Source organism: Panthera leo, chromosome B3, assembly GCF_018350215.1.
Source record: "Panthera leo isolate Ple1 chromosome B3, P.leo_Ple1_pat1.1, whole genome shotgun sequence".
In the NCBI taxonomy this organism is placed as follows: domain Eukaryota; kingdom Metazoa; phylum Chordata; class Mammalia; order Carnivora; family Felidae; genus Panthera; species Panthera leo.
The window spans coordinates 28,336,373-28,408,461 of record NC_056684.1 but is presented as its reverse complement, the minus strand read 5'-3'; the positions used below and the strand labels follow the sequence as shown (position 1 = coordinate 28,408,461).

At 41.8% G+C, this 72,089-nt stretch overlaps 1 protein-coding gene and 1 pseudogene across 1 annotated transcript; one reads left to right on the top strand and one right to left on the bottom strand.

Annotated features, from left to right (window-relative positions):
• The first annotated feature begins 51,138 nt into the window (after positions 1-51,138).
• Positions 51,139-53,271, top strand: LOC122222517 (annotated as a pseudogene).
• A 1,748-nt stretch (positions 53,272-55,019) lies between these two features.
• Positions 55,020-65,049, bottom strand: LOC122222516 (ral-GDS-related protein-like). The gene is made up of 6 exons (XM_042943091.1): positions 64,937-65,049; positions 60,967-61,036; positions 59,189-59,257; positions 58,279-58,311; positions 57,792-57,913; positions 55,020-55,074 (listed from the first exon to the last, which is right to left on the bottom strand). Exons 1-6 carry the CDS (start codon positions 65,047-65,049, stop codon positions 55,020-55,022), a joined length of 462 nt encoding a protein of 153 aa, XP_042799025.1.
• Between the last annotated feature and the right edge of the window lie 7,040 nt (positions 65,050-72,089).

Here is a 72,089-nt window from a genome sequence, read left to right as displayed (position 1 = left end):
ATTTAAACAAATATACTATATGTCCAAGATAAGTGACAGAAAAGCATTAAACACCGTGTAAATTTAGATACTTCAGAGAAGAGGCATATCCAGTGCTTTGACGCCAGAAATGGAATAGTTATGGCTGCGTTTATCCATAAATCTCTTGAACTGGGCTTGTAAAGCATAATGAGGCAGAGATGCACATGGTGATTCCCTTTGTTAACAGAGTGTTTCAATAAAAGCTCCTGTGAGACATGTAAAAGACTACATGAAGTACACCAGAAGCACCAGGTAGTTTTAGGCAGTTAAGAACATGGTCATTTTCTACAGTTAATAGTGTTTCATCAAAAGATCCTATGATATTTAAATAATGGTTACATGAGTGATGCTATAAGCACAGCGGAATTTCAGACACTTAGACCCAAGGCCCCTCTCCAGAGTTTACACAGAGGATAAGAACACTTCTTACTACATTTGAAACACTGACAGTCGCTTTAAGCACAGTGCAATTTAAGGTTCTTGATCACAGCCATTGCAACGATGTCGAAACCGTCCAAGACCTTTTAAACACAGTGTAGTTTTAGCCTATGAATCAACACTTCCCATTCTGTGTATACAAAGAGGTTTAGGAAGAATTGCTACTGCATGAACTTAAAAGTTAATGGAACCCCCCCAGGGAATACACAGCTTTTTTTTTTTTTTTCAGGCAGTTAAGCACATAAGCATTCCCTATTTCTTATGTAGAATTATGTAAGCACACTCTTTACTGGAAAAATCAAATAAATTCACCCAAAGATGCTTCAGGTACAGTGCAAGCTGGCCCATTGCCCTCTTGCAAATATGGAGTATTTAAACAAATGGTCCTATTCCATGTACATGAAATCCTACATGAAAACCCTTTGAAGAACACTGTACATTTAAGAAGCTAAGCCTCTGACCATTTCCTGTTCCTCATATAGAATGTTTCAATGAGTTTATTTGCATATATTGAAAGTCATTAGCCACTTTTGAAACAGGGTAGTTTAAAGTGATTAATTATAATGTTTCTACAAAGAGATTTAAGAAATCTTGTCACTTCGTGTATTTTAAAAATAGTTGAAGATTTACTGAGAGCATGGCTGTTTCAGACAGTTAAGCAAGCCCCTGTGTACCCACTAGTATCATTTAGGATTTAATTAAGCGAATTTATTGGATGAATCGAAGACACTAACACAAAGATGCTTTAGCCACAATGGTTTTTGTGGCAATTAAGTGCATGGCCATTCGCTTTTGATAATAAAGAGACTTTAAAGAAAATATCTAGATAAGATGAACATTAAAAGCCAAAAGAAAGATGTATTAAGCACAGTGTAGTTAGGCAAAGAGGTCTTTTCCATAGAGTTTATCCAAACAAGTGGAAGAACACTTACATGTATTTAAAAGGAATTTGAAATTCTCATTTGGAACACAGATGTCAGGCAGTTCATCACATGGGCATTCCCTAGGGCTTAACAGATGGTGTAAGTACACTTCTTCCTGAATATTTATGAGAAGGCAATTCACAAATTCTTTAAGAAAAACATTTTTCTCGGGCACCTGGGTGGTTCAGTCAGTTGTGCTTCTGACTTCAGCTCAGGTCATAATCTCACAATCCATGTGTTCAAACCCTGTGTTGGGCTCTGTGCTGACATCTCAGAGCCTGGAGCCTGCTTCGGATTCTGTGTCTTCCTCTCTCTGCCCCTCACCTAATCATGTTCTGTCTCTCCCTTTCAGAAAATGAATAATCTTTTAAAAAAATAAAAAGAAAAAATCTTTTTCTGTGAGATGAGTATGGACGTTCCCTCATGCAAATAGGGCTTAAACTAAAGGTCCTACTAGACCTACACTGAAAACTACATGAATAATGCCATTGTATTTTTAGGCACCTAACACTAGGCCACCAGGAGGTGCTTCTACACAGGTGTTTAAGAATACCTCTGAGTAACATATACCCAAGTACCTTTTTAAACCCTCTTGCAGCAAAGTGTATTTTTCAGCAGTAAAGCACAAGTGTCTACACAGGAAGTCGTGAGGAACGGGTTACTCTATATGTCTATGAGGAACAAGAATGTCACTCAAAGCACAGTAATGCTTTGGGCACTTAAACACAGGCTTTTCCTAATGCCTATTATAGAATATTTTATAAAGTGTTTATTTAAATTGCAGTCAGTTCACATAGAGTGCAAAATTAGTTTCAGGTGTATAATTCAGTAATTCCACCCTTCCATGCAGTATTTGTGCACATCACAAAGTGTACTCTTTAATCCCCATCTCCTATATAACCAAATCCACCCACCCATCTCCCCTCTGGTAACTCTTTTCTCTGTAGTTGAGAGTGCGTTTCTTGTTTTGACCCTCTTTTTTCACACTAATCATTTATGTGTTTTGTTTCTTACATTCCACATAGGTGTGAAACCATATGGTAGAAACCTTTCTCTGACTAAATTATTTTGCTTAGCATAATACTCTTGAACTCCATCCACATAATTGCAAAGGAAAATTCCATTCTCTACCATGGCTAATATTGCATTACATATATATAGCACATGTCTATCCATTCCTCAGCCAATGGAGATTGAGCCCTTTCCATAATTGGCTATTTTTCGTTATGCTGCTAAAAACCTCAGCGTGTCTGTATCCCTATGAATTGGTATTTTTGCATCATTTGGTAACTACTTCTTAGTGCAATATTTGGATCATAGGGGAGTTCTAAGTTTGAAAGGGTAAGTTTTTAATTAATTATTTTATTTGAGAGAGAGAAAGTGAGCGATGAGAAAGGGCAGAGAGAGGGAGAAGGAGAGAAAATCCCAAGCAAACTACGTACTGCCAGGCAGACCCCAACGAGGGCTCACCCCCATGACTGTGATATCCTGACTTGAGTAGATATCAAGAGCCACTCACATAATTGAACCACGAAGGTGCCCCAGGTGAGTCCTATTTTTAACATTTGATGAAACTTTGTACTGTTTTCTAGAGTAGCGGCACCAGTTTGTATTCCCAGCAACAGTGTCAGAACAGAAAGTTTCCCTTTCTCCCCATCCTTGCCAACTCCTGTTTTTCCTCTGTTGTGAATTTAGCCCTTCTGACAGATATGTGGTGGTATTTCTTTGTAGTTTTGATTTGTATTTCCGATGATGGATGAGTGATGTGTTTCTTTTCATGTGTCTTTGGGGGAAAGGTTCACCTGGTGTGTTCCTCTATGTGCTCCTCTCCTTATCCTTTTCCTCAATGAGAGCTCTCTGTCTTCAGCAGCATCCTTGATATATTTCTCCCCTACATCCCCTCTCTGCACTTCCTACTTTCTTTGATGTGGTTTCTTGTCTCCCTGTTGTTGCAGACTTGGTTCTCTCAGTGTACAGGTTGTTTTCCAGGGTATGTAGAATGATTTGCTAGTTATCTAGTTAGATTCAAGGGACAAGACTACACTTCTCTCCCAATACTCACTAATAAAGAAATTTCAACAAACTTCCTATGAGATGTCTGTGAAACAAGATTTTACTTGAAAGATGGTTTCCCCAATGTTCTCCCCAAAGAGAGTCGCGTGTACGCTTTTTGCATAGGACCTCATAGTTTTCAAACACTTTTAGTGAAACCAAATGTTAAAAGATGCTATCACCCATACGGTGGTTTTACAAAGTTCAGCATATGGCACTTTCAGTTTAGGCCCTGCATAGGTTTTCAAATTTTTTGAACTTAGTGAAACCAGATACCACTTAAACGATGGTTTCACCACAGTGTTGTTTCACAAAATTGAGTACATGGCACTCTGTGTAGGCCCTGCGTAGGTTTTCAAACACTTCTAAATTAGTGAAACCAGATGTTATGTGAAAGATGGTTTCCCCACAATGTTGTTTCAGAGTTCAATATAGGTATCGTATGTTTTTGTGTGGTCTTTTCATGGCATTTGTGTTTTGTATGTGATGCATGTGTGGTTTTGTGTTGTAGCATATGAGTGTAGTTTGTAATACAAGTGTTGTGTGTGTGGTGTGTGTGGTGTGTCTATGTCATATAGTATGGATTATCATGCAGTGTTTATTGTTTATGTGGTTTGTGTACTATACGTGTGTTTTGTGTGTTATATGATGTGTATGTGGTGTATATGTGGAGTGTGTGTAATATGTGTCGGGTGTGTGTGTGTGGTATGTGTATTGTGTACAGTAAAGGGTTTGTGGAAGATATATGTGTGACATGTATATACTGTATATGTGGTGAAGGGGTTTGTGTGGTATTTGTGGTTCAGATGATGTATGTGTTTGTACTACCTTTTGCCATGAGTTCAGTATAAGTGTGGTGTAGCTGTGTGGTATATGTGTCATATTGGTCTCTGTATGTGCAGTGTGTGTGGTACATGTATAGTTTATGTGTAGAAGAGGTGGCATCTGTCTTCTCTATATGTGGTGTATGTCTGGTGTCTGTGGTGTGTATGTGGAGTGGTGATTTGTTTGGTAATTGCTGTATATGTGTTGAGTGAGGTAATACTGTTGAATGGGGTATAACTGTGGGAGTTTGGGGCACGTGTGATCTGTGGTGGATATATTTGTGGCATATTCATGGTGAATGTGTGCTGTATGTGTGGTGTGTGTAATGTAAATGTATGTATGGTGTACATCGTATATGTGTGATATGTGTGTATGTAATATTGTGGTTCATGTGGTGTGTGAGGTGTGAAACCACTGTCTGTGGAGAACTTTTTCAACTAAAGTCAAGTTTCAGAAAGAGTGAACACATGCTGAAGAGTAGACGGAAAGGACCACATACTGAACTCAGAAAAACACTGTGGGGAACCTTTCTTTCAAGGAAGTCTTGTTTCACTATGATAGATGTGTTTGAAAACTTATGCGGGGAATTATAAGGAAAATGTCATTTAATCAATTCTTTGAAACAAAAATGAGGTGAAACTATCTTTCAACTAACATCTGTTTCACCAAGTATGACGTCTTTGAGAAACTGGAAAATATAGGGAAATGGCATAGACTCTCTTCTGTGAAATAACACTGGGGAAGAACCATCTTTCTACAAATTCTTATTTCACTCAATATGAAGTATTTGAAAACCTATGCATGAAACTATGAGGAAAATAACAGACTCAACTCCATGAAAAATCACTGTGGTGAAACCATATTTCAACATCTTGTTTCACTAAGTTAGAAGGGTTTGAAAATATAGGGTTAAATTCACAGTGAAAATGCTATTGAAATCGAATTTGAAGTATCATCTTGTTACATATTTATAAGTGAAAACATTTACAGAGAACTCTATGGAAAGGGCCATATTGTAAACTCAGAATAAACACTGTGCAGAAACCTTTCAACCAACCTTTTGTTTCACTAAGTTAGACATATTTGAAAACCGATGTCAAAACCTATAAACTCAACTGTGTGAAATAACACTGTGAGGAAACCGTCTTCTTGTTTCTTCTTGTTTCAGTAAGTTAGACGTATTTGAATAAGTACACACGGAACTATGAAAAAAAGGCAACGTCCTCATTTCCATGAATGCACACCATGGATAAAACAACTTTCAATTCCTTGTTTCATGTACAGTGTTAGAAGTGATTGAAAAACCTATGCGGGGAACTATAATTGTCTCATAATACTGTGAAATAATACCGTGGAGAAACTCTTTCAACTAACTTCTTGTTTCGCTGTTACAGAAGCCGAGCTGTCTTCTATGTGGAACACCTATGTGGAAAACATAGGGAAATGGCACTAAGTCACCTCTGTGAAATCACATTGTGATGGAACCATCTTTCAACCAAATTTTTGCACTTAACATGAAATTTTTGAAAAAAAACGCAGGGAACTATGAGAAACTGACATTTACAAAATTCCATGAAACAACACTGTGGAGAAAGCACCTTTCAAGTAACACCATGTTTCACTAAGGAGTGTTGGGAAACCGAAGTGGCAAAAACTAAAGGCAAGTGCCATAGACTCAACATTCTGAACCATGTTTAAACTAACATTGTGTTGGATTTAGCTAGAAGAGCTTGAAAATGTATGCGTGGAACATTAGGAAAAGTTCCCTATTTCTACTCTGTGGAAAAGAAAACCACTGTGGAAAAACATTTGTCAAGTAAGTTCGTGTTCACTAGGTTAGAAATGTTTGATAACCTATTTGGGAAAATAAAAGGGTCATATACTCAATTCTGTGAAATAGCATTGTGGGGAAATCCTCTTTCAACTAATATCTTATTTCATTAAAATTAGAAGGGTTTGAAAATCTAGACCTCAGTGTACGAGTGCTATACCTTCAATTCTTTAAAATAAAGCCAGGGAGAAAACGTCTTTTAACCAAAGTCTTTTTTCAAAACTAGTTTATGAAAAACTTTATGGGAAATATAAGGTAAGGACCATATACTTTGTGAAAAAACAAAATGGGGAAACCGGTTTTCAACCCACCTCTTGTTTCACCAGGTTAGATGTGTTTGAAAACCTAGGCCGAAACGTATAGGGAAAGTGCATATACTAAGCTGTGTGAAATAACACTGTCGGGAAACCGTCTTTCAACCAAGTTCTTGTTTCTGTAAGTTAGACATGTTTGAATAGCTATGCGGGGAGTTATAAGGAAAGGGACATGTATTCATCTCTGTGAATGCACACCGTGGATAAAGCATCTTTCAACTACTTATTTTATTCACAATGTTAGATGTGTTTGAAAATCAATGTGAGGAACTATAGAGAAAGTGCCAAAAATTTAACTCTGTGAAACAACACAGGACAGAAACCATATTTCAAATTCTTGTTTCAGAAAGTTTTTGGTTTGGAAGTCTTTCCAAGGAAACATAATTTAAAAAGTGCAGAATTCTCTGTGAAACATCATTGTGGGGAACCATTTTTCAACTAACATCAGGTTTCAGAAAGTTAAATTGAGCACTTATGTTGGTAACTATATGAAAAGGTCCATATACTAAACTCGGGGAAAAAAAATGTGGGAAACCATCTTTTGAGGAAATTCTTAACTAAGATATGTTTGAAAAGCTGAGTGTAACTAGGAGAGTTTCATATACTCAATTCGGTGAAAAATACTGTGGAGAAACTTTTAAGTCACTTCCTGTTTCACTAAGGATTCTTTGAAAACCTATGTGCAACATATAGGGAAATGGCATAGACTCACCTCTGTGAAATAACACCGTGGAAGAGCCAACTTTCACTAAATGTTGAATTCAGTAATAAGTGTTTGAAAACCTGGGCAGGGAACTATGAGGACAGCTACATATACTCATCTCTATGAAAAATCACTGTGGTAAAAACACTTTTCAACTAAAAACCTGTATCACTAAATCAGAAGTGTTTGAACACATAAGGGGTGTATCTAAGTGCCGTATACTCAATTCTGTGCAACGACACTGCAGAAACCATTTTTAAACTAACATCACGTTTCATTCTGTTAGAAGTGTTTACAATCTTATGCAGGGAACAATAAGGAAGGTTCCCTATATTCAATTTCGTGAAAAAAAAAAAACTGTGGAAGATCCTTTAGTCAAATAATTCTTGTTCAGTAAGTTACAAGTTTGAAGTACTATATATACAGGAAAAGAAAGTTTCACTCAGCTGGGTGAAAAACTGTGGGGAAAGCCTCTTTCAACTAATATCTTTCACTAATTTATCAGTGTTTGAAATAACCTAAATATATAATGAGAATGCTATACCCTCAATGCTTTGAAAGAAAACTATGGAGAAACCAAAAATTTAGAAGAGTTTGAAAACCTTTATAGGGAACTATAAGGAAAGGGGCGCATTTTGAATGCTGGGAAAAAACACTGGGGAAACATCTTTCAACCAGCTTGTTTCACTAGTTTAAACGTGTGAGAAACCCTATGCAGAAATTATAAGGAAACTGCTATACTCAACTCTGTGAAATAAAATTGGGAAATTATTCTTTCAACTTACATCTTGTTTCACTAGTTTTGGTGCTTGATAACTTATGCTGGGAGTTTTAAAGAAAGGGCTATATAGTCGTCTGTGGGGGGGGGGGGAGGAAACAGTGGGGAAACTGTTTTTCAACCAAATTCTGTTTCAATAAGACGTGCTTGAATACCGATGTGGGACATATAAGGAAAGTGTCATATTCTTAACTCTGTGAAACAACACTGTGCACAAACCATCTTTCAAATAACTTCTTGTTTCTGTAATTTTTCAATGTTTGAAAATGTGTGAAGAACTATAGGGACTGTAGCTTATATGCAACTCTGTGAAACAGCTCTGTGGAGAAACCATCTTTCATCTAACACCATGTTTCTGTTAGAATTGTTTGAAAACTTATGGGGGAACCTTAAGAAAAAGTGCCATGTATTCAATTCTGTGAAATACTGTGGAGAAACTTTCAACTAACTTCTTGTTTAGCTAAATTAGAAGGCCTTGAAGACATAGGCGGAATATATAGGGCATTGGCATAGACTCAACTCAAATTACATTGTGGAAGAAACATTTCAATGACTTTCTCGTATCACTGAACAAAAAAGTGTTTGAGAAACTATGCGGGGAACTATGAGGACAGTGACATATACTCATCTCTGTGGAAAAAAGAACTGGAGAAACCACCTTTCAACTAACACCTTGTTTCACTGAGAAAGTGTGCCAGGAACTCTAAAGTGGGTGCTATATATTCAACTTTGTTACATAACACTGTGGAGAAACTATTTGTAAACTAACGTGATTCATTGAGTTAGAAGTGTTTGAAACCTGTGAGGATAACAATGAAAGTTCCAAATACTGAACTCTGTGAAAAAGTACTCTGCAGAAACCATTTGTCATCTAACATCTTATTTACTATGTTTGATATAACATATGCGGGAAAGGATAACAAATGTGCCATACATTTTGTGAAATAACACTGTGGGGAAACCATCTTTCAACTAACATCTCCTTTTTAAGAGTTTGAAAACAGAGGCCTGAATATATAATGAAAGTGTCTTATACTTATCTCTTTGAAATAAAACTATGTAGAAACCATTTTTTAACCAAGGTCTTGTTTCAAAGTTAGAAGTTATGAAAAAAATCCTTACAAGGAACTATAAGGAAAGTGCCATGAATTCAAGTCTATAAAACAAGACTGTGGAGAATTGATCTTTCAATTAACTTCTTGTTTCACTAAGCAGTATTTGAACATCCATGCGGTGACCCATAAAGGAAGTGCTGTATACTCAAATGGGTGAAAAATCACTGTGGAGAAACCATCTTTAGGCTATCTTATTGTTTTACAAAGTTAAAACTGTTTGAAAACCTCTGTAGGGAATCTAAGGAGAGTGCCATAGATTCAACTCTGTAAAATAACATGGTGGGGAAACCATCTTTCAACTAACATCTTGTTTCACTTAGGTTTTGAAAACCTAGGCCTAGACATATAATGAAATTTCCATATACTCTAATGGAACTTTGACACCATGGAGCAATGACACCAATGAAAAAACAATGTTTCTTCTACTTATTTCTGCAAGGTACAAGTACTTGGAAAACATATGCAGGAACTATAGGAAAGCGCCATATACTCAATTCTGTGAAATAACACTGAGGAGAAAGGGTTTTTCAACTAACTTCTTGTTTCACTATAGTTCGAAATGTTTAAAACCTAGGCCTGGAGGTATAAAGACCGTGCCCTGTGGTGACCTCTCTGTGTAGAAACTTTCACCTAACCTTTTGTTTCACTAATTTAGAAGTGTTTGAAATCCTTTGAGAGGAACTATATGAACAGTGCCATCTACTCAATCCTGTGAAAAAACATTGAGGAGAAATCATCCTTCAACTAACACAACAAACATCTTGTTTCTCATATATTGCACTATAACCAACATATAGCGAAACTAAGATCTACACACCAAACACACTCCACACATACCATTTATACACCACCAACACCACACATCAACCTCACACAGGGCTTATAATAAACACTCATGCCATAACACACATATGAAACGTACCACAACTTACCACAACATGTACATTCACACCTCATATGTACACCTTTGTTCTGCATACAAAACACATAAAAACACACGCCCCATGGAAATGACACCAATAATTTACCTCTAACATATTTAACCGGCCTATATCACATACACAAAATATACATCACACAGATCAAACACCACACACACACCACAATACCGATACAAGACACACATTCCATACACAGTCTTCACATAAACACACATACCACACATACACCAGGGACACTGCTTATAAACCACATAGACTCACCTCTCCCATACAACACACACCTAATAAACACAACTCCCCACTCTCCACAATACCAAATTTCTGAACTACACACATGCAGCATGGATACCATAAATACAAAATCCACAGACACCCCATACATCACATGCTTGTCATGTCACACCCAGAACACCTACACAATTATATAGCATGCCAGCAAACACACCACACCTTGACCACACACGAACTACGCAGAAACCACACAATATCACACCTATGGTATACCACACATATATACCATCTATACACCACATATATTACATATAGACATACAACACATGCCACAAAACTGGTACTGCAAACACTCACTGGGTACACACCACACAGAACACATATACCATACTCACACACACAACACACAGATCACACAACCAAACATACATAAACCAACAACCATACACATAACATTCATACACACACACACCCCGAACATCTCACAGAGCACATTAACTACACAGACTCAAGGACATCCTAGCCACCACCCAAATCATACACACACACACACACATCAAACACACAACTACCCATATATCAAAAACACAACACACACATGCACACACACACTCATTGCACACACCACACCTACAGCACACATGTATGTCATACACAAAAAAACATATAAACCAGTCTGACACCACAGTACACTATAGATATAGGACATATACCATTGAATATACACCTCATATGCACAATATATAAATCAAAATTTTATTGCACACACACCACACACACTTTATGGATTGCACTTAGATAACATAATTCACAAAGACACATTGTGCAGACACATAACATCCACACTCCACACATGCCCCCCAGATAACAGTGTCACCAAAAATTACATGTATGCCACACACACACATCACATGTGCCACACATATAACACACACATCACATACACCACACATACCATTCATATCTACCCCACCAGCAAACACACCACTTTCACTGCATATGTTCACCACACACTGCATATTTATTACAGACACATACCACATCCACTACATATTCACCAAGCATGTAACATGCAATGCCAAAATCTTCATACCACAAACACTCACCAGAAGCATGCACACACATACACATGCAATACAGAGACCTTATATACTGCACATCACACACATCGAACACATAATACATACACAGCAAACATAAATCACATATATGCAAAACACATACATGCTATAAACCTCACAGAGTCCATATTTCTACACATACTCACTGACATCTCTCAAACCTCACTCACACACTGCACAAATATCACACACACCACACATATTACAATCAACCACATTTCTTCCAAACACACACATTGCAGACACACCACACTAATTCATTGCCCTCACTGTAACTATACCACCGCACCACATATTTACCACACACAAACTGCACAAAGGACACACATAAGTCAAACTGACTTACACCACCAGACAGCATAGACACAGCCCACATACCCCACACATACTCTCCAATGGATGCCAAACACCACAAACACACAACATAGACATCACAATTTCACTGCACACACACCACACACATGACACATTCACTACACATACAGCAAAATTCACACACTGCACACACAACAGTCACAAAACTTACACATCACACACTCTGCACCACACAAATAACACACTCATTGCCTCCATTCACAGCTCATAAACTATGCACACATCGCAGAAACACAACACACACCCCACACAAAACACCCATACCATGCAACGCATACACTATGCACACACCACCCATATGACACACAAACCAAGCATGCACAAAAAAGCTACACGTAAAGCACACACATAACACACATAGAGTGTAAAAATACCTCATGCAAAAACTCCACATCTACACCATACACATGCCACACATACCAATACACACAACATGCAATACCCCTCATACATTACACATATGCCCCTACACCCCACATATATGACACACACTACACACAGGCCACAAATACACCACATATACACCACAAAAACAAGGAGTATATTAGACAATCACACATGACATACAAAGAATAAACACACAGTACATACGCCACAGACAACACTCATCACACACACCACCCAGTCATTATCATGCATACATTACACACATGTACACAGACTACCCAAAACACATATACTGCAAACATGACACATACCGCACACGATACAGATACCACAAAAATAACCATACATATCCCTCCACAAAGATAACACATACAGCATGTACACCAAAACACAACACAGACACATAACATATATCCCTACACCCACAAGAGTCACAGAAGCACTACTCACAGATCTAACACACCACACAAACAAAACACGTAAGTCAAACATCAAATGCACACGACACACGCCAAAAACACACCACACAAATTACACATATATACCAAACACACAATATATATGAAACATAAGCATCACACACAAGACAACATACATACAACACAGACATATGCCACACATACACCATAGATACCTCCCACACACCCCACATATACCATACCCATGACAAATATACACCACACACAACATATACCACATTTTCACACCACACACCACACATCTCATAGGCACCACATATAGAAGACATATATTTCACTAACACACCATGCACACACTGTTCCACAGAGCGTACATCACAACGCATCCACAGCACACACACTATAATGTCACCACACCTTAACATGTACTACACACACACAAGGCACATATGCCAATCACTGCCACCTGTAAAACACACAATGTACACACTGCACAGACCACCTTTATACAACATACACTCCACATATATACCACACCTCCCACTCATATCTACCAAACACATAATTCACATACACCACCCAATGGCCAACATCTAGCCAACACTCACTAAAATGTACATGTAAACCACACTCACACACACAATACACACAAAGCACAAACCCTGCACATACACTGCGGACACACTGCACATATTCAACACACATCACACAAACACACTCAAATATACCATACAGATACCACTCATAGGAACATGTACATCACACTAATACACACACACGACACCTTCATCAGAACCACACAACACATATACTTCACACATGGACAGCACACACTCCACACACAACATATATTCCATACACATCTACTGGACTCCACTTATTTCCATATACACCACAGAAAGAAAATACATGCACCATGCCCACAAAATACACACCACTCAAACCCCAAACATACACCATACTTACACATCAACACACACACACCACCATATATTCTCCACATGACCAAACATTTACAATGAGTGTTATTATTGAAAGATATAGGTTTAAAATCATTGTGTTTTCTGTAGGTTTCATGCTAGTAGTGATGTCTCTGGTACTTTGTGATCCTTGCAACATTTCACTCACAGAGTCCCCCTTAGAATCTCTTATAAGGCTGGTTTAGTAGTGATGAATTCCTTCAGCTTTTTAAAATAATTTTTTAATGTCTATTTTTGAGAAAGAGAGAGAGAGTGAACAATGAAGGGGAAGAGAGAGACACAGAATCTGAAACAAGCTTCAGGCTCCAAGCTGTCAGCACAGAGCCTGACGCGGGGCTCGAACCCATGAACCATGAGATCGTGACCTGAGCCGAAGTCGGATGTCCAACCAATGGAGCCACCCAGGCACCCCAAATTCCTTTAGTTTTTCTTTGTTTCAGAAAACCTTTATCTCTCCTAGTCTGAATAAGAGGATTGCTGGATAAAGGATTCTGGGATGCATATTTTTCCTATTCATCACATTGAATATTTCCTGCCATTCTTTTCTGGCCTGCCAACCAGACTTTACCCTCTACTACAAAGCTGTACTCATCAAGACAGTATGGTATTGGCACAAAAACAGACACATAGAACAATGGATTAGAATACAGACCACAGAACTGAACCCACAAAATGAAACTTTGACAAAGCCGGAAAGATTATCCAATGGAAAAAAAGCCATTCTCTTTAACAAATGGTGCTGGGAGAACTGGGCAGCGACATGCAGAAGAATGAAATTAGACCACTTTCTTACACAATTCACAAAAATATACTCAAAATGGATAAAAGACCTGAATGTGAGACAGGAAACAAAACGCTAGAGGAGAAAGCAGAAAAAACCTATTTGACTTCAACCACAGCAATTTCTTACTCAACACATCTCCAAAGGCAGGGGAATTAAAAGAAAAAATGAACTATTGGGACCTCATGAAGATAAAAAACTTCACTGCAAAGGAAACCATCAACAAAATTAAAAGGCAACCGATGGAATGGGAACAAATTTTTTTTTTGCAAATGAGATCAAATAAAGGGCTACTATTCAAAATCTATAAAAAACTCACCAAACTTTACTCCCAAAAAACAAATAATCCAGTGAAGAAATGGGCAGAAGACATGATTAGACACTTCTCTAAAGAACACATCAAGATGGTCAACAGACACATGAAAAGATCTCAACGTCATCAGGGAAGATCTCTTCCTCATCAGGGAAATACAAATCAAAACCACACTCACATACCACTTCACACTGGTCAGAGTCGCTAAAATGAACAAATCAGGAGACTATAGATGTTGGCAAGGATGTGGAGAAATGGGAACCCTTATGCACTGTTTGTGGGAATGAAAACTGGTGCAGCTGCTCTGGAAAACAGTGGAGATTCCTCAAAAAAATTTAAAAAAATAGATCTATGTTAGGACTCAGCAATGCACTGCTAGGAATTTATCCAAGGGCTACAGGAGTGCTGATGCATAGCGGCACTTGTACCTCAATGTCTTTAGAAGCACTTTCAACAATAGCCAAATTATGGAAAGAACCTAAATATACATCAACTGATGAATGGATAAAGATGTGGTTTATACATACAGTGGAATACTACTTGGCAATGAGAAAGAATGAAATCTGGCCATTTGCAACAATGTGGATGGAACTGGAGGGTATTATGAAATAGGTTAGGCAAAGACAGATACCATAAGTTTTCAGTCATAGGTGGATCCTGAGGAACTTGACCATGGGGGAGGGGAGGGGGGAAAACGTTACAGAGAGGGAAGGAGGCAAACCATAACAGACTCTTAAATACTGAGAAAAAACTGAGAGTTGATGGGGAGTGGGGGAGAGGGGAAAGTGGGTTATTGGCATTGAGGAGGGCACCTGTTGGGATGAGCTCTGGGTGTTGTATGGAAAAAATTTGACAATAAATTATATTTAATATTAAAAAACAACTTACACACAACAGACATACACCACACATGACACATGCACCACAAACACACCAAACAATACCAAACACACACCACGCTAACAGTTCATGTGTAACAGAGTTACACCACCCATACACAATGAATAAACCACACACAGCACACATATACACCACAGACGTGACAAACATACACCACACACACCTAACATGTTCACCACCATTTTACTGCACTCACATATGCACACTTAACACCCTGCAATCACACCTACACAAGACCCTCAACTCACAGGAAAACACCAGACACACCACACAGCTGTGTATGTGCTGTATATATGCTATACACACCAAAGCCCACACATCAAAAAATCTACAGACACAGTACAAATTCCTCACTAAATTATACACTAAAAACATACCTTACACAGAAACCACACACACATCAAACACACTATACATACACAACACATACACTATGTTAACCTCACATGACACACCACACACACACACCATACACATCAGACCACATATAAGCCACAAGATGGGCACACTACCACAAACACCAACAATACAAATATCACACACAACACACAAACCAAAACACTACAAAAAGCATAGACCAGACACCACACTTACCACAGACAAAATCCATATAACCCAATTGTCATATTTGTGCCAAACACAAACCGCCAACTATACACATATAATACATAGAGCTATATGTCACACATGCACTATAGTTACAACACAAATATACCATATTCTTACCAAACACATGCTAAATATACACCACACACAACATATTCGACATAATTTCACACACACACATGCTACACATACACATTGCACATGTACACCATTCATAGCCCACACAAATACAATGCATGTACCCCCACACAAGCACATCAAACATATGCTACATACACAAATCACATACAGAGAAAACAGATACAGCACACACATTCCTCCCATACATCATACATAATCCACACATAAAAACACACCACATGTACCACACACATTACATATATACAACTCATACACCACACTTGATGTACATATGCCACACTCACACCCATCAAATATATATCACACACAGTCACCACATATACCACACGCACACACCCCACATTAAAAACACCATATGCCTACAAACTGTAAGCACAATCACATACACGACACACACAAACACCACACAGATAAGACAGATACCATACACACAAACTCCACACATACTTCATACACACCCCACATTACAACTTATACCACACATACGCCCACACATCACTTACACAACACACATATACTACATACACTGAGACAACCCTAATTCACTGCACACATACCACACATACACACAAGAAATACACACCATGCACACAAGACACTTCACAACCCACACATACACCACTTGCACCCCATCCCACACCTCTATGCTACAGACCACCACAAACATATTACACTCATCACAAACACAAAAACACCACACACTGCACATAACCCAAAAAGCACAAATGCACAACACTCATATCACACATATCTTGCACATAAAAGACACAAACACAGCCTATCATTTCACTTATACTAAACACAAAAGAACATGCACAGGAAACACAAAAAACACATAAGTTATATGCTTATGGTTCATACACCTCACTGCACACCCACCAAAAATATACCACATGCACTCTACACATACCACAGATGCTTCATATATACCACACACAGACGCCATGTATTCACTGCCCAAACCATATATATGTCACACAGATACACACATACACCACACCCACACCAGAAATATGGCTTACATATATGACATATATATCACACACACACACACCACGCATACATGACACACATACCTCACTTTATATACCAAACATATATCTCATATACACCACACATATAGTACACACTCTCATACCACACATACAGCATGCACACACACACAGGCATGCCATACACATACCGGAAACACACCAAAATATACCACACACTCTTGAAGCGTAAGACTACACACCAGAAATAGAGCACACATAGTACATGCACAACGCACATACCACAGAGATGCCAAACTGTCACGAGATATATAACACACAAACACTACTTACACACACCATGTGTTCACCACGCATATATTATACACACTTCACACCAGTAAATATGCATAATAAACATCAACACCACAAATAATCACACACAATACATAAAATACACACACACTACACACAAACAACACATACACTACACACACACTTGTGCCACACAAATATCACATAAACCCCACTACAAGTGGAGAACACAGTAGGCATATACATTATGTCAACTCATACACCTTACATTCAGCACACATACACAACCCATATACCACTGACACACCACACACACTCTATACATGCCTCACAAATACCATAACCACACCCACCACATATATACCTCACAGATCATACACACAAAACATACAAAAGTACATGTATCACAACCATTCCAAACAGATACCACACACACCAGACACAAACCAAATACACCCATACACCATAAATACACAAAACAAGATACATCACTCAAGCACACCACACATACAGCACACTTACACCGCATGTACAACATGCACAATAAACATCACACACAAAGCACACACCACACATGTCATATATACACCCCAACACACCATACCCAGCACATACACACCACACATCTATTCCACACATACACATTCCACACACAACACCAAAAAAACCTTTATAGCATGCACAAACCACACAAACACACCACACAGTCTGTCTTCACACAACACGCACCACAAATAGCCCGAACATACTGCTTATTACAAATTCCACAGAGATAGCACATATCACACACTCAACGCATGTACAGCACTCATTTGCCCCACAAATACACACATATACTTCACACACCTCAAATACAATTCATTTACACCACACACAAATACCACAAACAGACAATATATTCACTACACGATAACCATGTGCTTACAAATTTCACACACACACCACAGATAACTTCATATGTACATTGATCCATGCACATACACTACAAATGCAACACACACACAATGCACACAGACATACAACACATACACCACAAACACACCAACACTATTCCACACACACCCCAAGATATATCACAGTCTCAACACACAACACACAAACACACAACCACACATATACCACACACACTGGACATACAAAAACACCCCATGCAACATATAAATGTCCTACATACAACGCACATAAGCACTCATTCCAAACACAGAGACTTATATCACATTCACATCAGACACACCACTATACTTACAAACACACCAAATTCACCACAGTCCTCAAACGTATACTGTGAAAACATACGCACACTGCACAAAAAACACACACATGATATATACACCACACAAAATGGCAAGTACAAACACTTCATGAGAAAATTATACCACATACATCTACCACATACAATCAACACACAACACAAACAATACTGCCACACTATCCATATATCACACACAACAACCATATATCATTCACAGTCCACACTGGGGAAACACATGCACAAAACACCCATGACACATGTACATGATGCACACACAGAAAAAATTCAAGCCACACCACAACCCACTCAACAGATTACACACACACTAGTGACACAGACATCAGAAAACAAGCACAACATACATGCCACAGAAAATGTATGTACTCACCACACACACACACACACACACACCATGAACCAGAAACAGTCCACACACAGACGACACATACACTGTACAATAACCAAGCCTGCCACAAAACACAGTTCCCACACAGACACCACAGACACACCTCACCTATTCCACACAGACACCACGCAAACACCATGCATATTCAACACTCACACAGAAGATACATGCACAAAACACCACATAGCTACACTGTTCATATACACAACCCATGTATCACACACATGCACTGCATACGCACACATAAAGCTATTACAATGCACGCACTATATGTCACAACGCATTTTCAAAAAAACAAGTTAGACTGCACACATGTACTCCACATGAACTACCATGCACACAAAAGCCAAGCAGACACTGCACACATACCACCTACAACACACACCACAGGCACCACACATGCATTACACATACAAGACGTCTATTTCAGAAAAACACAGCACACACCCAAAAGGTATGCAACACTTAGACACCAGACATACTGTGGTAGGGTTCCCTCCCTGAGGAAAGAAAAAAAACCCTCAAGACAATCTTGCTATTTGCATACTTGACAATATCCCTCATGACATTGTAACATAAGACCATTTAATCAGACTAAATGTATGTGTGTTACTATATATGGGAGAAAAAGAAGTAAAAATTATATTAAAAACTATGCCATGTGGTGTTTGGGACTCAGTTCTTTGGGTATGAACCCAATTGAGCGGAGATGACAGGAATAAAGTTGCTTCCTGGAAAGAAAAGTCTTGGTGTCATGACTGTGCAAAAATCCTACTATATTACTTGGGGACTATTATCTGGGATTCAGAGATGGTGTGTTTCCACCTCTTTGCTACTGGGGATGCAAACCTTAGGGCACCAGGAGAGGTGGTTCACCTGGCACCAGCAGACCTCTTGATCTTCGGGAGAATAGCCCTCCAGGCATACTGGGGTTAAGACCCCTTGTGTGCCAACTGAACCCGTGAGGCCCAAGAACCAGCTCAGGGAGTGCTGTCACACTGGTAAGAACCCGAGTTTGTTGAGGTAGTCTTGCCCGTAAGAGGCAGAGGGGAGCATGATCACCGCCCAGAGTTGCACTAGAAATTCCACCAGGGAAGAGGAACAAAACTACAACTCTAAGGCATTGGGTCCTGGGTGGCAGGTTGGAGTGGCCGTGTGACTGTGTATGTGAACTTGTCTCTCCTTCATTTCCTAGGTCAATGATTATGATAATTACCGCCAACAGTATGTGGTTATTCTACCTCAGAACGGGGACTTTTAAGGAAAATTCCCATCTGTTGCCAAAACTCCTTCTGTTTGCCTCCTTCTGATGTTGCCTAATTCTACTGGTGGAAAACAAACAAGGGAAAACTGGAGTCTGCTCCTCTGTCCTGACAAGATTTAAAACAGGGAATTCTTTCTCTGCCTTCTGCTGGCACCTCTTCTCTTCTTCCTTTCCTTCCTTCCCTTCTGTTTCTTCACCACCGGGAGGGCAGGTTGCATAACTGGCTCTTCAATGCCACAAGCACCATCAGGTCCTCCTCTCATTCTAGATGTTGAGGAATACCACTGATATCAGATTTTCCCACCAATTTTCCAAGTAAAAATTAACCATGGGGAACAAATTGTCTTATGTGGACTCAAGTAAATATCCAGTGTTTAGGCTAATTTGTTTGTTGGTTTGAGATAGACAATGTTTATCAACATTAAAAGAGCTTTTATTCTATGTAGATTTGCTGAGGATAAAATAAACTCATTTGATCTCTGTCCCAATATGTTAACAAAAGGATGACTTAAAATGGTAAATTTTGTCTGTCTCAAAGTTTTCATGGATAATTGTTAAGACAGCTTTCAAGTCTTTGGTAACTTAAAAGGTTAAAGTTTTGCTTCCATAATAAATTGAGATAGAATTCATTGGCTATATGAGATAAGAGGCAGAAGTACTAATTACTAGATGAAGGTTTGTGCTTCTGAGACTAGGGAAAAAAAGGATATTTAGAACTGTTGAAAAACGTGCTTTGTGCTTAATGGATTCATAAGTTAGCCATCTAAAAAAAACTGATGTAACATAGAGTTCATAATTGGTTATTTTTCACTGGAGACTAAGATTTCTAAGAGTTAAAATTCTGCTATATGTAGTTTAAACTGATAAAAATAAAAACAATTCTGTATGTAGAAATTTAGGAGATATAAAAAAGATATAAGAAATGAAAAAATATTTTTGTTGAAGGTAAAAGAAAGTAAATTTGTCCTAAAAGAGACTGGTTTTTTGGAGAAAAATGGCTTGGGACAAAATCTAAATGCAAAGAAAATTTGTAAAAATTTTGTGAAGGAAAATATTTAAAAAGACACTTTATTTGTGGCCAGAACGCATTAAGGTTAAAATAAATGGATTTTAATAGTACACAGGTGCCTAGAAATGCAAGCCGGTACCAGCCACTCTGGAAAACAATATGGAGGTTCCTCAAAAAAACTAAAAATAGAAGTTTATGACCCAGCAATTGCACTATTGGGCATTTATCCATGGGATACAGGTGTGCTGTTTTGAAGGGAAACAAGCACTATCAACAATAACCAAAGTATGGAAAGTGCCCAAATATCTATCAGTGGATGAATGGATAAAGATGTGGTATATATACAATGGAGTATTTGGCCATCAAAATGAATGAAATGTTGTTATTTGCAACTACATGGATGGAACTGGAGGGTATTATGCTAAATGAAACTAGAGAGAGACAAAACTCATGATTTCACTCATATGAGGACTTTAAAGAGACAAAATAGATGAACATAAGAGAAGGGAAACAAAAATAATATAAAAACAGGGAGAGGGACAAAATAGAGGAGACTCATAAATATGGAGAACAAACAGGGTAGCTAGAGGGGTGGTGGGAGGGGGGATGGGCTAAATGGGTAAGGGGCATTAAGGAATCTAATCCTGAAATTATTGTTGCACTTTAAGCTAATTTGGATGTAAATTTTAAAAATTAAAAAAATAAAAATAAGTTAAAAGAAAGTACACAGTTGTGGTGGATAAGCTTAGGAATCCCCTGGGCTTACACCAATGGGTTAATAAGGCATGAAGAAGTATAAATCCATAGGATGCTCATGCCCGAGTTTAGGCAAAAAAGATTAGACGAATAAGGATAGAGAAAGGGGGCTTGGGTCCCCAGAACAGAGGGAGGGGAAAAGGCCCCAATATAGAACATAGTTATATGAAATAAACAAGATTAGATATTCAGAGTGGAAGCACCAATTTAGTACTATAGCAGAAAGCTGCTTTCACAGGAAGAAAGGACCAAGTTAGGTAAACAGGAAAATTGGGCTCTAGACCACTGTGCCGCAGGTGTAGCAACCTAGAGCAGAGATGATTAACAAAAGAAAAATGCCTTTTTTACTCTTGAGGTTATTTCCTCTGTCTTATCCCCTAGGCTAGCTAAGATAAACAGATGTGTTGCCTCATTTCTGCTCTAAACCTTCTGTCTGCCTGGCATCAGGACTTTGCTTTGTATTAACCCCAAACCCTAATCCCAAATATCTTCAAGACCCTCTTTCCCTCATGTCCACAAGTTAATATTCAACAGATTCCTTGAATACACCACACACACATAACATAGACTACACACAACCACACATACATCTCTCACACCACACATGCAACACACACATCAGAGACACAAACCACAAATACCACACACACATTGTGCATGTACACCATACCTGGTTCACATATATACAACACATATCATCCACATTCACACCACACACACACACACCACACATATGCCACACACAGAAACCACACACACGGAAAACAATGGATACAGGACACTCAAGACACCCATACACCATACATATTCCACACAACAAAAACAGACCATACTTACCACACACACATTACATATACACACCACACTTGATGCCCATATGCCACATTCACACATCGAACACATATCACACACACCACATATACCATATACACATACCCTTCAAAAGAAAAAATATGACTACATATATTGCAAGCACAGATACATGACCCATACACCACATACACCACACAGATACACAACACAGATGCCACACACACAAACTACACACCTACTTCATACACCCACCACATACACCACAACTAGCAGCACAAATACCCCCACACATCACTGACATAAAACATATATACTACACAAACAGAAACAAACTACATTCAATCCATATATACCACATGTTTACTACACAAATACACACCTAATACACATCATGCACACCAGAAGACACTTCACCACCTACACATACACCACTTACACTCCATCCCACCAACCATATGCTGCACACCACCACAAACATTACATACATCACAAAGGAAACACAAACACCACATAAAGATCACAGATATACAACACCCTGCACATAAACGACACAAACAACCCATATACACAACACCCACACCACACATATCCCCATATAAAGGACACATACACAGCATCTCATGTCACTTATACCAAACACACAAAGTACATACACAGGAAACACACAAAACACATAAGTTACATGCACACAGTACATACACCTCACAGCACACCCACCACAAATCTACATGCACACTACACACACCAAAGATGTTCCATATATACCACACACAGACACACCACATGCATATGCCATACAGAAACACACATACACCACCCCAACACCAGACATAGTTCACATACATCAGACACATACCACAAATACACCCCACACACATAAATGCCACACACAACTCACATGTCAAACATACATCCCATATATACCACACATATCTTATACACACTCTCACTGATGCACACCACACATACAGCACATGCACACAAGCATGCTGTACATGTACCAGAAACAAAAAATATACTACACACATCCTCCAAAATATACCACACACTCATGAATCATAACACATACACACCAGAAATAGAGCACACATAGCACATGCACAATGCACATACCACAGAAATGCCAAACATTCACGAGACATATAACACACAAACACTACCTACACATAGCAATTGTACATCACATGTATATTGTACATAGTTCACACCAGCAAATATGCATAACAAACATCAATACCACATATAACTACACAGAATACATATCACACACAAACATGTCACACACCTCCAATACAACACATTTACACCACACACAGATACCATAAACACACCACACATTCATGACACAATAACCATGTCCTTACAATGTTTACACACCACACACACACCTCACGCAGTAACCACATATGTACATAGATCCACATGTATAAACTACACAAGCCTAATACATACAATGCACACAGACACACCACACATACACCACATACATCAACATTATTCCACACAAACACTCCACAGATATAACACACTCGCCAAACATAGCACACGCATACACCAAACGTACCACACCTACACACCCCAATATACCGATACACCCAATATATCCCATATACATACCACCTAAACCACACATCAACACTCATTTCAGAGACATACTACATTAATATCAGACATATACCATATATATACACAGCAAACTCACCACACTCCTCAAACATATACTGTGAACACACACCCATGCCACACAGAAAGCACACACATGATACGTACACCACACACAACGGCACATAGCACACTTCCATAAGAAAAATATAGCACACACTTTTATTACATGCAAACCGAAACACAACACGTACAGCACTGCCACACCACCCATATACCACACACACAATCCATATACCATTCAAAGACCACACCAACGAATCACATACAACACACAAACACATGCACTACACCATTTCTACACAGAAAAAAATCAATACACACAACAAAATCCACACAACAAATACACCACACACACACCAGTTACACACACAGAAACATAACATGTACAATATACACACCACAGAGAATGTATGTACTCACTACCCACGCACACCACAAACCATAAACAGAAACAATCCCACAAAACGCAAATCAAATACATACCATGGATTCAACCACCATTATCATGCATATGCCACACTCAGTGTACACACACACTACAACCCACATATTCCAAATGTACACCCCATTTATAATATACACACTCCTACAGATACATACTACATACTCCACACAGACCACACGTTTACCACACACACAAATACACATACACCACACAAAGACAATACATATTCTGTACAAAAACCAAGACTGCCACAAAACACAGTCCCCCCACACACACCACAGGCACACCACATCTATTCCACACACATATATACACCACACAAACGCCACAAACACAAGCTACACATATACAACACTCTCATAGATGATACTTTCACCAAACACCACCTAGCTACACTGTTCATACACAATCCATGTATCACACACATGCATTCCACAAACACATTAAAAACTATTACAATGCACACACCATATATTTCACACACAGACTGAACCCATTCACCATGTAACACTGCACACACTGTACACACTCCACGCACACTACACACACACCACACAGACAACATACCCACAAGCAACACATGCAGTGTGCACACTGCACATAACCACATACACACAACACATATACCATGCACACATAAGACAAGCAGACACTACACACATACCACATACAACACATTTTCACCACACACCACACATACATTACACATATAAGATGCCTAGTTCAGAAACACACACCACATATATATGACACATATGCCATATGCACATACCTCCCATGCACCAATCCTCACCCTACAGATACCACACACAACACATATACCATACACACACCACACATAAACCACACACATGACATACAAACCACACTCACCACACAGCATCCAGATTCCACACAACATTCGACACATATTTGCCACCACAAACTACCCACAACCACAAAAACACCACACCTACACCACATGGACAATGCACATACACTATGCATATATTACCCACATGTACCACACACAACACACAAAATGTACAGACACCACACGCTCACCATACTCACCATACTCGTAACACACACAACACATAGAAGACAAACAAAACACTTCATACATACACTGAACCCATGTGTACAGCACACACAAAGCATAGACCAGCTTTTAAACAAAAACATACTATATTCACACAGGGAAGCATGCACACACCTCATACACACCACAAAACGCACATAAGTCACACATACCACATAACATGCATATACCGCACACAACACACCTATACATAAATGACCCATCCACCATGCACACCCCACAGATATACAACACAGATGTCACACACACAAACTCCACTCCATTTGCCACTCAAGCACTACACATACATGGCATGGAAACCACAAAGGTATATCACAAATATCACTGCACACATATCACGTACATAATACATGCACCACGCCTATACACACACAAACACACAACACATATGCCACATACACACACCCTATAGAAGAAAGAGAATAGGCTCACATATACTGTAAGCACAATCAGATATATGACCATTCACACCATAGACACATAACACAGATGCCACACATACAAGTTCAACTCCTTTCACCACTCAAACACTACATATACGTGACAAGGAAACTACACATGTATCTCACAAATACCACACATAACACACTTACTGCACACACATCACACACACCTAACACAGGCACCACACCTATATCACACACACACACAAACACTTCATAACACACATAGCACATGGAAATAACACATTCAGCACCAACACCACCACACACAATGCATACAACACATACTCAAGCACTAATGACACATATAACACACATACAACACAATGAACACACATCAAAACAATGAACTATATCACCTCACACCTGTCAGAAGGGCTAATATTCACAACACAAGAAACAGGTGCTGGCAAGGGTGTGGAGAAAGGGAAACTCTCTTAAACTGTTGGTGGGAATGCAAACTGGTGCAGTCACTCTAGAAAACAGTATGAAGTTTTCCGCCAATGTTAAAAATAGGACTGGCCTGGGCCATCTGGATGGCTCAGTCACATTTCCATCTTACTTTTGATATCTGCTCAAGTCAGAATCTCACAATCATGGGATTGAGCTATTTTGAGTTCTGCACCAGCAGTATGAAGCTTACTTGGGATTCTTTCTTCCTGTCTCTTTCGGCCCCTCTCCCTTTCTTGCTCTTTCGCACTCTTTTTCTCTCAAAAAAATTCATTAAAAGAAAATACCTTTTAAAAAGTAGAAGTACCCTGTGATCCAGCAATTGCACTATCAGGTGTTTGCCCAAAGGATACAGGAATGCCAATTGGAAGGGATACAGGCAGCTCAATGTTTTTAGCAGTATTATGAGCAATAGCCAATTATGGAAAGGGCTCAAATTTCCATTGACTGAAGAATGGATGGGGATGTGATATATATACACAATGGAATATTACTCATCCATGAAAGAGAATGAAAACTTGTCATTTTCAATGATGTGAATGGAGCTAGAGAGTATAATGCTAAGCTAAAAAGTCAGAGAAAGGCTTATACCATATGACTTCACTCTTTTGTGAAATGTAGGAAAAAAACCAAATAAGTGATCATGGGGGAAAAAAGCATCAAAGAAACATACTCTTAACTATAAAGAAAAACTGGTGGTGGATTGCGAGGGAAGATGGCGGCGTAGGAGGACGCTGGGCTCCCCGCGCATCCTGCTGATCACTTAGCTTCCACCTACACCTGCCTAAATAACCCAGAAAGCCGCCAGAGGATCAGCAGAACGGAGTCTCCGGAGCCAAGCGCAGATGAGAGGCCCACGGAAGAGGGTAGGAAGGGCGGCAAGGCGGTGCGCGCTCCACGGACTAGCGGGAAGGAGCCGGGGCGGAGGGGCGGCCGCCAGCCAAGCAGAGCCCCCGAGTCTGGCAGGCAAAAGCGGAGGGGCCTGACGGACTGTGTTCCGACAGCAAGCGCGACTTAGCGTCTGGGAGGTCATAAGTTAACAGCTCTGCTCAGAAAGCGGGAAGGCTGGGGGACAAAGGGAGGGAGAGCTGCTGAGCCCCAGGACGACAGAGCTCAGTTTGGTGGGGAACAAAGGCGCTTGCCAGCGCCATCTCCCTCGCCCATCCCCCAGCCAAAATCCCAAAGGGAACGATTTCCTGCCAGGGAATTTGCTCGCTCCGCGCAAACACCCAACTCTGTGCTTCTGCGGAGCCAAACCTCCGGCAGCGGATCTGACTCCCTCCCGCTGCCACAGGGCCCCTCCTGAAGGGGATCACCTAAGAGGAAGCGAGCTAAGCCTGCCCCTCCTGACCCTGTGCACCTTGCCTACCCACCCCAGCTAATATGCCAGATACCAAGCACCACAAGCCTGGCAGTGTGCAAGTAGCCCAGATGGGCCACGCCACCCCACAGTGAATCCTGCCCCTAGGAGAGGGGAAGAGAAGGCACACACCAGTCTGACTGTGGCCCCAGCAGTGGGCTGGGGGCAGACATCGGGTCGGACTGCGGCCCCGCCCACCAACTCCAGTTATACACCACAGCACAGGGGAAGTGCCCTGCAGGTCCTCACCACTCCAGGGACTATCCAAAATGACCAAAAGGAAGAATTCCCCTCAGAAGAATCTCCAGGAAATAACAACAGCTAATGAACTGATCAAAAAGGATTTAAATAATATAACAGAAAGTAAATTTAGAATAATAGTCATAAAATTAATCGCTGGGCTTGAAAACAGTATAGAGGACAGCAGAGAATCTCTTGCTACAGAGATTAAGGGACTAAGGAACAGTCACGAGGAGCTGAAAAGCGATTTAAACGAAATGCAGAACAAAATGGAAATGACGACAGCTCGGATTGAAGAGGCAGAGGAGAGACTAGGTGAAATAGAAAAGTTATGGAAAAAGAGGAAGCTGAGAGAAAGAGAGATAAAAAAAATCCAGGAGTATGAGGGGAAAATTAGAGAACTAAGTTATACACTAAAAAGAAATAATATACGCATAATTGGTATCCCAGAGGAGGAAGAGAGAGGGAAAGGTGCTGAAGGGGTACTTGAACAAATTATAGCTGAGAACTTCCCTGAACTGGGGAAGGAAAAAGGCATTGAAATCCAAGAGGCACAGAGAACTCCCTTCAGACGTAACTTGAATCGATCTTCTGCACGACATATCATAGTGAAACTGGCAAAATACAAGGATAAAGAGAAAATTCTGAAAGCAGCAAGGGATAAACGTGCCCTCACATATAAAGGGAGACCTATAAGACTCGTGACTGATCTCTCCTTTGAAACTTGGCAGGCCAGAAACGATTGGCATGATATCTTCAGTGTGCTAAACAGAAAAAATATGCAGCCAAGAATCCTTTATCCAGCAAGTCTATCATTTAGAATAGAAGGAGAGATAAAGGTCTTCCCAAACAAAAAAAACTGAAGGAATTTGTCACCACTAAACCAGCCCTACAAGAGATCCTAAGGGGGATCCTGTGAGACAAAGTACCAGAGACATCGCTACAAGCATAAAACATACAGACATCACGACTCTAAACCCGTATCTTTCTATAATAACACTGAATGTAAATGGATTAAATGCGCCAACCAAAAGACATAGGGTATCAGAATGGATAAAAAAACAAGACCCATCTATTTGCTGTCTACAGGAGACTCATTTGAGATCTGAGGACACCTTTAAATTGAGAGTGAGGGGATGGAGTACTATATCATGCCACTGGAAGCCAAAAGGAAGCTGGAGTAGCCATATCAAACTAGACTTTAAATTAAAGGCTGTAACAAGAGATGAAGAAGGGCATTATATAATAATTACAGGGTCTATCCATCAGGAAGAGCTAACAATTATAAATGTCTATGTGCCGAATACCGGAGCCCCCAAATATATAAAACAATTACTCATAAACATAAGCAACCTTATGGATAAGAATGTGGTCATTGCAGGGGACTTTAACACCCCACTTACAGAAATGGATAGATCATCTAGACACATGGTCAATAAAGAAAAAAGGGCCCTGAATGATACATTGGATCAGATGGACTTGACAGATATATTTAGAACTCTGCATCCCAAAGCAACAGAATATACTTTTTTCTCGAGTGCACATGGAACATTCTCCAAGATAGATCATATACTGGGTCACAAAACAGCCCTTCATAAGTTTACAAGAATTGAAATTATACCACGCATATTTTCAGACCACAATGCTATGAAGCTTGAAATCAACCACAGGAAAAAGTCTGGAAAACCTCCAAAAGCATGGAGGTTAAAGAACACCCTACTAACGAATGAGTGGGTCAACCAGGCAATTAGAGAAGAAATTAAAAAATATATGGAAACAAACAAAAATGAAAATACAACAATCCAAACGCTTTGGGACGCAGCGAAGGCAGTCCTGAGACAAAAATACATTGCAATCCAGGCCTATCTCAAGAAACAAGAAAAATCCCAAATACAAAATCTAACAGCACACCTAAAGGAAATAGAAGCAGAACAGCAAAGGCAGCCTAAACCTAGCAGAAGAAGAGAAATAATAAAGATCAGAGCAGAAATAAACAATATAGAATCTAAAAAAACCTGTAGAGCAGATCAACGAAACCAAGAGTTGGTTTTTTGAAAAAATAAACAAAATTGATAAACCTCTAGCCAGGCTTCTCAAAAAGAAAAGGGAGATGACCCAAATAGATAAAATCATGAATGAAAATGGAATTATTACAAACAATCCCTCAGAGATACAGACAATTATCAGGGAATACTATGAAAAATTATATGCCAACCAATTGGACAACCTGGAAGAAATTGACAAATTCCTAAACACCCACACTCTTCCAAAACTCAATCAGGAGGAAATAGCTTGAACAGACCCATAACCAGTGAAGAAATTGAATCGGTTATCAAAAATCTCCCAACAAATAAGAGTCCAGGACCAGATGGCTTCCCAGGGGAGTTCTACAAGACGTTTAAAGCAGAGATAATACCTATCCTTCTCAAGCTATTCCCAGAAATAGAAAGGGAAGGAAAACTTCCAGACTCATTCTATGAAGCCAGCATTACTTTGATTCCTAAACCAGAGAGAGAGCCAGTAAAAAAAGAGAACTACAGGCCAATATCCCTGATAAATATGGATACAAAAATTCTGAATAAGATACTAGCAAATCGAATTCAACGGCATTTAAAAAGAATTATTCACCATGATCAAGTGGGATTCATTCCTGGGATGCAGGGCTGGTTCAACATTCGCAAATCAATCAAAGTGATACATCACATTAACAAAAAAAAAAGAGAAGAACCATAAGATCCTGTCAATCAATGCAGAAAAGGCCTTTGACAAAATCCAGCACCCTTTCTTAATAAAAACCCTTGAGAAAGTCGGGATAGAAGGAACCTAAAGATCATAAAAGCCATTTATGAAAAGCCCACAGCTAACATCATCCTCAATGAGGAAAATCTGAGAGCTTTTTCCCTGAGATCAGGAACACGACAGGGATGCCCACTGTCACCGCTGTTGTTTAACATAGTGCTGGAAGTTCTAGCATCAGCAATCAGACAACAAAAGGAAATCAAAGGCATCAAAATTGGCAAAGATGAAGTCAAGCTTTCGCTTTTTGCAGATGACATGATATTATACATGGAAAATCCGATAGACTCCACCAAAAGTCTGCTAGAACTGATACATGAATTCAGTAAAGTTGCAGGATGCAAAATCAATGTACAGAAATCAGTTGCATTCTTATACACTAACAATGAAGCAACAGAAAGACAAATAAAGAAACTGATCCCATTCCCAATTGCACCAAGAAGCATAAAATACCTAGGAATAAATCTAACCAAAGATGTAAAAGATCTGTATGCTGAAAACCATAGAAAGCTTATGAAGGTAATTGAAGAAGATTTAAAGAAATGGAAAGACATTCCCTGCTCATGGATTGGAAGAATAAATATTGTCAAAATGTCAATACTACCCAAAGCTATCTACACATTCAATGCAATCCCAATCAAAATTGCACCAGCATTCTTCTCGAAACTAGAACAAGCCATCCTAAAATTCATATGGAACCACAAAAGGCCCTGAACAGCCAAAGTAATTTTGAAGAAGACCAAAGCAGGAGGCATCACAACCCCAGACTTTAGCCTCTACTACAAAGCTGTCATGATCAAGACAGCATGGTATTGGCACAAAAACAGACACATAGACCAATGGAATAGAATAGAAACCCCAGAACTAGACCCACAAACGTATGGCCAACTCATCTTTGACAAAGCAGGAAAGAACATCCAATGGAAAAAAAGACAGTCTCTTTAACAAATGGTGCTGGGAGAACTGGACAGCAACATGCAGAAGGTTGAAACTAGACCACTGTCTCACACCATTCACAAAAATAAACTCAAAATGGATAAAGGACCTGAATGTGAGACAGGAAACCATCAAAACCTTAGAGGAGAAAGCAGGAAAAGACCTCTCTGACCTCAGCCGTAGCAATCTCTTACTCGGCACATCCCCAAAGGCAAGGGAATTAAAAGCAAAAGTGAATTACTGGGACCTTATGAAGATAAAAAGCTTCTGCACAGCAAAGGAAACAACCAACAAAACTAAAAGGCAACCAACGGAATGGGAAAAGATATTTGCAAATGACACATCGGACAAAGGGCTAGTATCCAAAATCTATAAAGAGCTCATCAAACTCCACACCCGAAAAACAAATAACCCAGTGAAGAAATGGGCAGAAAACATGAATAGACACTTCTCTAAAGAAGACATCCGGATGGCCAACAGGCACATGAAAAGATGTTCAACGTCGCTCCTTATCAGGGAAATACAAATCAAAACCACACTCAGATACCACCTCACGCCAGTCAGAGTGGCCAAAATGAAGAAATCAGGAGACTATAGATGCTGGAGAGGATGTGGAGAAACAGGAACCCTCTTGCACTGTTGGTGGGAATGCAAATTGGTGCAGCCGCTCTGGAAAGCAGTGTGGAGGTTCCTCAGAAAATTAAAAATAGACCTACCCTATGACCCAGCAATAGCACTGCTAGGAATTTATCCAAGGGATACAGGAGTACTGATGCATAGGGGCACCTGTACCCCAATGTTTATAGCGGCACTCTCAACAATAGCCAAATTATGGAAAGAGCCTAAATGTCCATCAACTGATGAATGGATAAAGAAATTGTGGTTTATATACACAATGGAATACTACGTGGCAATGAGAAAGAATGAAATATGGCCTTTTGTAGCAACATGGATGGAACTGGAGAGTGTGATGCTAAGTGAAATAAGCCATACAGAGAAAGACAGATACCATATGGTTTCACTCTTATGTGGATCCTGAGAAACATAACAGAAACCCATGGGGGAGGGGAAGGAAAAAAAAAAAAAAAGAGGTTAGAGTGGGAGAGAGCCAAAGCATAAGAGACTGTTAAAAACTGAGAACAAACTGAGGGTTGATGGGGGGTGGGAGGGAGGGCAGGGTGGGTGATGGGTATTGAGGAGGGCACCTTTTGGGATGAGCACTGGGTGTTGTATGGAAACCAATTTGACAGTAAATTTCATATATTAAAAAAAAAAAATAAAATAAAAATAAAAAAAAAAAAAAAAAAAAGAAACACTATGTATTAGCAGTAACATGTTCTTCACTGCCTAAAACTACCTGGTGTGCTTCATGCAGTCTTTTACATAAGTCTCATTGGAGCTTTGGTTGAAACACTATATGAACAAAGGGAATGGCCATGTGCTTCTCTGACTATGATGTGCTTCAAGCCTAGTTCAAAAGTTTTTGGATACACACAGTCAGAACTATTCCGACTCTGATGCAGAGTCGCTGGAAATGCCCTTGCTATTAATTAAAACTACACGGTGGTTAATACACATTTTTTGTCACTTCTAATGGAAATATAGTGTGAAATTTTGTTTAAACCCTGCATTTTTATCCTTAGGAAATGCTCTTGTGTTTAACTGAGGACAAAAGACTGTACTTAAACTATCTTTGAGTTAGCTTCTTGGATTTATCCAGGAAGACATGTGGTTAAATCCCGGTAAGTACTAGGGAATGCCCATGTGTTTGTATAACTACCTGAAATACCTGCATTCTTAATGAGTTTTCCAAATGTCTCCTAAATACAAATGTTCTTAAACTTCATTAGATCAGCAATCGGGAAGGCCCTTCTGTTTAAGTGCTTAAAACTACACTGTACTTTAAACGTTGTTTATTAGCCTTTACATTTTTCTCATAGGAAACTTTGTTGAAATGCTATATATGAGCAATAGACAAAGGCCATGTACTGAAGTGCCTAAAACTATACTGTTTTTCATGCCGCTTGCATGGACCTTTTACCATTTACACAAATGTACTCCATAAACTTTAGAGAAATGCCTTGTCTTTAAGTTTCTTTTTTATTTTGAGAGAGAGAAAGAGGAGATCACACAGTTGGGCCAGGGGCAGAAAGAAAAAGAGAATCCCAAGCAGGCTCCACACCATCAGCACAGAGCTCAATGTCATCATCACAGAGGCCAATGTGGGGATCAAATGCTCAAATTGTAAGATCATGACTTGAGACGAGATCAAGAGACGCTTAATCTGCACCTCCCAGGACAAAAAAAAAAAAAAAAAAAGCCTTGTCTTTACTGAACTATACTGTGCTTAAAGCAGCTGCCAATGAGCACTTTAGATGAATGTAATAAGAAGTATTATTTTTTTAAGTTTTATTTATATATTTTGAGAGTGAGAGAGATGCAAGGTGGAGAGGCACAGAGAGAGGGAAAATCCCAAGCAGGGTCTAACAGAGCCCAATGTGAGATCAGAAACCCAGAGTCAGATGCTTAACCCTGAGCAGAAACCCAGAGTCAGATGCTTAACCGACTGAGTCACTCAGGGTCCGAGAAATGCCTTAAGCAGCTGTAAATGAGCATTTTATGTAGTAAAAAATTATTCTTAATCCTTCTTTATAAACCCTTGGAAAGAGCTTTGTACTTAACGGCCTGAAACTACACTGCACATTCAGCATCTGTAACACAGTGCCTGAGATAGCCAACTTGCTAGGAGAGTCTATTCATTTTCAACATTCCCTAATTCTCATCTCTCATTAACACCGCTGGTCTTCCAGGTATCAATTTTCACCACTTTGCTCAATTTTCAAACGAGGTTATCCCCAGGGTCCATTCAGAGTCAGGCTCTCCGAGGAATATCCCCTGATTAGAAGTGGAAGTCTGGTGAAGTCATTGTAACTATGAGGTCGGTGTTGCACAAGACTCCCTTTTAATACTGTTTCAGAACAATATGGATCCAGAACCCTAGGGCATGTGAAGGTGCCCAGTGTAGGTTTGTGGGTAGGGTGAGCCAGAGGTTTTGGAAAGGAACTGGTCTCTTTCTGACGTGAGTGGAAATGAAGTTAGACAACTTCTTTCCAGATTGATTCCATTCCCCTCGGAAGGGTAGAACATGGGCCCTCCTTGGGGCCATTCCCTTCCCATCACTGTTTTTTTAACTAGGTCATTGTTCACACTTACAAGCCATGAAGATCTCACACACTCAGCCAGCACTCAGGAAGAAGCAGAGAGTTCCCATCTTGATCCTGTGTTCAGTGAGAGTGATCAGTGTCAAATATCCAAAGGGAAGATGGCCTGCTATTCCCTGAGCACTTGGTGCTTGATCAGTTGTGCTATGGAAGGCAAAGGAGAGCCCGTTTTCCTCTTCCCCCTGGCTGATTGAGATGCCTTCATTTTGACTAGCAGTTCACATATGGGCGCTGGTGAGTGCAAGAAGAATCCTTTGTAGGACAATACCAGGTTCTGATTCCAGACACCTGAGCAACAGCCAACAAATACAGCTCAACCACTGCTGCTTCTATCTGCTGATGGGAAAAGTGGAAAAGACAGACAAATCAGGGATTTCAGGCTGCAGGAAGAATGCAGGCCTCTTGCTGACAGGGCCTCTTGCTCAGATGTAGCTTATAGAGGGCTTCCTTTGCTTAAGCTCACAGGCTTTTCTTATTTGTGAGATAGCCATCCTACTAGGAGATTGTGCTGGGTACTTCATTATCAACATTCTCCCATTAACATCTCTAGGGAAGAACTCTGGACATCCGTGGTTTCCCTTTATACACCATTGTCTTTTTGGTGAAACAGTGTCCTGCATGGAATTCATTCAGAGTCAGTGTCTCAGAGTAATATTTTCTGCTTCCAACTTGGGGGTCTGGTGGTATCCTTGTGACTGTAATCTAGGTTTTGCTTTGGGCCCTTCTCTATTTGGTTTCAGAACTATGTGGACATACAGAGGCCTAGGGCATTTGAAGGTGCCCAAAGGAGAATGTTTGAATGTAGGGTAGTTCTGAGGTTTGGGAAGGAGCCAGCATCATGCATCAAGTAAGAAGAAGTGAAGATAGATATCTTTTTCCTGGATTTAGCCCATGCCAAAGAGAAAGACAAAAAATTTGCCCCCCATGTACTCCTTCCAGTACTATCATTCTTTTCCTATGTCACCATTTGCAGTCCAAAATCATGGAGCTGTCATTTACACAGCCAGGGTTCAAGAATCAGAGATGACTTACCTGTCAGTTCCTGGACCAGTTGGGAGCTCTTAGTGTCTGATATTCCAAAGGAAAGCCCACCTTCCTGGTACTTAGCCAGCTAGCATAATCTTCGTGAAGGGAAGCCAGTTTGCTTCCTCATGTAGGTAATTGTGAAGCCTTCACCCTGAACATCAGAAGGTTTGTGTAGGCACAATATCCTCTAGGAACCATTCTGCACACTACCAGCCTCTTCTGTGAAGACCACACCAAAACTGCATACCAAACATGTAACTATCAGCCAGGAGCACATGCCTGCTACTGCTACATGTCTGCTGCATCTATCTTCCAATAGCATGGCAGGAAAGAAAGCCACAGACAGGGCTTTTCCTATCTCTTTGAAGGAATAATGGAGGCCTCATGATGACACTTTTCTGGTGTGGCCTGGAGAGAGGTCCTTTTACCAAAGCCCATGGCTCTTTCTAATTCCTGAAACAGTCAACTTGATAAAAGATTGTGCTAATCACTTCATTCACTACAGTCTCCTATTCACAACAGTCTCCCATTCGCATCTCTAATGAAGAACTCTAGCATGCCAACTATCATTTTGAACCCCTTTGTTCTTTCAAAGGATTTCCTCTCTGGGGTTCATTCTGAGTGAGTCTCTCAGAGTAATATCCTCTGTTTTCAAGTGGAAAATCTGGTGAAGTCCTCATGACTATGGAATAGGTTTTTTAACAGGACTCCCCCCCCCTTAATTTGTTTTCAGAAGTTTATGGACATCCAGAGGCCTGGGTCATTGGACGACACCCAGGGGAGAATATTTGTATGTATGCTGGGCCAAAGATTGTGGGAGAGAGATGGCTTCATTTATGGGCTGAGAGGAAGTGTAGTGAGACATCTCCTTTCCAGATTGATCCTATTCCCATTTGGAATGTCGAGCTTTGGTCTTCCTCTTACACATTTCCTTCCCATGGCTGTGTTTCTAAATAAATTTTTGTTCACACATAGGGGCCATAGAACTATCACTCAACTGGCACCCAGGGTAGGACACGAACTCCCATTCTCGAACTGTGCTGAGTGCTCTCAGGCTCTGCTATACCAAAGGAACAATGGTCTGTGGTCTCTGAGTGGGTGGTGCTTGGCCTGCTCTGGTATAGAAGGTGAGGTGAGCCAGCTTGTTTCACTCACCTGGTTGAGTTGCCTTCATCCTGAGAATCAGCCAGTTTGCACATTGGCAGTATGAACCAAGGGGGGGGGGGGTGAGTACAGGAAGAGCCCTGTCCAGGAATAAGGAATGAAGTTCTTGTTCCAGACTCCTGAGCAAGAACCAGCAGGACCCAATAGCTACAACTGAAACACTGTTGCCTCTGAAAACTGATGGAAATATTGGGAGGGACAGAAAAATCCAGAAATCTCTGCCTTCTAAGGAAAGATTTCAGGCTTCTTGATGAGAAGACTCCTGTGTGTAGTCCCTTCAGAGGGTTCCCTTTGCCTATGCCCATGGGCATTTCTTATTCTGAATACAACCAGGTTGATAGTAGACTGTGCTGGGTACTTCACTCTCAACTTCTCCATATGTCAACTCTAAAAAAAAACACTGGCACTCTGTATCTCCTTTTACACAACTTTTCTCTTTTTGAAAAAATAATAGGGCTCTGCATGGAATCTCTTCAAAGTCAGTTTCTAGGAGAAACATCATCTTCTTTCAAGTTGGGAGTCTGTTGGTATCCATGTGATGGTGACATAGGTTTTGCATTGGGCCTTTTTCAATTTTGTATCAGAAATGTGTGGCCATGCAAATCCCTGTTGTATTTAAAGGTGCCCAAGGAGAATGCATGGGTAGGCCAAGCCACAGGTCAAAAGTGGATCTCGCCTCCCATTTGGTACAAAAGGAAGGGAAGATCGATATTTCCTTCCTGGATTTGACCCATGCCCATTTGAAATGCAGAACCTTGACTCACCTCATCATCGTTCCTATCCCATTACTGCTTTTCTAACTTGGTATCCATTTACACACCAAGACCATGGGACTAACATATACACAGTGTCCAAGGATGGGAGGTGACTTTCCAATCAGTTCCTGGCCAATTGAGGGCTCTCAGTCTCATATCCCATGGAACAGCAGACTCTCCAGGCCTGGACTGTTCAGTGCTTAGCAAGGTACAATCTTTTTGGGAGTGGGTAGCTACATTGACTCCTGCCCCTCGTTGATGGGCATCCCCACATTCTGAAGAACAGTCTGTACATGTGCAGTATGCTCCAGGACCTGATCAGCACACAAAATGCCTTTTGAATAAATAGTGCACCCAAACCTTGTTCCCACTATGATGTGGTCATCAGATGGAAGCACATATTCATTCCCAGAATCACCTCTGTCCTGATCTACTGATCGGATGGGCAGAAAAACACCAAAAGCCAAAGTTTTCACTCCCTTTCTTAAGATAGAATGATGGCCTTTTGATCACAGGGCTCCAAAAGATAGCTTATAGAGGGCTCCCTTAAGCCAAAGCCCACAACATGTCCTTCTGATTTCTGAGCCAGCTAATTGCAAATACAATGGGCTGGTCACTTCATTCTCATTATCCAATTCTCACTCCTAATAAAGAACTCTGACCCTCCGTGTATCCATTTTCACCACATTGCTTCCACTTCAATCTAGATTTTTTTGGGGGGGTGCATAAAAATTGAGTCTTTCAGAGTAATATCTCTAAAGAGTAATATTTACTTCTGAAAGTAGAATCTGGTCCAGACTTTGTGTTTGTGGGGTAGCTTGAGCCAAATGCCCCAGCCACTTTAGTTTCATGACTACATGGACAACCAGGTCCCTAGGGCATTAGAAGAGATCTAGCATAGAACTGTTTCTGTGGAGGCTGGGAAGGAGGTATTAGGAGAGAGCTGGCCAACTTTCTCAGCTGAGGGAAAATGAAGTAAGACATCTTCCCAAGTTGATCCCAATTTACACTGGAAATGTCAAGATTTGGCCCTCCTTGCACCCATTTCCTTCCCCTGGCTATATTTCTGACTATTTTCTCCCGTAGGAGCCATGGAGCCACCACTCACTCAGCTGACATCCGTGGGTAGGCTGCAAACTCCACTCTGCTCCTGTGGCTCAGTGAGAGCTATCAGGCTCTCATCTACGAAAGGAAAGATGGCCTTTAGACCCTCAGTGCTTGGTGCTTTGCCTGCTGTGGTATGGAAGGTGAAGGGGAGCCAGCTTGCCTCCCTGACCTGCATGATTGAGTTTCTTTCATTCTTAAAAGCAGACAGTTTGCACATGGGCAGAATGAACCAGGAGGAGTTTAGCACTGGAAGAGCCCTTTCCAAAACAAGAAAAAAAATCCTTGTTCCAGATTTCTGAACAAGAGCCATCAGAAACCAATAGCTACACCTCAAACACTGATGGCTCTATCAACTGATGGACAAAGAGGGAGGGATAAAGTCAGAAATCACAGGCTCCTAAAGAAGGAATGCAGACTCCTTACTGACAGGCCTCCCAGGTGTAGTCCTTCAGAGGACTCCCTTTGCCTAAGCCCACAGACATTTCTGATTCCAAATACAACCTGGTTGATAGGAGACTGGTGCTGGGTACTTCATTCTCAACATTCTCCGCATCTCATATGTGATGAAGAATTCTGCCAGTCTGGGTCTCACTTCCACCACCTACCGCTTCTTATGAAAAATGGTTCTGCATGGAAACAGTTCCAACAGTTCCATCAGTTCCTTCTCAATTTGGTTTCAGAATGATGTGGCCATCTCCAAACTTAGGGTGTGTAAATGTGCTTGGGGAGAATGCTTCTGGGTAGGCTAAGCCAGAGATTAGAGGGGGACTCCAACTCCTGTGTGAAACAAGGGGAAAGGAACATATATATCTCCTTCCAAAATTTTATCTATGCCCATTTGATTGCAGAACTCTGACTCCCATTGTGGTCATTCCTATCCCATTGCTGCTCTTCTAACTTGGTCTCATTACACATAACAATACCATGGGTCATTCCCTTTCACAACCAATGTCCAAGGACTGGAGGTGAATCCAGGCAGTTCCTGAGCCAATGCAGGTCCCTAAGAGTCTGATATCCCAGAAGACAGCTAGCCCTCCTATACCTGAGGCCTCAGTGCTTAGCAGGCTTACTTAGCAGGCTAAAGTATTAGGGGGATAAGTAGCCACAGTGACTCCCACTTGAATCGTTGGAGAGACCTTCATGCAGAGGAACAGTCTAAACATGTAGGTATGTTCCATGATGTGATCAATGCAGAAAAAGCCTTTTGAATAAATAGTGCACCAAGGGCTCGTTCCCAGTACTTGATCATCACATTCTTCACAACTGAGAGTCACCGCTGCCCTTATCTAGTGATACAATGGGAGGAAACACACCAGAAGTCAAAATTTCCATTTCTGAAGAAATGCTCACAGGGCTCACAGGGCCTCTTCCTTTTGAGTACTCCTGTACCCAAAGCCTACACAAGGTTCTTTTGGATCCTGAGCAAGCCACCTTGCTCATGTATTGTGCTGTTCAGTTTATTCTAAATGGTATCCAATTCTCATCCTCGGTGAAGAACTCTGACCCCTGGTGTGTCACGTCTCATGACATTGCTTTATTATCCATCAAAGATCATCTTGGAGCCCATACATAGGCAGTCGTTCAGATGAATATCTTCAGCTTGCAAATATCCAATGTGAACAGCCCTGGTGATGGTGGGACAAGTGTAGCCAAGAGGCCCTGGCATTTTGGTTTTGGGACTACATGGGCATCCAGAGCCCTAGGGCACTGGAAGGGGCCCAGCTGAGGACTGTTTGTGTGGAACCTGGACCAGACAGACATATTAGTGGAACCCGGCCCCCTAGTGGGGCCTAGGGGATATGAAGTTCAGCATCTTTCTGCATTGATCACATCCCCATTGAAAGGAAATATTGAATGCACTTTGGTCCTGGCTGCAGCCATTCCTTTACCCGACTGCTATTTCTGACTCAGTCTTTGTTCACCCTTGAGGGGTATGGAGCTGGCACTCCCTCAGTAGGCACCAAGGGATGGGTGTCGGGTTCCCCCTGGGTCCTGCACTCAGGGACAGCCATCAACTTCAGCTATCCCTAAGGAGATTAGCTCTTCTCTCCATGAGGGTGGTGCTTGACTCTTTGAAGCACGGGGTGGCAGGAAGAGAGCCTGCTTGCTTCATTGTTCTGCCTGATTGAGGTGCCCTCCTTCTGCAAAGCAGACAGTTCACAAAGGAGCAGTAGTCTCCAGAAGCTGGTCACCACTGAAAGAGCCCTTTACAGGAAGCTGGCACCAGTGCCCCTTGCCATACTATGGAACAAGAGCCCTGGGACCCTTCCAGCTGCAGCACTGTCACAGCTCCCTCCATTCAATGATGGGAAAAAGGAGCAAAGCAAAGTCCCAGGGCTCTGTAGGTCCTTCCAAAAGAAGGCAGGCCTTTTCCTGACAGGGCTCCCAGATGCAGACGCTAGAGGGCGCTTTGGCCTAGGCCCTCCGATGTTTCTTTTTCCCACAGACAGGTTACCAGGAGCTGGTGCTGAGCACTTCCTTCTCCACAGCATTCCCCTCCCAATCTCTGAAGAGCTCTGGCGTCCTTATCTCCCTGTACACGTTTGCTCTTTTGTAGAAACAATCTTTGCAGAGCTCTGGGTTTGTTTTGTTTTTATAAAACTTTACATATGTTTGCTCTTTTGTAGAAAGAGGGTTCTTCTCTCAACCCATTAAGAGTCAGTGTCTGAGAGAGACACCTGGGTGGCTCAGTCAGTTAAGCGTCCGACTTTGGCTCAGGTCATGATCTCACGGTTCACAAGTTGGAGCCCTGCATCGGGCTCTGTGGTGACAGCTCAGAGCCTGGAGCCTGCTTCAGATTCTGTGTCTCCCCCTCTCTCTGCCCCTCCTCTGCTCATGCTCTGTCTCTGTCTATCTAAAAATAAATAAAAACATTTTTTAAAAATTTTTAAAAAAAGAGTCAGTGTCTGAGAGTCATATTCTCTATGTTTCACCTGTAAGTCTGGTTCAGTCCTTGTGAATGTGGGAGAGATTTTGCCACAGGGCTCCCTCTCAATTAATTATCAGATATATGTGGCTATTAATATTCTCAGGGCATTTGTAGTTGTCCAACAGAGGATTTTTTTTTTGTGTTGCCTGGGACAGAGATTTGGGCAGAGAGCCTGCTTCCTTCTGTGCAAGGGCAAATGAATTAATACATCTTCTTTCCAAGTTGATCCCAGTTCCCATTGGAAATGTCAAGCTTTGCTTCTCCTTGAGCCCATTTCCTTCCCCTTGCTGTATTTCTATTTTTAGGAGCCATACAGCTATTAGTCCCTCAGCTGTCACCCCTAGGTGGGCCACAAACTCTAACTCTGCTCCTGTGTTCATTGAGAGCACCCAGGCTCTGATCTACCAAAGGACAGATGGCCTTATTCCCTGAGTGCTAGTGATTGGCCTGCCGTGGTATGGGAGGTGAAGGGGAGCCAGCTTGCATCACTGACCTGGATGCTTAGTTGCCTTCCTTCTGAGAAGCAGTTTGCTTAGGGTTCATATAGACCAGGAGGTGGTCATCCCTGGAGGAGCCTCTTCCAGGAATAGGGAATGAAGTCTTTGTTCCAGACTCCTGAGCAAGAGCAAGCACAACCTAACAGCTAAAGCTCAACCATTGCTGCTTCCATCAACTGATGGAAGGGGGGGGGGGGCAGACAAAGCCAGACATCTCTGGATCCTCAAGAAATAATGCAGGCTTCTTGCTGACTGGGTTCTCAGCTGGAGTCCTTCAGAACACTCCCATTGCCTAAGCCCACAGGCATTTTTTTTTTCCAGATACAAGCAAGCCTATAAGAAACTGTGCTGGGTACTTCATTCTCCACATCTCATGTAATATGCAGAACTCGGGCAGTCTGTCTCCATTTCCACCACTTAGCCCTTTTTGTGAAAAAAAGTTCTGTGTGGAATTTACCCAAGGCCAGGTTTTAGAGTAATAGCCTTCTTCTTTCAGTTTGGAAGTTCAGTGGGTCCTTATGATGGTGATATATGTATATATAGGTGATATAGGGCCCTTCTCAATTTCGTTTTAGAATTATGTGGCCACTCCCAAACCTGAGGTGTGTAAAGGTGCCCAGGAAGAATGTAGGTTAAGCCAGTGGTTAAGGGAGGATCCTGCCTCCTATGTGGGACAAGAGGAAAGGATTCTAGAGATAAGTCCTTCTTCAATTTAACCTGTGCCCATTAGAATGCAGAACTTTGACTCAGCTTTTAGCCATTCTTATCCCAATGCTGCTTTTCTAACTTGACCTCAGTTCACACACCAAGATCATGGGGCTTTCCCCTTCACAACCAAGTTCCAAGGATTAGAGGTGATTTTCCAGGTGGTTCCTGAGCCAAAGGAGGGCTCTCAGAGTCTGATGTCCCAGAGGACAGCTGACCCTTTGTCCCTGAGCCCTTTTTGCGTAGCAGGCTCACAGTGTTACTAAATGATTGCTCTTCTATGGAAACAAGGTTCTTCCTGGAATACTTTCAGAGTTAGTGTCTCAGAGTCCTGTCTTTTCCTATTAAGTGGGGAGTTTAGGACAATCCTGGTGAATGTGCAAGAGGCTTGCCACTGGGCCCCTAGGAAATGGGTTTCAGAATTTGTAGATATTACCTTGCCTAGGGTACCTTCAGGTGCCCAGTGGCAAATGCTTGTGTGTAGGCTAAGCCAAAAGTTTTAGGAAGGGAGCTGGACTACTGTCTGGATCGAGAGTTAATGAAGAAAGATACCTCCTTGCCAGATGGATGCCATTCCCTTTGGAGATGCAGAACTTTGGCACTGCTTGTACTCATCCCCATTCCCCGCATTGCTGCTTTTCTAGCTAGGCCTCTGTTCACATTCCAAGACCACGGGGCTGTCACCTACACATCCATGGCTGTATGAATGGCACCAGTTTCCCAGTCAGTTCCTGAGGAAATTGAAGGCTCTCTGGATCTAATATCCCAGAGGAAACCAGCCCTTCTTTTCTGAGTACATGTTTAGCTTGCTAGGGTATGCACGAACATGGGCAGCCAGTTGGCCTCCCTCCCCTCACGAATGGAGATCCTTTCATTTTGATGAACAGCAGGTTTTCTTGTGGGCAGGATGTTCCAGGATCTGGTCGGCACAGATCTATTATAAAGAATGAAATCTTGTCTTTTGCAGCAACATGGATGGACCTAATGCTAAATGAAACCAGTCAGTCAGAGAAAAACAAATTCCATATCACTTCACTTCATATGTGGAATTTAAGAAACAAAAGAAATTCACAAAGAAAATGTAGATGAAATGAAAAAAACTATTCTTAATTATAGAGAACTGATGTTTACTAGAGTAAGGTGTTTTGGCTGATGGGTGAAAGAGGTGAAGTGGTTTAAGAGTACATTTATTGTGATGAGAACTGAGTGATAACAGAATTGGGTTTTTTTTATTTTTTTAAAGATTTTCTTTAAGCTTACTTATTTTGAGAGAGAGAGAGAGTGAGAACAAGGGGAGGAGCAGAAAGAGAAGGAGAGGCAGAACCCGAAGCAGGTTCCATGCTGTCACTGCAGAGCCTATTGTGGGGCTCCAACTCACAAACCGGGAGATCATGACCTGAGCCAAAAGCAAGAGTCTGATGCTAAGCAAGTGACCCACCCAGGTAACCCAATAGAATTGTTGAATCACTACATTGTACACCTAAAACTCATAGTATGTTAAATATACTGGAATAAATTTTTTAATGTTTATTTATTTTATATTTTTTGAGTTAAAAAAATTTATTCCAGGGGCTCCTGGGTGGCTTAGTCGGTTGAGCGTCCGACTTTGGCTCAGGTCACGATATCATAGCTTGTGAGTTTGAGCCCCATGTCAGGCTCTGTGCTGACAGCTCAGGGCCTGGAGCCTGCTTTGGATTCTCCCTCTCTCTCTGCCCCTCTCCCACTCACATTCTCTTTTGTGTCAGTACCATATTGTCTTGATGATTACAGCTTTGTAGTAGAGGCTAGAGTCTGGGATTGTGATGCCTCTGCTTTGGTCTTCTTCTTCAAAATTACTTTGGCTATTCGGGGTCTTTTGTGGTTCCATACAAATTTTAGGATTGCTTGTTCTAGAAGAATGCTGGTACAATTTTGATTGGGATTGCATTGAATGTGTAGATAGCTTTGCATAGTATTGACATTTCAACAAGATTTATTCTTCCAATCAGTGAGCATGGAATGTTTTTTTCCATTTCTTTGTATCTTCTACAATTTCCTTCATAAGCTTTCTATAGTTTTCAGCATACAGATCTTTTACATCTCTGGTTAGGTTTTTTCCGAGGTATTTTATGCTTCTTGGTGCAATTGTGAATGGGATCAGTTTCTTTGTCTTCCTGTTGCTTCATTATTAGTGTATAAGAATGCAACTGATTTCTGTACATTAATCTTGTATCCTACCACTTTGCTGAATTCATGTATCATTTCTAGCAGACTTTTGGTGGAGTCTATCAGGTTTTCCATGTATATTATGTCATCTGCAAAAAGTGAAAGCCTGACTTCATCTTTGCCAATTTTGATGCCTTTGATTTCCTTTGTTGTCTGATTGCTGATGCTAGAACTTCCAATACTATGTTAAACAACGTTGGTGAGAGTGGACATCCCTGTCATGTTCCTGATCTCAGGAGGAAAGCTCTCAGATTTTCCCCATTGAGGATGATATTAGACGTGGGCTTTTCATAAATGGCTTTTATGATGTTTAAGTATGTCCCATCTATCCCGAATTTCTCGAGGGTTTTTATTAAGAAAGGATGCTGAATTTTGTCAAATGCTTTTTCTGCATCAATTGGCAGGATCATTAGGTTCTTTTCTTTTCTTTTATTAATGTGATGTATCACATCGATTAATTTGTGAATGCTGAACCAGCCCTGCATCCCAGGAATGAATCCCACTTGATCATGGTGATTAATCCCTTTTATATGCTGTTGAATTCAATTTGCTAGTGTCCTGTTAAGAATTTTTGCATCCATATTCATCAGGGATATTGGCCTGTAGTTCTTTTTTTTTTTTTTTTTTTTTTTTTTTTTTTTTTTTTTTTTTTCAGGTCTCTGTCTGTTTTGGGAATCAGAGTAATGCTGGCTTCATAGAATGAGTCTGGAAGTTTTCCTTCCCTTTCTACTTTTGGAACAGCTTGAGAAGGATAAGTATTATCTTTGCTTTCAATGTCTGGTAGAATTCCCCAGGGAAGCCATCTGGTCCTGGACTCTTATTTGTTGGGAGGTTTTTATAACTGATTAAATTTCTTCGCTAGTTATGGGTCTGTTCAAGTTTTCTATTTCTTCCTGTTTGAGTTTTGGAAGTGTGTGGGTGCTTAGGAATGTGTCCATTTCTTCCAGGTTGTCCAGTTTGTTGGCATATAATTTCTCATAGTATTCCCTGATAATTGCTTGTATTTCTGAGGGATTGGTTGTAATAATTCCATTTTCATTCATGATTTTATCTATTTGGGTCCTCTCCCTTTTCTTTGTGAGAAGCCTGGCTAGAAGTTTATCAATTTTGTTTATTTTTTCAAAAAAACAACCCTTGGTTTTATTGATCTGCTTTACAGCTTTTTTAGATTCTATATTGTTTATTTCTGCTCTGATCTTTATTATTTCTCTTCTTCTGCTGGGTTTGGGGTGTCTTTGCTGTTCTGCTTCTATTTCCTTTAGGTGTGGTGTTACATTTTGTATTTGGGATTTTCTTGTTTCTTGTGATAGGCCTGGATTGCAATGTATCTTCCTCTCAGGACTGCCTTTGCTGTATCCCAAAGCATTTGGATTGTTGTATTTTCATTTTCATTTGTTTCCATATATTTTTAATTTTTTTCTCTAATTGTCTGGTTGACCCATACATTCTTTAGTCGGGTGTTCTTTAACCTCCATGCTTTTGGAGGTTTTCCAGACTTTTTCCTGTGGTTAATTTCAAGTTTCATAGCATTGTGTTCTGAAAGTATGCATGGTATGATCTAATTTCTTGTATACTTATGAAGGGCTGTTTTGTGACGCAGTCAGTATGTGATCTATCTTGGAGAATGTTCCACATGCACTCGAGAAGAAAGTATATTCTGTTGCTTTGGGATGCAGAGTTCTAAATATATCTGTCAAGTCCATCTGATCCAATGTATCATTCAGGGCCCTTGTTTCTCTTTTGTTACCTTGTTAGCTCTTCTTGATGGATAGACCTTGTAATTATTATATAATGCCCTCCTTCATCTCTTGTTACAGCCTTTAATTTAAAGTCCAGTTTGTCTGAGTATGATTACTCCAGTTTTCTTTTGACTTCCAGTAGCATGATAGATAGTTCTCCATCCCCTCACTTTCAATCTGAAGGTGTCCTCAGGTCTGAACTGAGACTCTTGTAGACAGCAAATAGATGGGTCTTGTTTTTTTTATCCATTCTGACACCCTATGTCTTTTAGTTGGAGCATTTAGTCCACTTACATTCAGTGTTATTGAAATATATGGGTTTAGAGTCATGTCTGTAGGTTTCATGCTCAGTCAGACCCTAGGTCTGTCTCCAGCCCACTGCTGGGGCCACAGTCAAACTGGTGTGTACCTTATCTTCCCTTCTCCCAGAGGCAGGACTCACTGTGGAGTCGTGTGGCCTCTGTCTGGGCTACTTGCACACTGCCAGGCTCGTGGTGCTGATTTGATGGGATCTGGCCTATTAGCCAGGGTGGATCTGTAAGGTGCACAGGGGCAGGAGGGGCAGGCTTAGCTCACTTTGTCATTGGCGGCCCCCTGTGGGAGGGGCCCTGCAGCACCAGGAGGGAGGCAGATCCGTCGGAGGGATGGATCCACAGAAGCACAGCGTTGGGTATTTGCGCAGTGCAAGCAAGTTCAGTGATGGGACCTGGTTCCTTTTGGGATTTTGGCTGGGGAGTGGGAGAGGGAGATGGCACTCGCCAGCGCCTTTGTTCCCCGCTGAGCTGAGCTCTGTCTTCCTGGGGCTCAACAACTCTCCCTCCTGGTGTCCTCTTGCCCTCCCGCTCTCTCCGAGCAGAGCTGTTGACTTTTAACATTCCAGATGTTAAGTCCCGCTGGCTGTCAGAACTCACGAAGTCTGGCCCCTCTGCTTTTGCAAGCCAGACTTCAGGGGCTCTGCCTTGCTGGGCGGGCTGCCCCTCCACTGCCCCGGCTCCCTCCTGCCAGTCTGTGTGGCATGCACCGCCTCTCCACCCTTCCTGCCCTCTTCCCTGAGCCTCTTGTCTACACTTGGCTCCAGAGAGTCCGGTCTGCTAGTCTTCTGGCAGTTTTCTGGGTTATATAGGCAGATGTGGGTGGAATCTAAGTGATCAGCAGAATAAGGTGAGCCCAGCATCCTCCTATGCCACCATCTTCTCCAGATGTGACATTTTCATGTGTGGTACAAAAAATACCTTAAACACAACTAAAAATACCCAATGTCATCAAAATAAAATGCAATCAGCCACTGTCCTATAAAAACAATTACATTAACCAAGTAGTAATATATATGTCATACACCTATATGAAACATATTGTATATAATATATAGTTTGTATAATATACAGTGTATAATAGGTATATAACATTTATTACATATATACACAAAACATATATTAGTAAGTAATATACAATATAAAATCAAATATTGTAGGGGCACCTGGGTGGCTCAGTCGGTTGGACGTCCGACTTCAGCTCAGGTCACGATCTGCGGTCCGTGAGTTCGAGCCCCGCGTCAGGCTCTGGGCTGATGGCTCACAGCCTGGAGCCTGCTTCCGATTCTGTGTCTCCCTCTCTCTCTGCCCCTCCCCCGTTCATGCTCTGTCTCTCTCTGTCTCAAAAGTAAATAAACGTTAAAAAAAATAAAAAAAAATCAAATATTGTAATAGTAAAATATAATCCAAAATAAAATTAGAAAATACACCATGCTGAAATCAGAAGTCCATTAGAACAAATAGATTATAAATTTTTATGCAGTTTTATGCAGAATTGGATTATATTGTATGACCCAAGTGAAATTTTTTTTAATCTTTTTTTTAAAGTTTATTATTGACAGAGAGAGACAGAAGCATGAGCATGGGAGAGGCAGAGAAAGGAGGAGACACAGAATCCAAAGCAGGCTCCAGGCTCCAAGCTGTCAGCACAGAGCCTGACGCAGGGCTCAAATGCACAAACCGCAAGATCATGACCTGAACCGAAGTCAGATACTTAAATAACTGAGCCACCCAGGCACCCCACAACCAAGTGAAATTTGGAGAGCTTTCTGCTCTCCAAAGATAAATCCTGACTATATGTAAACATGCATGCTGATTAGAAGCCCTCTTCCCCAAAGTGAGAAGACCAAAGTGAGAAAGTCACTTTAAAATATAATAGGAAAATGTAAAGCTTTAACAACACATAGGAAGATATTTTCTGATTTAGAAAATAGAGGATACATAATGACATAGGCAATGAAGAATCTGTGGATAAAATATTAAATTCTTACAGGAAAGAGGCTTATAACAAAAAATTAGCCTATAGTAACCTAATTTTACTTTTGCATGGAGATACACGAAATTAAACTAAATGCCTTCAGATTTTGATTTTTAATAGGAGAAAATTTGATTTGCAATTAATTACTATATGCAATTAAAATGCAGTCACTATCTTCACTCTTTAATATTCTGAAAATTTAAGTTTTGATATATTTTATGACAATAGTTTTATTTTTTTCATCTTTTTAGTTTATTATTTTTTTAACAATTGCAAATGTTTTATTTGATAAGGGGTTAATATCTAAAATGTATAAAGATTAAAGATGGGCAGAGGTCCTGAATGGACAATTTCCCACAGAAGACATAGACGACCAACAGACATATGAAAAATGTTTAATACCACCAATAATCGGGGAAATCCAAGTCAAAACCACAACAAGACACCATCCCACACTTCCCAGAATTGCTGAAACAAAAAATAGAAGCAATAACAATTGCTGTTGAGGATGCGGAGAACAAGAAACATTCATGCCCTGTTGGTGGGATAGCAAACTGGTGCAGATACCGCAGAATGTAGCGTGGAGGTTCTTCAAAAAATCAAAAATAGAATTACCATACATCCAGCAACTCCACCACCAGGTAATTAACCCAAAGAAAACAAAAACACTAATTCAAAAGGATACATACACCACTATTTTCATTGAAGCATTATTTACAATTTACATATCTAATAATCTCTAGATATGAAATCAACCCAAGGGCCCACTGATAGATGAATGGACAAAGGCAATATGGCACACAGCACACACACACACACACACACACACACACACACACACACACACACACACACTGAAATACTACTCAGCTGTAAAAAAGAATGAAGTCTTGCCATTTGCAACATTACACCCTATAGGGTATAATGCTAAACGAAATAAGTCAGAGAAAGACAAATACCACATGACCTCACTCATATGTAGAATTTAAGAAACAAAGGCCTGTGCCATCCGCCATTTTATGCGAAGCAAGGTGGCCTCCACGTTCCCAGAGCGTCCTCTCCGCTTCTGCCTCGACCGCCTCTTGATAACAGACATGTCTCGCCATGAGCTGTGGCGGTGGCGGTGGCGGTGGCGGCTTCCACTAGCGCGGAGGAGGCGGCGGCCGGGCGGCCTCCACGACTTCCGCTCCCCGCTGCCTGGCATGGGCCTCAATCAGAACCGGGGACCAATGGGGCCCAGCCCGGGCCAGGGTGGCCCCAAGCCCCGAATCCCCCAATCCCACCACCACCTCCGCACCAGCAACAGCAGCAGCCACCGCCGCAACAACCGCCGCATCAGCAGCCGCCTCCACCGCCACATGACTCGTCCAAGCCCGTCGTTCCTCAGGGACCCAGCCCAGCTCCCGGAGTGGGCAGCGCTCCACCGGCCTCCAGCTCGGCACCGTCCGCCATTCCCCCGACCTCTGGGGCCCCCACGGGGCCAGGCCCCACCCCGACCCCGCTGCCCGCTGTCACCTCGGCGCCCCCTGGTGAGCCACGGCCCGAGCTGTCGAGCAGCGGCGTCCCCACCACCCCACCCCAGGACGGGGGTGCCCCCCCCCGGGGGTGCCCCCCCCCCCCCCGCCTCCACCCGCAGGGGGTCTGGGCCCCGGTCCTAAGCAGAACCCGGAGGCCGGAAAGGCGGCAAAATGCCAGGCGAGCCGAAGCCTGGCAGCGGCCCGGGCCTAAGCACTCCTGGCGGCCACCCCAAGGCACCACACCGAGGCGGCAGGGAGCCCCGAGAAGGCCGGCAGCACCACCCACCCTACCACCAGCAGCACCACCAGGGGCCCTCACCCGGGCGGGCGCGGTGGCAGCAGCGAGGAGAAGATCTCCAACTCGGAGGGGTTTAAAGACAATTTGTCTCTCTTGAGGAGGCCTGGAGAGAAAACTTACACTCAGCGTTGTTGGTTATTTGTTGGGAATCTACCTGCTGATATCACAGAGGATGAATTCAAAAGACTATTTGCTAAATATGGAGAACTAGGAGAAGTTTTTATTAACAAAGGCAAAGGATCTGGATTTATTAAACTTGAATCTAAAGCACTGGCTGAAATTGCCAAAGCTGAACTTGATGATACACTGATGAGAGGTAGACAGCTTCGGGTTCACTTTGCCACACATGCTGCCACCCTTTCTGTTGGAAACCTTTCACCTTATGTTTCCAATGAACTGTTGGAAGAAGCTTTTAGCCAGTTTGGTCCTATTGAAAGGGCTGTTGTAATTGTGGATGATCGTGGGAGGTCTACAGGGAAAGGCATTGTTGAGTTTGCTTCCAAACCAGCAGCAAGGAAAGCATTTGAAAGATGCAGTGAAGGTGTTTTCTTACTAACAACAACTCCTCGTCCAGTCATTGTGGAACCACTTGAGCAATGAGATGATGAAGAAGGCCTTCCTGAAAAACGTGCACAGAAGAATCCAATGTATCAAAAGGAGAGAGAAACCCCTCCTCATTTTTCCCAGCATGGCACATTTGAGTATGAATACTCTCAGTGATGGAAATCCCTGGATGAAATGGAGAAACAACAAAGGTAGCGACTTGAAAAAAACATGAAAAATACAAAGGACAAATTGGAAAATGAAATGGAAGATGCTTATCATGAACATCAGGCAAATCTTTTGCATCAAAATCTGATGAGACTCCAGGAAGAATTAAGATGCATGGTAGAACTTCACAATCAAGAAATGTAGAAATGTAAAGAAATGCAGCTAAGGCAAGAAGAACAACGTAGAAGGGAAGAAGAGATGATGATTCGTCAATGTGAAATGGAAGAACAAATGAAATGCCAAAGAGAGGAAAGTTATCGCCGGATGGGCTACATGGATCCAAGAGAAAGAGACATGAGAATGGGTGGAGGAGGAGCAAGGAACATGGAGATCCCTATGGTTCAGGAGACCAGAAATTTCTACCTCTAGGTGGTGGTGGTGGCATAGGTTATGAAGCTAATCCTGGAGTTCCACCAGCAACCATGAGTGGTTCCATGATGGGAAGCGACATGGTAAGAATGATGTTGGCTGATATTGGAGTACTCATTCACTTCAAGTGGATAAGCTATTAATCTCAAGGCAATATCCCACAACATGAGCCAAGAAGGAAAGCCACAAATTTTAGACTCAGGAAGAGTCTGGGATCAGGTGAACTGTGTCCAGAAAACCAGTGAGTAAGAGGGCAGAGGAATGAGCAACCTAATTGTTGTTAATAAAGACATTTTAAAATCAGAAAAAAAAGAATTTAAGAAACAAAACAAATGACCAAAGAGAGAAAGAGACATTCAAAAATGCTCAAACTCTTAAATACACAGTACAAACTGTGCTGACAGATACTTAACATAATCTCTTTGTTTTATTTTATTTTTTCAATTCTTAAATTTTATTTATGTTTTTTTAAAATTTAAATCCAAGTTAGTTAACAGATAGTGTAATAATGGTTTCAAGAGTAGAATTTAATGGTTCATCACTTACATAAAACACCCAGTGCTCCATTCCAACAAGTGCCCTCCTTAGTGCCCATCACCCATTTAGCCCAACCCCAACCCAACACCCCTCCAGCAAACCTCAGTTTCCTCTCTGCATTTGAGTCTCTTATGGTTTGCCTCTCTGATTTTATCTTATTTTTCCTTTCCTCCCCATGTTCATCTGTTGTGTTTCTCAAATTCCCTGTGAGTGAAATCATATGATATCATGATAATAGTTTTAAACTGAAAGCAGTTGTTAGTATTTTTTAAATCATCATTGTGTTTTGATCTTCTAAAACTGATCCATTATTTTATTATTATATTCTTATACATTTGGTAGTGGTCTGGATTTATTGTTGTTTTTAAATAATACTACACTTAACAATACTAGTCACATGAAGTCCTGCAAAGATACTTAATGAGTTGATAGTAAAAACATCTAAGATTGTCACTATATTATGAGAAAATGTCAAACACACAAAATAGTCTCTTTCAAAAACAAGAAGTGTATTTTAAATACAGATAATTTGTCTTCATTTAAAGCCAAGAAAGTAAAATAATAATAAATTCTGATTTTGACATACTTGAAATATTGTATCATAAAGCAATGTCTTTTTTTGATGTGTTTTAATACACCTACTACTTACTTTTTCAATATTATTTAAATACCTTCACGTTATAGGAAAAATTAACCATTAAAAAGTAATGACAGTAGGTGTATAAGTTTACACTTTTACCCTTAGGCCTGTGGATTCCGTATGTCTCTGCCAGGTACATCCCATGTCCCCCAGCTCATTGGACTGGAAGGTCCTTATATCCTGTATATTCTTTTCATCATCATCCATGTGTTTATCTCTCTCTGAACTGTGCAGGGATTTCTTCCCATGAAACAACCCTGAGTCTGTAAACAACCCCAGAGCGTTATTTTGACCCACCAAGTCCTTTAAAGAACAGGTCCTGTTGTAAAGTAAGTAGTGTTAAAGCAGAGAATAATCCACATATCCACATGGGAATGGTCAAAAAAAAAAAAACAAAAAAAAAAAAAACAAGGCTCTGTGCCTCTGGGACAAGCTGCAGCACAGCCCCTTGCTGAGCCCTTGTGGCACCAAAAGGGAGTGTTTTCCTCACACTGTCACCACCTATCCAGTCCTGAAGCCATGAACCTTGTTGGAAGTTCCTAAGGAAATTATCTCACCAAGGACATGCTGATGTACTCTGAAGGAACACTCACTCACGTGTTGCAAGATACTCAGGAAGGGTGACTTCTCGCTCCCCCTGCTGGCTATTGGGTGCAGTGCAGGATGCTGAGGATCCACTTTGGGATGGCCACGCATGCTCTTTCTGCTGTCCAGGGCAGTGCAGGATGTTCTGGGATCACAAGGAGATATGTACCTCCTCCCAGTGGGGATGCTAAATCATTTAAAAGCTCAATGTCCCAGTCTTTTTTGCTGATTGCATCATGAGTGATGCTTTGCTCTAGCCATGCTCTAGTCATGCTCTAGCCACACTCTTGCCTGGAACATGCCTCATTGCTTGAAGCCACGACCTGGAAAGAAAGCGAGTCATCAGGCTTTTGAGTCATCTCAAAAAAATTGCCTCTGTGCCATGACATAATGGCAGTAATAATTTCAGCTCTCTGCAAAGAGCCACCCATTTTCACCATCAGATTCTCCACTGGATTTTTAACCTATTAGACACAAAGAATTGCAGCTCTCCTTGGGAGCAAGGTCTTCCTTGATGAACACAATATGTAGACTTGATCATAATCACAAATAACTGAAGCAGAAGAAAGTGGAAAATCTTTGGCTTGTCCTAATTTTGAAATTGTGGTCTAGAGATACTTCCAAAAACTCAGTAGTTATCTAAGCAGTGGAACACAGTTGGCATACTTTGGAGCTTGTCAAGGAAGGAATAAAACTGGGGTTTTTTTTTTTCTCATTTAGCAATTCCTCTGAGAAACTAATGAATAAGGTGGAATATTATGCTCATGACCCTTTCTATTATGTTTTTATGCACAAGAAAGTAATCTGCACTCATACTATGTGAAATATATCTGAAAATGTAATAATGGTAAGATATTTAAAATGACACATCTTGGATAACCAAAAAATGATTAAGAGAGAACAGGATCTATGCTTCTTTTTTTTAACTTTTTTTTTTTTTTTTTTTTTTTTTACTTTTGAGAGAGACAAAGACAGAGTGGGAGTGAGGAAGGGGCATAGAGAGAGGAAGACACAGAATCTGAAGCAGGCTCCAGACTCCAAGCTGTCAGCACAGAGCCAGACGTGGGGCTCGAACTCACAAACCGTAAGATCATGACCTGAGCCGAAATCAGACACTTAACCAACGGAGCCACCCAGGTGCCCCTGGGATCTATGCTTCTTAAATAAAGAACCTTATGAGTTATATTTTAAATTTATCCTTTCAAAATTCTGAGTGTTAAAACTCCTTGGGACTTTCTGGTAAGCTCAGAACAGCATCTGTTTTTCCCCCAGATTGTAAGCAAGTCAATATTTAAATTGGTAATTCTGTGTCCATGCATGCCCACAAATCAGCCTGGTGGCATTCCCATGATAGAATTCCCTACATCCGCCCCTCTCATGCGTCATCTTTCCAAGAAGAAAGGTTCCCACCCTCCCCCCATCCCGCCCACGAACTAACCAAAGCATTCAACAATGGCAAAGAATACAGCCATTCATGGGCTTGGGCCTAGCTACCCTAGCTACAAATCAGTAACAATAAAACTGTTTGTGCACACTTGTGACTCTCTGAGACCATGGACTTCAGAACCACATGGACCCAGAAGTCGTCTTGGCCAGCAAAGGAGAATGCGGGGGTTCTCACTGGCCATTTATATGGACCTTGATCTTGGCAAATAAGAAACCACCACAGATCCAAGTCCCAGCCAAGAAGGAGTGGGAGTGATGCAGGGAATTTTTGCCTTACAAAGAATTGTATAAGGAAGTGTAGGAATGTTGAAAATCTTATTCATGAATGTTTATGGAAGGAGGCCGAGCTAGAGCTTTAAAACATGCATCACACTCTTTCCCCTGGATATAAGACAAGCAGAAAAAGGAATTTAAAGTACACGGATGAAGATCTTAGGTAGAGGGTGATCATGGAACCCCTATAGGGATACAGGATAGAAAGTTCTTACTGCACTTAGGCCATTCACATTATCTTCTCTCTTCATGCTTTACACATGCACAGTTTGATCTCTTTACGTTTTTTCCCTACTTAGTGCTGATGCAATTTCAGACACTGAACGAACTAGAGAACTTAAAGTTTTTAATACTTTATTGCAATAAACCTCAACAAGAGAAGCCAAAAAATGTTTCCTTTCTTCCAAAGTGTGAAAACCACTGTCCTGGGGCAGGAAGTGGTCCTGGCAAGTGTTAGACTCCCAATTTCAGTGATGGTTGCTATGTCTGTGAAATTAGCTTCAACTTCTACATCCTGGTAGATTTGAGGAGTCTTCTGCTTCTTACAAGAGAGCCACACTGAAGTCAACATATCCTCTGAGGAAGGGGAATTTGGGGCCCCTTCACTAGGAAGAGTGTAGCATGGACATTCTCCTTTCTCTCACATACAATAAGCTTATAACTGCAAGATTTCTTTATTCAAGAGGAAATGTGAGCATCTGGTCATCATTTAAATTAGCATAGGAAGTAAAAGAACCAAATAACAACTCCTAGGCTGTAAAAGAAACATGACTTTAATGTAATATTTAAACTAAACTAGCACTTACTAAATATCACTCCTCCAAATAGGTAAATAGGCCTCAGAGAACTGAAGTCAGGGAGATGGATGGGATCATTTCTTCTTCCCCTGGCCTTCAAGAGACCCCAAGAAGAAGCTCCCAGTGTTCTCCTTCACCTCAGAGCAGGGGTACTGGTGCCCCCAAGCATCCCAGCTGTGTCTCCACAGCCAAGGAAGAGGTTGCACTGCCAACTTGGACACTCACTCACACCTGAACTTGATGATGGCCATTTCTTCTTGGCCTTGACCGATCTGCTGGCTCACTAAGATCAGGGCTCCAGCTGACAGGACAGGATGTAGCTATAAGACAGAGTGACACCTATGAGCCTATCAGGAATCACACTTAAGGAGTCCTTTCTAGCAGCTAAAGTCCAGGTACTCCAGAGGTCACAATGCACCAAGGTCTAGGGCTGACCCAGGGAGCTATGGACACAGATTCTCTGGACTGGCCACCAGGGAGAGTCCAAGCTGCCCTCCACCATCTCCTGCTTGAGCTCATCTCACCTCTCATTCTCACTGAGTCTCTCTGTGTCTTGGAACCAGGCCCCAAATTCCTCCTTAGGGTTGAGGTTGTAATTATTTGCAGCCATCTGAAGCAGCAGGATCTCCCTCATTGCTTTGTATTCCTGGAGCCAGAAGAGAGAAAGACAGGATACAGACAGGACCTCATGGGGGATGCTATAAGGTCTTGTGGGATGTGAAGAATGGGACAGTGGATAGGTCCTGGGTCTTTGCATACATGGGAACCCTCCTTTCCTCAATTCCATCCAGGCCATTCCTATTCTCAGAGATAGGTGTAAATAGCACCTCCTCAAGGAAGTTTGCCTTGATCCCACCCCTTCCCCCTTAACCTCAAATTTCAGTTGGATGGGTCTCTTCTGAATAAACATAAAATATGGGATGGAGTCAGGGAGTAATCTCTCTGGGGTGGGGCTGTGTCTCTGATTTCCACTCCCCAAACTCTCCCACAGGAAGTATCACAGCTGTTCACCTCATTCCTTTTCTTGAGGTTGATCTTTCCTCCCTGGAAAGCAGACAATCAAAACCCATCAGAAAGAGCCCAGTAGCCATTCTGAGCCCCCTATGCCAAATGCTTCTCATGTTGCACTACCACCAGGTCCCACAATGGGGCCAGGCATACACAGAAAACAGAACAAGGACTTAGGCCAGGTGCTGGGTCCAAAGAAGGGGGGACATGGGGACAGAGGCTCAGGGACCTTATAACCCAGCCCTTTCTGATGGTATACAAAGAGGCTAAGGCCTCAGGCAAGAACAGACTGCTCATTCACTTAGGTGCTTCCTGACATGGATGGGCCAGATTTCAGTCTCCCCCAAGGTGCCTCATATGAGGAAGAGACTGACCCCAGCTCTGTTAAAAGCTTGTGCACTTTGCAGTCAGGCAGGTCTGCTGATTTACCAGCCTGGGGAACCCAAACCATTGTCTTATGCAGAGTCTCCCTTCACATCACTTAAGATGGGCATGATTTACCAGCTCACAGGAGTGGCTGTGAGGCTCTCAGGAGAGGAGCTTTGCCAAATTCTGAGCTCAGGGCTCTCTGCTTCCAAGCTTCATTAATGGTTCCCTGCTTAGTCCCCAGGCTCACCCACCTCCAGATAATCCTCCATTGTCAGGGGCAGCATCACCAGGCTGATGAGGGATATTCGAAGGAAGGGGACAACACCCTGTGCCATTGTGGTAAGGGTGGGATGAGCCCCTGCTCTCAGGAAACCCCACAAACTTCCAAAGAAAAATCCTTACCCTCAGCCTCTTCACCTACCCCAGGGTTCCCACATGGACCAGACTATGTCCCTTAGCAGCTTCCCCCCAACTCCCTTTCCCTCACCCTCCAAGAACACCAGACTCCTAGTCACAGGATATGTGGTCCTAGGCCCCTCCTTACCCCCAAATCCATCCTGTACCCAGCTTTACAGACCATCTTCTGGTTACTTCTAAAAGAGGATTTCAGGCACTGTGACAAAAGGAGTCAGAACTAAAGTGAGAAGCTGCTCTTCTCTTGATTTGCAGGCCTCCTGCTGGGAGGGGGAGCCCCTCCAATCACCCTGAAGCCCCTGCCCCATGCTCCATGAGCTTCCTGCTGCTGATTCCTCTCTTGGGCTTTCTGGGTGTTTATCTCTTGGGTGACAAGCCTGGAGGGTGCCTCCTGCCAGGGTTGAGGACAAGGTTAGTGAGGCCATACTTCCCCCTCACCCAAATTCTCCTCAGTACTGCTGTATTTGGCCACTTGACATGTGACCTGAGTCATCTGGTGCCAATGCTACTTTACCATTCCAGTGTGCCCTGATTCTAGATCAATCCCAGAACAAACACTCATTCTGTGTGTGAAGTAGGGCCTGTGGCTGGGCCTCCCTGAACCTGCTTCTTCATCTGAAAAGTGTGAGAATTCCACCTACCTCACAGGGCCTACTGAGGACACAATGCCATATTTTTTATCATCACTGGTCTTGCTTTTACACATCAGATGGAGCAGGACAGAAAGATCCATACATTCCTTTCCTCCCTTGAACCTCATCACCACTTGGTGAGGCCTACACCACAGAATTGGCATCCCTCCATTTCCCAAATGAGGAAACAGAAGTCCAAATAGGGGAAATAAATTTTTCAGGGGTTCACAGATGAAAGGCCACTCTCTCCTTTTAGTCAGAGACCCTGTCTCAGCTGCTCTTCCCCAGTCTAAGACCACCACTGACCAGAAATCCTTTCCTCTGGGTTTTTGAAGTATGTCCAGGCCCCTGACTGGGCCAAGCCATTGATGGAGAAGAATAGGGTGTCTTGAAAGTCTGATTAAGCAGTAGCTGCCTGCCTTATCCCATTTGGAGTCTCTGTACCCAGATCAAAGCCAAAGTTTGATCCTCTCCAAGCAACAAGTCCTCAGGACATTCCTCAGCTGAGCAGTCTTCATTCACTCAGGAAGGAAACCCTTAAAGTGCTAACCTCTAATTGATAGAGAAGAGGATGACAAGACACTTTACTACCTTATTTACATGAAACTTCTCATACCAATTCAGAAAGGATCCACTGTGAATCCATCATTTCCCCAGACATTTCTCATTAGCCACTGAGGGCATATGTCAGTGCCAACTAAGCACTTAGGTGAGAATCCTATGATTGAATAGCAGTGACTGCTGTAGGGATTTAGTGTGGAGTCAGAGAATGCATACATATCTGTCTCTGTCCAGCCATTTGAACACAAGCCTGGAAAGGCTTTTTTTCCACCGGATCCATGGGAATCCCCTTAGAGACGCCCTCTCCTTGGAGATGTGCAAACAGAAGAAAAAGTAGAGTCCAGCCTTCCTAAGAGCAGACTGGGCTGGTTTAGGAAAGAAAGGAATCCCTAGTTGTCTCATCCACTCAAGAGCCTAGAGAAAGATTAGTGCCAGCAGGATAGACCCTCATGGAAGCAAGAGACTAGCTAATGTTGCCAGCTAGACAGCCCCGCCAACACCATTATATCCTATGACCAGGGACTCCCGAACCTCAAACTGTCCCCCATTTGTCCATAGACCACACAGGTCCCTCCTCCTGTTAATCCAGAAAAATCTATAATTAAACAACAACAAAAACAAACATTAAATGAGAAACTAACGAAACCACATCGCACCCATTCCCCTTTCCCTCTCAGTCCTCCCTCTATTTCCAGACTCCCAACTTCCACTCTACCTTGGTCATCATTTCCCTGCTCAGTGACTTGTCTTGACTACACAGCTCCTTAAATTTTTCGTAGCTCTCCCTGAGAGGAGAAAAAAGAAAAATTTAGGAATAGCATGGAGGATATGAGTGCCAATCCCTTTTATTTAAAAGAACCAAAAGCTTCAGCTGAGTGAGTGTTTTCACTAGGTTCCTCTGAGCACTAAGGTGTGTGTGGTTGGGGAGGGGAGCTTTCATGGTGGTCACCTGGGGCCTCAATTTCCATTTCTATTGAGCTTCTCTGTGTTGCCTAGTTTTTTATTTTAATGGGCTTATAGTTCTGCTGCTACAAACGCTGGAAAATCTCCAACTTAAATCAACCCAGTATCTGACCTGTAAGAGAACTGATTCCTGAAGCAGAACTGGTGGGCTGAGGACCCAGAGAGTCTGAAGACCCCACATATCAGCCCAGTCTCTGCCCCCAGGGTTTGCTGCCTCCCAGGAGTTCCCAGCTGACTGAGGGAACAATGGTAGAAATAGGAGGTCCCTAATCCATCCTGGTCCTCTTGTGGAGAGAGGTAGATACCTGGAAACTTTCCCCCATGTGTTCTTTGGACTGCAAATCAAGGTGCTCTGCAGAGCAGAGAGGATGGCATGCAATGAGTAGTTCCTCAGAATTTGGCACTCCTGGAGAGGAAAGAGGATATGCTGTGAGGTGGGGAGCTGGAGCCCTATTTCCTCTAGCTTTAGTCGCCTCAGTTTAAATCTCCCCTCCCGGATGACACAGATGCTTGGGGAGTCCTGGAAATGCATATTTAGGGCCAAAAGAGTAATACTCATAGGGAGGACGATTTTGTTCCATTCAAGGAAGAAACCAGGTAGGAAGTCCACCACTGGGACATAGGAGTCAAATCCGGTGTGCTTCTGGCAGGAAAGGCCTAGGGACTGTGGAGGGGCTCAGACCATGGAAATGAAAAAGTGAAGAGGCAATTCCCAATTTCCAGAGTAGGACTCCACTGGAACTCCCCCAGCATACCTGGGCCACCTGGATCCAATGCTCTACTACCCTGGCCCTGTCCTGGGCAGTCAAGCGTGGGTCCCTGAGGCAGGTGGTGATGACACAGTTGGTCACACTTTTGAATGGGTGATGGTGTCACAGACCATGGTTGCCAGATGCTCATTGCCAGGTTTATCCCTCTCGGGCCAAGTGGAGCCCAGGCAATGACTGGGCACCACCTTCTGGAACAGCTCCTGGGGAGCAAGGAGAGTGTCATTGGGCACTGCCACAGCCTAGATCAGTGCCCGCAGTCCCAGGAAGTATTCACTGGTCAAACCTGGAGCTCAGACCTATTGGGAGTTCCTAGGTTTTGTCCTCTGCTCACTGAGGGCATACAGCATGGAATGACTCATGACCCAATACTGGTGGTGAAGAAAGGGTTCTTTTGCATCCAGCCCCTCCTCACTAACTCTGAGATTCCAGAAAGTAGCTCAAGTTTGTTCTTACCAAGGGGACATCTTCCAGCCGTCCTGATCACCCTCTGCTCTTTCTATTGAGATGCACATCCTTCTGTGACAACTACAACCATGGCCTTCTTTGTCTTGCTTGTAATTTAGTACACACCAGGTGCCTAATAAGTGCTGAGGCTGCTGAGTTTCCTGGGCATGTGGGTGGCAACCCATGGACCTGGCTGCACACAGGGAGTGTTCCTCCCTCACCAATTGGGCCAGGCCTTACCCAACTTTCTATCTGTTCTACCATATTTAATCTGCACAGCCAATTTTTGCAGCAAGGTGCTATTAGCGTCCATCTCTACTGACCAAGATGGACAGTAAAGGCTCAGACGTTTAAAAAGTTACACAAATCACACAAATGGCAAGCGGTGGAGCTGTGACTTGGACCCAGATAATGAGTCCAGATCAGGAAAAGGCAGGTCTGAGGCAGCTGATGGCAGAGGGAAGTCCTCCCTTGACAAAAAGAACCCAGCTGCTCACCACATCTATTACTGTTAATTGCTTGGCCACCAGCTGGGGAGGGAAGACCATGAGGTCAGACTTTTCCTCAACTGGACTGTTCTTACTTGTCACATGCCAGGAGCAGGAGGCCTCTGAAGCTGGAGGTGGCTCTGTATTTATTTTCATAGGTGGAGATGAAATTCTGAATATAGCTGAAGGTCCAGCTGACTCCAGTTCAGGACTTGGCACCTAGAGCTGATGTTTGCTCTTGCTCCAGCACTAGAGCTGTTGATGGTGTTGATGGTGGCTCCATCACTAAATGTGGTAGCAAAAATAAATCTGGAACAATCTCCAAATCCAGGGTTGGCTCTTGTTCTGACTTTGCAGTAGGCTGGGGAACTAGAGTTGGCAGTGGAGAGGATAAAGAGAGAAGTTCAACAATATAACAGACTTTCCATGTGTCTTTCCCAAAACAGGAAGGATCCCACTGTCGTTAAGGGAGTACCCAGCACATGAACCCTACCCTAGAATTTTTTCCCAGACTGAAGTCCCTCTTACCCTCTTGCTCTGCCTCAAAAGGCACTAGATGTTCCAAATGGACCATGAAAAGTGGGTCATGGCACTTCAGGTCTAAGCCAAATTGGCCTATATGTATGCCATCTTTAAGTTTAACCATGGCAGGGTCTGCCAGTCATCTGTAAGTATTTATCCGGCCAGGTGCCTGAGATGGGAGAGAGGCCACTGGAGGAAGCATGTGTGGAACAGAGTCAGAGGCCTAGCCTTTTGCTCCACACCATGCTTCCACAACCTGCTTCTTTGGGGCTGAGCACCTACCCACTCCCAACCACTCTGTGGCTCTTTTTAGCAATGGAAGTCATGGTCAAAAAGCAAATCTAAAAGAGATCCTGTGTGCACCTCATCTTCCCACTGACACTTGTCTCCCAAAGAGTCTGAGCATACTCCTATGCACATGAGCATCAGAACTGAGGTTTATGACATATTTGTGGGCAGGCTGTTCACCAAATCTACTATTCTGGACCCCAGCTGTAATGGTCAAGAGAGGTAGGTATGGACAGGCAGGGAGTGTAAGATGGAACTGTGGAAACGATGAGTCCTTCATGGGCTGATTCAGCCCAGCCTCCCCTCTGATCCCAGGGGGCTTGAGGCCCCATCCAGAGTTCCCTAACTCATTTTCTCATGCAGTGGAAGCCCTGAGATGCCAGCCCTCCATAGGAATCAAACATGTGTGAGATCAGGGTACTACCAGTCCCTCCCCAGGGGCTCCCTTACAATCCCATTTTGTTGTGTGCAGACAGTAGATCCTCTTTCTAAGCCCAAAGACTATTCACAGTTTTAGTTGTTCTTGTGTTCCTTCATCAAAGTCTGAATATGGGAAGATGCATCTGTGTCTACAGAAGGTCAGGAGAGAGTCAACAGCTAATGTACTGAGAACACGCTGATTATAATATCTAGTATGACACTCTGATTCTCAGATTAGAATTGAGGTCCAAGGATTGAGTCTGCTTCATTGAGTTATCTTAGTGTCTACAAAAATGCCTGCATTTAGTAGGTGTTTAATATATATTATTTAATGGATGGAGCCCAACCAGAACCTTCCAAGATATATGAGTGTGACTGGGGCTCCTCTGCCTGCCCCCAGAGAGGTCTAATCTGGCTACACCAAAGACAAGTACCAGGAATAGTTAGAATCTCAAAACTTCTTTGCAATTGGGAAACCAGTTTGTTTTCCATGTTCCTTTCCAAACTCACAGAGGCCACAGGCCAGGGAGGGACAAGGCAGTGAGCTCCTTCACTGGGGACAGAGAAATCACAGACATGAAGATACCCAGCATGTCTAGTAGCCCTTTGTGCAGTGTAGGGTACTAGGTAATCACCTGCCATGAGTTTATCCCATAATGTCCTACAATGATATTTATTCTTTTACCAACCTACTTTTTCAGGAGAGCAAAGTGAAGTTCAGAGAAATACATTGACATTCCACAGACACATGATTCTATGGGGGGGGGGGGGGGGGCGGGCAGGCACTCACCTATTAAATAGATGGTCCAGGATCTTTTGGGAGCTGGTGAAGACCTCATAGGGGTCGAGGAATGTGGTGATGTAAGTGATGTTTCTACTTGGGTGTGCTGGTACCAGAGACATGCCTTCCATGAGTGTTTACATTGTGCAGGCCTCATCCAGGCACAATGTGGACTCTTTTTCACACTGGTGGACAAGAAGAAAATATAATCAGCAGCATCACCATGAGACACCAGGAAGATCAAGGACTGGAGCTCAGACCAGAAACTCCCATCACCTCATGAACTTGTGCAAGACCTGGGACCTGAGTGCCCACACCATAAACTGTTCTAAGCTTTAAAAGTACATCTTGATTTGAGGGGAATGATAAATAATTGATACCTTCAAGGCATTTTGTTAGGTGAAAACAGTAAAACCTCTATGTGTTAATATCCTGTTGTAAGAGAATTATTCCAGTGAGTCTCCAACAATATTGAAGGAGGATTAGGGATTTCCTGTGGTTTCTCAAGATTATGCACACCAGAACTGAGAAGCATCAAAGAACAGCCTGCATGACATTCCCAATAAATAATCTGAGGCTTGGTCAGCTCCTGACAGGGATGGGAAGGATATGGAATAATCATATTCCTGGAATGGTCTTAGGAGTTGCCAGATTTGAGTCAAGGATCTGGGCCCACCCCAGTTATCCTGGGGTCCTGGCTGTGGTGACCTCCTCTGTGCCTATACTTAAAAAAGACCAATTTTGGCCTTTGTTGCTGGCCTGATGCATCTGTCCCTTGTCTAGGGAGATGGAGTAGTTGAACCCATTTTCCAGCTCCTAAACAACTTCCTGGGTGGAGATCTGTAGAGACAGAGACCATTACCAGGCCAGTAGGCGTTAGAGGACTCTCACCCATTCTGCGGTTGTATATTATGGCACACCTAGCAAATCAATACAGACTATTAGGACACTGAAGATGTAACCTGTAGAATTGCTAAAGTGGCAATAAAATCGACACTTTTCAAGGTCCAAGAACATGGAAAATCTAAATCGGTGACAAATTATTTTCCTTACGAGATATTATGAAGATGCATAAGGCCAAAGTTTCTGACCTGGTGGGCCTATGATGATTTTACATGTTCTGTCACATAAGTTGCAAAGAAATATACATACTGCATTAATCCACCCCTACCCTATCTTGTAGAAACCACCATATCAAGAGTGGTAATTTATAAGACTTGGAAAAAGTCTGCAAGGACATTTGAGCTGATTGATACACTGGATATCTGGACAGGTAGTTAAAACAATCAAAGCAATAATAAAATGCAAAAACAATATACATTTTTTAACTATTCTAACATGTATGTGAAGAGTGCATTTCTACTTTACCATGTGGCTGGTGGTTTACATGGGGAAGTTCAGATTGATTTGGGAATAGGCCTGTGGAGTGCTCATGTGGGAAAGCCCTGGGAGGGCCCCAGGGGAGTGCCCAGATTTGATTCTGGGTCTGGTCCCACCCCAGTCATCCCAGGGTCCTGGTTATGGAGGTCCCTCTACTCTTGTTCTCACCTCAGGTCAGTATTGGACAGTAATGGTGGCTTGATGTACCTGCCCCTTGTCTGGGAGGATGGAGATGTTGAACCCATCAGCCAGATCCTCGATGATCTCTTTGAGTTCTGCAAAGACTGTGCCTGGTAGCTTGGCCAGAATGAATAAGGGACATGTCTGGACACTGCCACTGGGAGATACTTTCAAGAGAAAATCTGTTCCAAAATTGGGGCATAGTAGGGAATCTGCAAAGAACTCTAGTCAGGGAGGAAACAAGATAAAACTTGTAGGTCTCAGGACTAACATATGGGTAGAGGAACTCACCTCATGAACCAGCCATGATCTAAAGCATGAGCAAGAAAGACCCACCAGGCTTCCAACATCTAACAACCAGCTTCTTCCCAGGAAGGACCCAACCCTAATTCCTTGTCTTGTCGCTCCCCAACACACACATGTGATGAGGGACAAGAAGTGTGGAGCTGCTCAGGTAGAACCACAATTTTGTCCTGGCCTGAATTGGCCTGCCATGGTCTCTTCTGTTACCTTTCGGTGTCTTCTCCAAAATGACCAGATACATTGGGACTGATGGCTGAACCAATGTCTATAGTAACAAAGACAGGGGCGCCTGGGTGGCTCAGTCGGTTGAGCGTCCGACTTCAGCTCAGGTCAGGATCTCACGATCTCACGGTCCGTGAGTTCGAGCCCCGCGTCGGGCTCTGGGCTGATGGCTCAGAGTCTGGAGCCTGCTTCCGATTCTGTGTCTCCCTCTCTCTGCTCCTCCCCCATTCATGCTCTGTCTCTCTCTCTATCTCAAAAATAAATAAACGTTAAAAAAAAATTTATAGTAACAAAGACAATTCTCATTCTGAGCTTTCCGAGCCCAGATCTGAAACCAAGGAGACAATATTGGAACATCTAACTATCCTCCACTAAAGTGTCTCCACTCAAGTGAGATGAATAGGGGGCTGTGTCTGGAATGTGGGTGATTGGTTATCACAGTTCTAAGTTCTGTTGAGGTCTAGGACCAAAGATGTGAGATCACTTTTTGAAAATTCTCTTACCAGGGCACCTTCTTTGAATCAGACTTACCCAAATCCCCCTATGGGTGTTTATTGCCGCTTCTCATCCCCCATGCCAACTCCTTAGCCATAAAAAATTAGTCAAAACATCCCTCTTTACAGTTCCCTGAAGATGTAATGAAGATTCTAGCACTGAGAAGACAGAGTTAAATTTGGACCTCCTTTGTCTTACTAGTTCTTTCTCCTGAGAAAATCACTGTGCCTCTCAGGACCTCCCCAGTCTCCAAACCTGAACAAAGGGGATGACGATGAGTCTAGAACCTACTTTCTAGGGACCTCATCAGGTGTATCTGAGATACTATCTATTCCACCTGTGGGATGGTGTCATATGTGTCGAAGGCAAAATTTAGTGATTGAAGAATTACAAGAAGGAGTTGGAATATGACTCAAAACAGACGTGGATTCCAGCAGTATGATACTGGAATAGTCACTTCCATCATTTTTAGGTCATTAGGTCATTTTAGGTCATTAGGTCATTCCCTCATTTTTAGGTCAGCCCCATGAATGCTTTGTAATTAATGGAAATTCAGATATTGTCATCCATGGGATAAAACTGTTCAATTGTCTCATAATAGAATGAGACCCATGTACATCATCTCATCTTATGAGGTGGGCCACCTCCACAATGGCTTTCAGTGATCCCCACCTTGGGTAACCACTAAGTATTTAGAAACTGGCTTCTGACCGAGAGAATACAGCCAAAGTGATAAGACGTCTGAATTTTAATTACAAAGAGCCTCTTACTTCCCTCTTGCCTCATCATTTGTGTCACCCCCACCCAGCTCCCTCCCTCTCTCTCTCTATCTCTCTCTCTGTCATTTCACAGGAGCATGGAATCAAGTGCTTGATTCCCCATTTCCAGAGGTAGAGGAGAAACAGAGGGAGAAAATGAGGACAGAGAGCAGAGAGACAAGGGAAGGATAAAAAGACCGAGAGAGCGTGAGAGAGGAATAGAGAGACACAGAGAGAGATAGAACAAACACAGGACAAAGCAAATAAGAAGAAAAGGACAGAATTTGTGTCATGAAATTTTGAAACTGACCTCCTATTACTTCGACTATGTTCCAATGATTAGAAGTGAGTCACTAACAGCTGAGTAGTTTCCTGGCTGGACATGGATCACTGTCTGTGTACCCTGGGAATGTCCAGGAGAGTGTGTTCAGGCTTACCAGAACAGAGAACAGTGGCTACATTCTGGAATGGCTGTAAGTGAGGAATGTCCAGCCTCACTCATCAGAAAAGTGAAAATAGGACAATGAATTTGGTGCAATTTCTCATCCACCAAACCAGCAAAAATATTTCACCAAACTCCTGAAACTAGACCCCTTGTTGTGCATTAGAGATAAGGGCACTCATTCTTCACTAGTGAAAGCAGCCTCAACTCCTCTACTGGAGGGTGATTGTTGCCATGATTTCAGCTACCATCACCTTTGATTCCAGTGGGGACGGGTCTGCTTCTAGAAACCAAAGACAGTGATTAGAGATTTGCACAAATAATTCATGTAGGCATGTGTCATCTCTGCTTTGACACTAAGGGCCCTGAAAGGGAAACCTTATTATCAGACAGTAGATTCAGTGATTCATCACTGACACCCAGTGCTCATCACAATACCCATCATTCATCTAGCCCATCCCTCACCCACCTCCCTCCATCAACCCTCAGTTTCTTCTCTGTTGTTAAACACCCCCTTTTCTTCTCTTCCCCACATCTCATGTGTTAAACTCCACATAGCAGTGAAATTCTATGATATTTGTCATTTCCAAATGGACTCATTTTGCTTCACATAATACATTCTAGTTCCAACCACATAGTTGCAAATAGCAAAACTCCATGCTTTTTGATGGTGGGGTAATATTCTCATCAAAATCAAAAGGCCTACACAGTAAAGGAAACAATCAACAAAACTAAAAACAGCCTAAAGAATGGAAGAAGACACTTGCACGGGACATATCTGATAAAGGGTTAAGATGCAAAATTGAGACACAATTTATCAAACTCAACACCCAAAAAACAAACAGCCCAGTTATGAATGGGACCTGAATAGACACTTTTCCAAAGAAGACTTCCAGATGGCTAACAGAGTCATGGAAAGATGCTCAACATCAATCATCATAAGGGAATGCAAAACAAAACCATGATGATATACCACTTCACATCTGTTAGAATGGCTAAACTTAACAACACAAGAAACAACATCTGCTGGTGATGATATGGAGAAAGGGAAACACTCTAGCACTGCTGGTTGGAATGCAAACTGGTGCAGCCACTCTGTTATGATTTTTTTTAAGGAGAGTGTTAGAAAGCACTCCTCCTCCTTTTTTTTGAACATTTTATTTTTATATTTGAGACAGAGAGAGACAAAAATTGAAAGAAGGGGCGGAGAGAGAGGGAGACACAGAATCCCAAGCAGGCTCCAGGCTCTGAGCTGTCAGCATAGAGCCCAACATGGGGCTCAAACCCAAAGCCCGTGATCATGACCTGAGCTGAAGTCAGACATTCAACCAACTGAGCCACCCATATGCAAGGATCCCCTTTCAACACATCTGTGCCAACATCTGTTACTGCCTGAGTTGTTCATTTTAGCCTTTCTGACAGGTATGAGGAGGTCTGACATTGTGGTTTGATTTGCATTTCCCTGAGCATGAGTGATGTGGAGCATCTTTTCATGTGTCTGTTAGCCATTGGATGTCTTCTGTTCTATTGATCTGTGTGTCTATTTTTGTGCCACCTATTTTTGTCACGCACCTAGCTTTGCTTTTCTCTTTCAGGAGTGTTTTGGCCCTTTGGAGTCTCTTAGGGTTCCACAGAAATTTTAGGATTGTCTGTTCTAGTTCTGTGAAAAATGATAGGGATTGCATTAAATGAGTAGATTGCTCTGGGTACAATAGACATTTCAAACATGTTTGTTTTGATCCATGAGCTCAGAATGTCTTTCTATTTCTTTGTGTTATCTTGAATTTCTGTCATCAGTGTTTTATATTTTCAGGGTAAGTTCTGTTTGGCTAGGTATATTCTTGGTATGTTATTATTTTGAGTGTAACTCTAAATGGGATTGTTTTCTTAATTTCTCTTTTGGTGGCTTCATTATTAGTCTATGGAAATGCAACAAATTTCTGTATATTGATTTATGGATCCTGAGACTTCACTGAATTCATTTATCAGTTCTAGCCATTTTTATTGTGGAGTTTTTAGGCTTTTCTATACATAGTATCCTGTCATCTGCCAATAGTGAGAGATTTACTTCTTCCACACTGATATGGACTTCTTTTATTTCTTTTTGTCTGATTGGTTTGGCTATGTCTTTCAGTACTATTTTGAGTGAACATGGTAAGAGTGGACATCCTTGTGTTGTACCTAAGGGGAAAGACCTCAGTATTTTCTTATTAAGGATGATGTTAGCTGTGTTTTTCATAGATGGCCTTTATTATGAGGTATGTTCCCTCAAAACCTACTCTGTTGAAGTTTTTTCTTTTTTATCATGAGTGGGTGTTTTATGTTACCAAATGCTTTTCTGCATCTGTTGAAATGATCTTATGGTTTGTAACCTTTCTCTTATTGATGTGATATATCACAATAATTGGCATGTGAATATTGAACAACAGTTGTGACCCAGGAATAAATCCCAGTTGATCATGGTGACTGATTTTTTTTACGGATATTGAATTATGTTGGCTATTCTTGTACTGAGAGTTTTTGCATGTATGTCCATCACAGATATTGGCCTGTACTTCTCTTTTGTAGTGGTGTCTTTACCTGGTTTTGGTATCAGGGTAATGCTGGCCTTGTAGAATGAATCCAGAGTTTTCCTTCCATTTCTATTTTTGGGAATACTTTAAGAAGAATAGATATTAAATCTTCTTTAATGGTTTGGTAGAATTTGCCTGTGAAGCCATCTGTCCTGGACACTGTGTTAGAAGTTTTTAATGACTGACTTGATTTTCTTACAGGGTATCAGTCTGTTCAAATTTCCTCTTTCTATTTTTTTTTTCCATTTTGGTCGTTTATATGTTTCTAGGAATTTAAGCATTTCTTCTAGGTTTGCATTTTTCTGGCATGTATTTTTATATAGTATGCCCTTATGATTGTATTTCTATGGTATTAGTTGTTATTTCTCCTTTCTCATTGGTGATTTGATGTAATTTTGTCCATTCTTTTTTTCTGTGATAAATCTGGCTAGAGGTTTATCAATTTTATTGATTTTTTTCAAAGAGCCAGTTTTGGCTTTCATTGATCCCTTCTATTGTTTTTGTTTTCTTCCTTCCTTCCTTCCTTGCTTCCTCTCTCTTTCTCTCTGTGTCTTTCTCTTTCTCTTTCTTCTTTCTTTCTTTCTATGTAATTTGTATCTGCTCCAATCTTCATTATTCCCTCCTTCTGCTGGTTCTAAGTTTGTTTCTTGTTCTTTTTCTAGCTTCTTTAGATGGAAGACTAGGTGGTTTACTTGAGATTTCTCTTGCATCTTGTGGTAGGCCTGTATTGCTATAATTTCCCTCTTTGATTTGGTTTTGCTGCATTCAGAAGTCTTCCACCATTATGTTTCCACTCTCATTTTTTTCCA

Excerpts from the sequence above, each read along its gene's own strand:
- LOC122222516 (XM_042943091.1), bottom strand. The coding sequence starts at position 65,049 with ATGTCTCTGGTACCAGCACACCCAAGTAGAAACATCACTTACATCACC. Across the intron at positions 61,037-64,936 it reads CTGGACCATCTATTTAATAG|GGAGAGCTACGAAAAATTTA; the intron begins GTGAGTGCCTGC and ends TTCTCCTCTCAG. Across the intron at positions 55,075-57,791 it reads AGACTCAGTGAGAATGAGAG|GTCGTGGCTTCAAGCAATGA; the intron begins GTGAGATGAGCT and ends CTTTCTTTCCAG.